The sequence below is a fragment of the Apium graveolens genome, chromosome 8 (assembly GCF_009905375.1).
Source record: "Apium graveolens cultivar Ventura chromosome 8, ASM990537v1, whole genome shotgun sequence".
Lineage (NCBI taxonomy): Eukaryota > Viridiplantae > Streptophyta > Magnoliopsida > Apiales > Apiaceae > Apium > Apium graveolens.
In genome coordinates this window covers 121,850,031-121,922,119 of record NC_133654.1, presented here as the reverse complement: position 1 = coordinate 121,922,119, position 72,089 = coordinate 121,850,031, and the positions used below count along the sequence as shown (strand labels likewise).

General features: G+C 35.2%; 1 protein-coding gene across 5 annotated transcripts; it reads right to left on the bottom strand.

The window, feature by feature from the left end:
- Positions 1-26,716: 26,716 nt before the first annotated feature.
- Positions 26,717-41,004, bottom strand: LOC141677142 (uncharacterized protein At4g17910-like). Of its 5 annotated transcripts, none has more exons than XR_012557344.1 (17): positions 40,841-41,003; positions 40,639-40,702; positions 40,520-40,547; positions 39,733-39,866; positions 39,291-39,364; positions 39,109-39,178; positions 38,906-38,995; positions 37,708-37,781; positions 37,252-37,339; positions 31,303-31,429; positions 31,085-31,189; positions 30,095-30,221; positions 29,950-30,001; positions 29,709-29,753; positions 28,345-28,479; positions 27,497-27,595; positions 26,818-26,853 (listed from the first exon to the last, which is right to left on the bottom strand). XR_012557344.1 is itself a non-coding variant. In XM_074482907.1 (16 exons), exons 1-16 carry the CDS (start codon positions 40,933-40,935, stop codon positions 26,848-26,850), a joined length of 1,278 nt encoding a protein of 425 aa, XP_074339008.1. In that variant the 5' UTR covers positions 40,936-41,004; the 3' UTR covers positions 26,717-26,847. The 5 variants fall into 5 exon arrangements, 3 of the variants coding, with proteins under 3 accessions (XP_074339008.1, XP_074339007.1, XP_074339009.1); XR_012557345.1 differs by lacking the exon at positions 26,818-26,853 and adding an exon at positions 27,363-27,399; XM_074482907.1 differs by lacking the exon at positions 28,345-28,479 and having other exon boundaries at positions 26,717-26,853; positions 40,841-41,004.
- Positions 41,005-72,089: the final 31,085 nt, after the last annotated feature.

Below are 72,089 nucleotides of genomic sequence, written 5' to 3'. Positions count from 1 at the left end.
TCCCCTCAACATATGCTTCAATTTTTGAAGAATTATCACTATTATGTGAATCATCAGAGCTTTGAGGGATATCAGGATTTATTGTATCAGGATCAGGATTTAAAAGTTCAGCATATGGTACTCCATTTTCAAATCTCAACTTGTCATGGTCATCTGCATCTTCTAGACCTATAATCTTCTTGTCATCAAAGGATACATGTATAGTTTACATGATTGTCTAGGTTATCCCATTGTAGATTCTGAAGGCTTTTATAGACAATGGATATCCCACAAAAATGCCTTCATCATCTTTTAGATCAAACTTGGTAAGCTGCTCTGAATGAGTTTTGAGAACATAACACTTACAACCAAAAATGTGAAAGTACTTCAAATTTGGCTTCTTTACCTTCACCATCTCAAATGTTGTTTTTCCATGCTTGTTGATCAATGTTGCATTTTGTGTAAAACAAGAAGTTTGCACAGCCTCGGCCCAGAATTAGTTAGGCAACCTTGCTTCCCCTAGCATGGTTCTTGCAGTTTCTATGAGACTTCTATACTTTCTTTCAACAACTCCATTTTGTTGTGGAGTTCCAGGAGCAGAAAACTCTTGTTTTATCCCCTTAAGTTTATAGAACTCTTCCATAGAACTACTCTTTAATTCAGTTCCATTATCATTTCTGATGATCTTCACTTTGTATGTTGATCCTTTTTCCAGCTCTCTTATATTTTCAAGAAGAATGGATGGAGATTCATCCTTGGTGTGTATAAAATACACCCATGTGTATCTTTTATATTCGTCAACAATTACGATTGCATACCTCTTCTTGGCAATTGACATAATATTTACTGGACCAAAGAGATCAATATAAAGTAGATGATATGGTTCAAAAATGGAGGATTCAGTTTTACTCTTGAAAGATGTTTTCCTTTGCTTGGCTTTCTGGCATGAATCACATAAGCCATCAGGAGTAAACAATGCATTGGGCAATCCTCTCATGAGATCTTTCCTCACAAGTTCATTGATATTGTTAAAATTGAGGTGAGAAAGTCTTTTATGCCAGTTCCAGCAGTCTTCCACATATGCTCTACTAAGTAGACAAATTTCTGATTCACCAGTGCTTGTGGAGACCCTGGCTTCATATAAACTACTATGTATTAAACAAGTCATTGCAATCTTGCCATCAGACTTACTGACAATTTCACAATGCTCCTCACAGAAGTTCACATAGTAACCTTTGTCACAGATTTGACTCACATTGATCAGATTATGCTTGAGTCCTGCAACCATTGCTACATTCTCAATGATGATATTTCTAATTTTAATTTTTCCATATCCCAAGATTTTTCCTATGTTTTCATCTCCATAAGAAACACTTGGGCCGACAAAATTCTGATAGCAGGGAGTTATAACCAGTCATGTGTCATGAGCATCCACTGTCCAAGACAAGAGTATTTTTCCTGTTACCCTTTAATTCAGCATTATCAGCCTCAGTATTAGCATTTTCCATTAGAGCATAATTGATCCCATCATCTGGATCTGATGAATCATCACAGTTTTTTATCTTTAAGATCAAGGCTTGTTTCTTCTCAGCTTTGGATTTTCTATAGTCAGCTGCAAAGTATCCAATTCTATCAAAGTTGTAGCATCTTTCCTTTGACTTGTCAAGTTTTCCAGATTTTGATTCCTTCCAATCAGTACTTTTTCTGTTGTTGCTCTTATCAGAGTTTGAGGAACTGGAACTTTTTCTGAAAAATCTTTTTCCCTTCTTGAAGTTCTTGTAGACCATCTTCTTGAAGCCTTTAACCAATAGAGCAGCCATTGGTTCCATATCTTCATTGTTGTCATGATCACTATTAGTATCTGATTTATTACCAGTATTTGAGTCATCATCGGAATTTGATGATTCAGTATCTGACTTTGCAATCATAGCTTTTCCTTTGGAGTGGCATTTTCTCCTAGCTTTCTCCTTTGGCTTCTCTTCAACTTTGGGTGCAACTGGTATAGACTTGGATCTTTCCTCTTACTCCTTTGCTCCATCTCTAGTTCATGAGTTTTCATTATTCCATAGATCTCATCTAGAGGTGTGTCATCAAGTTGATAGTTATCCCTTATTGATGTGACCTTAAAGTCCCACTTTTCACGGAGAGCAAGTAGAAATATCAAGTTTGAGTCCTCTGAATCATACTCCTTGTCTACAAAAGACAGGTCATTCAACAGCTTCTGAAATCTGTCATAGATCTTAGTTAAGGACTCATTATCTCTTGAGTCAAAGTGCTCATATTCTTGAGTAAGTATTGTCCCCCTATTCTTCTTGATATCAGTTGTGCCTTGACACTTTACTTCTAAAACATCTCATATCCCTTTTGTCGTTTTACATCCAATAACTCTAATTGACATAATACTATCAAGACTGATATGCAAGATGTGTTTGACTTTTGCATCCTTCATAATAGATGAAAGATCTTCACGTGTGTATTCCTTTCTTTCTTTGTCAACCATCTTTTCTGGTTCTCCTGTAACAGAAACATCTACCTTCATTGGTTTATGAGGACTATCATAAATCCTGATTAGATATTCATGATCTGTGGCTTCCAAGCACATGGTCATCCTGACTTTCCAGATTGGATATTCATGTATCTTCAGGATTGGCACTTGATGGCTTCATACCTACTCATGTTGCTGTTAATCTGTGATGTAGCTGGGGGTGGTGGTTGTGGATTTTGTGGTGCTTCTTTATCTGCCATTAAAGATTGATTTTGAGATCTTACAATGTTTGTATGTCAACAACAAGCTCTGATACCAATTGTTAGGTCGGTAATCAACTGTAGAGGGGGGGGGTGAATACAGTTTATGCAAATAATTTGATAAAACTTCAACAGAATCAACAGTATTTATATTAACAGATAAAAACTTATTACAAACGTACTCTCTAAAAAGAAAGAACAAATATCCTTGAGAGCTGCTAGGTTATGTGAAAGATATAACAATGTTCGCAATGCTTATAGCATGAACCTAATATGTGCTTTATATAGAGCACAATTACACAATCAATAAGGAATCCAATTCTATTACAATAAGGAAAAATATTACATATCAATGTATGATTGCTTCTGAGATAAAGTCCTTCACCGCCTTGAATTCCTGCTTTCTTTTTCCAACTCTAATATCTACTGAGGTGACAAATCCTAATGACATCATTTTCAGATCATTAAGTACTTATATAAGTACTGATGACGTCACTCTTCAGTAAATACTGATATAAGTCCTGATAAGAACTTCTGATTGTTTATGTCCAGATATCATCAATTATATCTAATAGGATTATTCCATATACACATGGGTGTTATTCATACATTCAAAGGATAAAGCAACTGATATGATTATTGATCACATCAAGAAAATTAAGTTAGAAGTTGGAGTGTATGTTCGTTCCATCAAATCAGATACTGGAACATAATTCAGAAATACAAAGTTGAATGATTTATGTACCAAGAAATTCATCTCAAGATTATTTTCAGCACCAAGAACACCACAACAAAATGGAGTGGTTTAGAGGAAGAATCGAATATTGATTGAAACTGCAAGGACTATGCTTGATGAAGCCAATCTTCCTACCTATTTCTGGGCTGAAGCAGTTAACACTGCATGTTATACTCAAAACCGAACCCTGATTAACAAGATGTACGAGAAGAGGCCTTATGATTTAATGGCCAACAAGAAACTATCAATGAAATACTTTCATGTGTTTGGAGGAAAGTGCTCCGTGCTTAAGGATGATGAGCATCTTGGCAAGTTTGATGCTAAACCTGAAGAAGGTATCTTTATTGGCTATTCTATGGAGTTAAAAGATTATGATATGTGATTAGTGATCAAAAGGTTGTGGAGATCCTTAATGTAAATTTTGATGATGCTAAGCTCCCAAGTATTCAGAAAGATGATAGTTCAGATAATCTTGATGTAGAAGATCTTTCTGATGACGAAGATGAACCTAAGGTTGTTCCAGATGGTAATGATAATGGCAATGATTCTGATTATGATCACAATTCTGATTCAGACTCTGATGGTCCAGATGATTGTGGAGACAGTGGAAATGCAAAAGAGCAGAGTCACGCTATTTCTGAGACAAGTCCTCAAGTGTTAGATTATGGAGATCAAGTTGGCAACAACTCAGAGGGGCATAATAAGAAGCTTAAAAAGGATCTCCTAGTCAGAATGATCAAAATGAAGAACATGATAAATCATCAAGAGCTAATTTTCCTAAAGCAATCTGGTGGAATAAACCTCATACTCCTAATTTAATCATTGGTAATGCAGAGGCAACTGTTCATACTAGAAGAGCTACAACAAATTAACGTCTTTATTCTGAGTTTCAATCTCAAATAGAACCAAGGAAAGTAGATGAAGCTCTTGGAGATCCATATTGGGTGATTGATATGCAAGAGGAACTCAATCAGTTCGAAAGACATAAATTGTGGAAGCTTGTACCCAGGCCTAAAGATATATCTATGATTGGCACTAAGTAGGTTTTCAAAACAAAATTAATGAAGATAAAATTGTTATAAGGAACAAGGCGAGACTTGTTGCTAAGGCACATTCTCAAGAAGAAGGGATTGACTACGATGAAACCTTCACACCGGTTGCTAGACTTGAAGCCATCAGGAAGTTTTAAGCATTTGCAGCACATTCAAACTTTAAGGTATATCAAATGAATATGAAAAGTGCTTTTCCAAATGGTGAGCTTGACTAAGATGTCTACATTGAGCAACCACATGGCTTCGTAAATTCTAAGTTTGAAGATTTTGTCTATTTACTCTTCAAGGCTCTTTATGGTCTTAAGTAAGCGCCAAAAACATGGTATGACACTCTCTCAGAATTTCTTATTGAAAATGGTTCAGAGGTGTCATAGATACGACTCTATTTTATAAATTGCATGAAATTGATATCATACTTGTGAAAGTATATGTTGATGACATTATATTTGGGTCTAAGAATGATGCACTTTGTGCAAGATTTGACAAGCTTATGCAAAGTAGGTATGAGATGAGTATGATGGGTGAGTTGAATTTCTTCCTTGGTCTACAAGTGAGTCAGAAGCCAGATGGTATCTTCAATTGTCAAATGAAGTACATCAGAGATCTTATGAAGAAATATAAGTTGGAAGATTCAATACCTGTAAAGACACCGATGGAAACTGCCACAAACTTGATCAAGACAAGCCTGTTAAGAAGGTGGATATCACTAACTATCGAGACATGATTGGTTCACGTCTATACATGATTGCAAGTCATCCATATATCATGTTTGCAACATTCTTGTGTGCACGGTTCCAAGCTAATCCAAAGGAATCACATCTGATAGTCGTCAAAGTAATTTTCACATATCTAAAGGGTACACCTAATTTAGGTATCTAGTATCCTAAAGATACGGGCTTTGATCGCATCGGCTACACAGATTCTGATTATGCTTATTGTAAGATTGATCGGAAGAGTACTTTAAGAAGCTGTCAGTTTCTTGGAAGAAGCAACATTCATTTTCTATATCTACTACTGAAGCTGAATAAATATTGTGGGAAGCGGATGTTCTCAACTTCTCTGGATGAGAAACCAACTCCGATACTATAAACTTGACTTGAAGAATATTCATATCTACTATGACAACACAAACTCCATACCAATATTAAATAATCATTTTTATCATTCTAGGAACAAACACATCGATATAAGATATCATTTTATAAGAGGGCATATAATGAATGGCATTGTGGAACTTCATTATGTTCCCACAATGGATTAAATTGCAGACATTTTCACAAAACTACTTGATGAAGTTACCTTCAACATGTTGTCAGACATTTGAAAAAAAAGGGCAAGGACGTTAAATAAAGAAAAGGGAAGTGTTTTAGGTGGCAAAAATATCGGGGTAAAAAGGTCAAGTCCTCTCACTTGAGGAAAAGAAAAGGCCACTCCAAAAGACGTATACATTAATTCCTAACTAAGTCTTTCCAAAAAGCTAGTACATGGAAAACGTATGTAGAATTAAAACTGCAAGTAAGGAAAAAGGATGGAAGAATATGTACCTTTTTCAGTTACGTGATAAATTATCTGGAAAGGAAGAAGTGTCGCTTGTTGCAAAGGTCTCGTCTGTGTTCTGGTAAGAGGATTTTTACAGCGGTTAAGTATAACTAAAAAGAAATAGAAATGAATGAATATGGGGTTTATATAGAGGTGAAGAGAGAGAATGCATGATGATACAGTGCATCATCCAATACATCCTCGATACGCTCATCGAGACATGACAACAGTTTTATAACTACGACAAACCCTTTAGAACATGAGAACAGCTATAACCCATTCCAAAGAATAGATCTCGCCTTATTTAAGGACGAGAAAATACATTCGGGCGTCGCCTTCACAAATGAGGACATAAACTTTTTTAGCACCAGTTTCTTTTATAATTTTTGTTGCAAGAAACTGGGGGTAGTTTGTTAGGTCCCAATGTGTTTGTAGAAGGGGGGTTGAATACAAACTATACCGTATAATCGAATTTAGTGCGGAATAAAAATTGAAACAAAATTCAAGTTAAATAAAAATATTATTAAACTTGAAAGGTGTTACAACAACGATATCGATTACAAGGAATTAATCTCAAATTAATTATCACAAATCTAGAAAAAATTAGACATGAACTTTTTCTATTTTTGCAAAAGAATCAAATGCTAAACGCAATTTGAGATTAAGTTCTAGGGATTTTGATCCGCTAGATAGTTACACAAGAATAAGAGAATGATTTCTAGTTGTTTGGATTTAACTTTAAAAACTAGAAATTGTGATCTTGAAATCTGCAGATGAAGGATGAAATATTGTCTACTTCTTTTCTTTTAGTTCTTGGTTGTTTGACTTGTGTTTTGTTGGATGTGTTCAATATGTTGTCTTCTGCTGCTTCTTTCTTTTAAAATTCAATCAACAAAATCACTTGAACTGGAATGACAATCGGTTGAACTAGCAAGACAATCTGCTGAACCAGTAGAACTTTCGGTATGATAATCAGTTTAAGCTAATATGACTTTCGGCAAGACTATCTGTTGTACTAGCAAGACTATCAAACTGAACTAGCAATACTATCTCCTTCCAGTATAACTTTCGGTGAGACAATTGAAATGACTTGGCATGACAATCGGTATGACAATCCAGATTGTCATGCTAGTTCAATTTCAATTGTCTTGCTGAATTAAAACTGTTTTTAATCCAATTAAAATTCTGAAAATTCTTAATATTAATTCAGAATTAATTAATCAATTAATCAATAAATTAATCTTTGCAGATATAATTTATTTTCTTAATTAAATTATATGACTTAATTAATTAATAGAGAATTAATACTAATCTTGAGCAGCAACCACTCTTCTGAAAATCTTCTGAAAATCACTGAGAATTATGAATCAATTCCACCACTTCAATGTTGACACTCGATGTACTGTCTGGTTCATGAGTGACTAACTTCCGTGACGTTTCTTCATGTCTTGACTTTGACACTTTGATTTTCTTCAGATTAAATCCTTGTAATTCTATGATACCCTGACGAGATCTCTGTCACTTGATTAAATCCACAATCTTGATTTGTATCACTGAGGCTTGATCAATTTCTTGAACTTCTTCCAGTGAAGTAATTCCTCAAGTCTGTAGATGAACCTTGTTTCTGAATCCTTTGACAGATGTTACTTTGTGAGATCTCTTTGACGGTAGATCCACTATTTACTTATTACATTCTTATTTGAGTTGAGTTAAATCCTCGAATATATAAATAGGCTATGACATATGCCTTACATATTTGTTACACCCGAAATTAGCCTCGCCTAATTTAAGGCGTCGCCCTGTTACCGATTGAAGATAAGCAAGCTTTATTCAGAAGGATAGGTGGAAGTAGGATAACAAATTAACTCATTGGGTTATCTTGAAGGACGACGTCGCATGTTGGATATGGGCCTCGCCTATTGTCCACATGGGCCTCGCCTGTTGTTTACATGGAACTCTCACCTCTGGAAGAGGTTTGGGTTGTTCGCTACAATTGGGCTCGTCCTCGGGTTAGGACGGATGAAGACTTTTTCTCTTAATGGACTACTTGAAGACATGGAGCATATAGGCCTCGTCCCAGAAAATATAATATTATCACTTCTCGCATCTAGAAGAGGGTTTTGACTCAAATAATCTTCAGTCAATAAGTTCACGGTCAGATTCAAGAAAGTAGCTGAGTTTTGAGCCTAAGCCAGTGGCCTCCTATGGGTCATCAAAGAAGTTATAATAATTCTCTGACTTTCTTGCGTCCCCACTACATTTGGTTTGATCCCTTATAAATAGGGGTACATAGGCACATTGTATAGTACGAAACAACCCTTGAGAAAAAGAGAGAATTCACCATTCGATCTTAATTACAAATTAGATCATCTGTACGATCTCAGCAATCCCCAAACACAAAATCCAAATACTAATTTTCTTAATCTGCGCTTTCAATCATCATCTATTACCATAATAATTCTAACAATTCTCCAAATTTATTATCAACCAAATTCCTTCATTAATACATACCATTTATAACTCAATCTCCCTTATACAAATTCAAGTCCCTACTAGATGCGTGCTTTTTCAAAGATTGATCATGATCGAGATAAGTCAAATGTTTAATCACCAAAATAACAATATGATAAAAACAAAATAAAAGAGGGTGAAAAATAAAAAAAATCATTATTTGAATGCCTAAAATAATGATTGGCGGGATGTTCCGTCCAAAATATTCATCTGGTAGATGCGTGTTGAAAATTTTCAAAATTAATAAATGATGCGCATTTTGGGAATGTGTTTTCAAATTTGGTTTATAGTGAATACGCATGCTCAGAATGCTTATTCCTTTTAAAAATACTAAAGGAATACGCATGCGCAGACCGCGTGTTCTTTGTTTTTTTAAAAAACTTTAATACGCGCGTGTAGAATGCGTATTTAATGAGTATTTTGGACCGGACGTATCGCCAATCAGCATTTTGAGCAGTTGGAGCTGGAAAATGGTGTATTTTCGACATTTTTTCAACAAAAAGGGTCCATTGTTACTCATTTTAAAATAATTATTTCATACAAACTTAGTCAATTTCTGAAAAATTTATGTAGCACATTTAAATTTTAATAATACCTAAACATCTGTCTATGTACTGTGTTTTCTTAGTCTTGCATTTGTTCATAGGTTTTTCTTTTTCTTTTTTTTTTCCAAGGTTCGTAAGTTTTTCTAGTGTGTTGGCAAGCAATAAAAGATGACACAATAAAAGATGAGTTGGTCACATTTTAATTGGTCGGTACTGATCAATGATAATGAACACCCACCAATAACCAATATAAGTAGTAGGCTCCGTTGCTTTTTTGACACGTTTGAATGAAAAATTCATTTTTATGAGATAATTGTTCAGAATTTTACAAAAATGGTACAGAACGCAACTATTTCTGGGGTTCCGCCATTGTTACCCAGAAGTAGTGGCATTTTGGGGTATAATCCCTTTTTTATTTTTTCTTTTCCTCCCCTTTGTTGCCTTGTATTTGTGCAGATTTGTGCGGTCCTAAAATCATGTGAGGGCTTGTTTTGGAACGCTTATATTGAATTGTCAAAAAAATATTTTTGTTTAATTCTTTTTTGTTGGTTAGTGAGGTAAACCTATTTTTAGTATGTATTTTTTTTGTAATTTTAAAAATTGTATATATATGATTTTTGGAGGTCGAGAAAATGTGTCATGAGAAAGGGTTGCTCAACTTTTGACGAAAACACATTTTCATAATTTTTTAAAATACGGTTTTAAATTTTATTTTGGTTGAATTCTTTTTTTGTTGAGTAGTGATGTAAACCTATTTGTAGTATGTATTTTTTTTAATTTTAAATTTTTTTGTATGGTTTTAGTTGCTTGGAAAAGGGTATCGTGGGGGAAAAAATCAGGGAAAAAATTAAAGCAGAAGTCCCATGCATCCATCTTCAATTAATTTGAACTTTTTCAATATTATTTACCAAGGGCTCTGAAAAGTAATACCATAAACGGAAGTTTTCAGAACATTGCATAATAAAGACAACAAGTTTGGAAATGACCAAAACTAATAAAAATAAGTCGGAATTGAATGTGTAATCAACGAATACGTATTACAACAAGTCTGAAAGTCATATATGAATGCAAGAAGTCAGAAGAAAATGTTGGAAACATGAAAACAGTACTAATCAACCACAGAACCTCCCACTGGTGTGGCATAGCCTCCTCTTTCCTTTCACTGCTCTACGGGGCTGCTGCCTCAGCTATACAAGAGGTTCAAGTTCCTCATCGTCGTCATCCTGCTCATCGTCGTCATCCTCCATATCCTCATCATGCATGACTGGGGGTGTATGCATATGGCGCCCCTTCTCAAACCTCTGTGAGGAGGTATCATATCCTAACCAGGGGTCGAACCCCCTAGTCGGGGTCTGGAAAGAAAATCCCGAACCACATGTCTCATGTGGGAAATCGTATGTAGGCTGTGGAAAAGCCTGAACCACATGACCGTAATCGATCTGAATAGAATACCTCCAACTGGATCCAGCAGCCCAAGCACAAGGAACAACTTAAGGGGCCCGAGTAGTGTGGCCCATAGTAGATGTACCGATAATATGGCTCTGGGCCTAAGTAGTGTGGCCGAAAGTAGATGTACCAGCATCATGGCTCTGAGAACTCTGCCCCAGGAAGACCCACCAGCATCATGGACTAGTGAACTGTGACCCCAAGTAGACATAACAGAAGCTCCCTCTCCCTGAACAAAATGGTCCCAGGTATGCTCAGTATGTCCATGTTCCTGAGAACTATGCTCACAACCTGAGCTAGTGGAGGTGTATACTGAAGAACCCTCTCCACCTGATGGACGAGGCCAAGGCTCCCAACCATCCTGGGGAGCTGGTGCGACATGATGAAATGAAGTAGTTGGCCTACGGGCATGAGCACCGCTAGTACGTTGTGTAGGAGGAGGTGGATGCAGGGGCCTCTGTACAAGATATGTGAAACCTATGGCATCTAATGTTCCATGTAAACCCTGCAGTGCCTCATCAACGATACCATCATCTTCTGCCACGTCGGAATCCCGAATGCGGTGGTAGGCAGCGGACAAACCCCCAATCTGTATTGACAACATGTTTACATAAACTTATATTGTGATAAATAAAGATGTAGTATTCTAAGAAGAGAAAGCTTACAGCCACAGGTAGATGCCCCTGTGACCCCTGGAATCCTTGTTGGTCCCTTCAAATCCTGGGGTTGATCATAAAACACCTAGTGACTCTATCGTACCACTGAGAATACTCAACTGCGCACATAGGTCTGTGAGTATGTCTATAAGATGGTGGCCCAAGCATGGCAGTATGACGTGAATCCCACATCTCACGCACCGTACTGAACTTAAATGGCCATCCTCTCTGACCCCTAGGGAAAAAAATTGATATGTAAGCGGAGATGCAGTAGGGACCTGCTGCAAGTATCCAAACTGCCTCGTGACCCTAATAGTGTAGCACCACTCCACCCATGTCAAGTAAATGAGTGGACAAGGTGCACTCATAAGTGAAAGCTCAAGCTCAGGGATGTCTCGTGCCTCAATCTCGCAATCATCGTTGGGCATCCACCTGAAAGAATCCTCAGACATGGTATCTAAATCGAATGTCGTGTAAAGAATGTGTCTGCACACTCGTACCATCCAATGGGACCCTCCACCTGAAGCCAAATATATTGTGTTAATGACATGGTTGCAATATTTGTGAACATGAAAAGAAAGAATTATAGTTAATTTAGCATACCTAAGAGCACGGGGATGCTGCATCAAATACGCGTCTCGCTGTCTAGGAGCTAAGGAAGTACACTGCTCATATATCCAAACCTGGACCACATATGCATTACAAAAATAGATACTTGTTGTACGCATGAAGTATGAAGTATGGATAATGCACCCTGTAGTATGGATAATACACCGTACAATATGAAATGTGTTGGGTGGATATGTACCAGTAATAATGTCATGGACTCGCCGCACAACTCATTCTTATATCCAATGTTGGTTGAGCACAAGCGCCGGTAAAGATAAGCAAGACATGCACTGCCCCAGCTATAAGTACTGATCTGATCCATGTGGCGCACAAATGGGTGGAGGTTCAAAGGCATGCGGTAACCACTATAATTCGGTACAGTAGAACCAATGAGTAGAAACAAGTGTGCACATATGTGGTATAGTAGCTCATGCTCACGATCGAGACCAGTAGCTGAGTGTAGGCATGAACAATCACCAAAATGATGAACCAACTAATCTTAATTTCACCCTTCCTGATGACATCTGTATCTTGCTGTGGGTCGGGGGCAACACCAAGAAGCTCATATAATAACAAATCACCTGCATCCCCTGAAATAGGTAATACAGGACGTCCGACACTGCGCAGCCCTAATATGTAGTATACATCCTCAAGTGTCACAGTGGCCTCTCCAAAATGAAGATGGAAGGTATGAGTCTCCTGGCGCCATCGGTTAAGAAAAGCCGATATGAGATCAGCATCATGTCGCATACTCCCAGTTAGCAGAACACCCATATAACCAGCTTCTCTTATGACATCCAGGATAGGCTGTGGTAGTGGATTAGCTTCAATACAATCCCAGTATATCGTATAATTCGAGCGGAGCTGTAAATGATCTTCATTACCCTGCAAGTAAATGTGACATTATGCATTTAAGGAGCGCATAAATAACTATCAAAAGTTACCGTGCTAGCCCAGACAAGCTCTAAACGATGCCTATTTTGTTGATTAAGTAATTCCCCGTCAGTTGGACCAGGGTTTATCATTTGTCGTCCAGCCATTGAATCCTGCCAAAACACAACCAACATTTGTAAACAAATCAAATTACCATTCCCCTATGCAAAATTAAAAAACGAACAACATTTCTCTTATTTTATCACATTGTCATTCCGAAACAAATTGTGAACATTTAATATTCAATGAATACAAATTTCTCTCTTGGATAAATAACCTTTTGAATATTTTCAAGCTGTTAAGGAATTATGTAAAATAGAGTATGACTACGAGACAATCAACGAGAAGTGCAATAAATTCAATCCATTATTTGAATTTATCCAATGAATTAATTAATTAAATTAAAGCAATTAATTAAATATAAATAATTAATTAAAGACTAAATAAATAAATGAACAAAAATCATGGTTGCATACAAATACCTAAAATTAACATGAACATGAACAACAAATACCTAAAATTCAAGGCAGTGGAAATATAAAAAAATAAAAAATAATTGTATTCGAGTTCGATCGAGAGAGAGAGAGAGAGGAGAGACCTGCTAACGCCGGTTGGAGGGAGGAGATGTGGCATGTGGAGCCGCTACTCGCGCCGGTGAATGCTTCTTCTGCTGGGGCTCAAGGCTGTGAACGTCGGTTCTGCCGGGGCAACTTGTCTTCCTTATGTCTTCTTCCTTTTGCACTCTCTCTCTTTCTTATCCCTTCTTTCTTCGTTCTCTTTCTTTCTTATCTTTCTTTCTTATGTCTACTTTTATTTAATATATAATATTTTTTTGTACTAATAATTTAGTTAGTAAGATAATAGTAAATTTTTATAAATCCCATAAAAAAATGAAGCCAAATTTATTTTTATATTTTATAAAACTTTAAATATTAGTAAATTTATATAAATCCCATAAATAAAATTAATTATTTCATATTTATTTCATAAATTTGTATTTCTATTTGTATTTATATTTCGTAAATCCCAAAAATAATAATATTTCATAAATTTAGGTTTTTTATTTAAAATTACCAGAACTTAAAATAAATTTCAGATAATTGTCCATTTAAATTTTTTTTATTTATGTTTCTTTTTGTAGTAATTTTTTGTTGAGAATTTCGAGAATCTTATCTTCTGGAGGCTATCTTCAAAATCTGACCAAAAAGTAGATTTCTCCTACAAAGTAACCTTATCTGAAATCTCAAAAGAATAGTATCAGATTTTTCTTTGCAGAAATAATTGTTAGAATCAATAATTCACAATAATTTTCAACAGTGCATATGTTACTATTTATACATGTCCTCATGCACTACATATGTTCAACACTGGCGTCTTCAACACTTGCTTATGTTCTAATTTTCTAAAAAGATTTGTCATCTATGTGTGTGTATGTATATATACATATATATATATATATATATTATTTACTTCTGTTGCTTAATTGTTAATGTTTTCTATAAAATAGGGAAATGGAAGGGCACGTGAATGTCAATTTTTTTTGGGGTGGAGTGGTCATTCGAGAAGGTACTAATATCAACTACTCTATCGATCCCAAAAATATGATATTTATTAGGTTTGGTACCACTTTTGATGAGCTTAAACGTCTTGTTTACAATTTAATGAATATTAGTTCTTATCAATGGAATTTGAAATTGAGTTTGAAGTATCGTTACCATGGTCAATACAACCTAGTTGAAGATTTTTATCAAATGGATATATTATGTGATGATGATGTTACACGCATGTTAAATGTCCCTGCCATGTTGCTGAACGTTCAAGGAGATGTTTCTTTGTTCATCGAAACAGAGGAAATTGTTGTTGATGACCCGTACTCATTCCAGCTTAATTTAGGGTCTCAACCGACACAAATAACATACGGAAGTAATGTCAACACAGGATGGTCAGATCTACTTTTTCAAGATGGAGAGTACATAGGAGAAACTGGTGAAAAAGGTGTAAGGTATGGAGAGGGCAGTAGTGAACATAATGGAGTGTATGGAGGGGGGACTAGTCAATATGGTGGAGAGTATGGATGGAGGAGTAGTCAATATGGTGGAGGGTATGCAGGGGAGACTAGTCAACATGGTGGAGGGTATGGAGGGGGGACTAGTCAATATGGTGGAGAGTATGAAAGTGAGAATAGTCAATATGGTGGAGGGTATGGAGGGGGGAGTAGTCAATATGGTGGAGGGTATGGAGGGGGAATAGTCAACATGGTGGAGGATATGTAGGGGGACTAGTCAACATGGTGGAGGGTATAAAGGGGGAGTAGTCAACATGCTGGAGGATTTGGAGGGGAGAGTAGTCAATATGGTGGAGGGTATGAAGGGGGAGTAGTTATGAAAATGATGAAGGTGGTGGAGGTAATATAGATATGGCATTTTCACAACCAAAGAATATGGTGGGAAGAGGTTCAGGTAAGCGGTTAGCCCTCATCACAGATGAATCTGTAGCCAATTCATCTAGTGAGGAGAATTTTCACCTTCATGATGATGATGAAGAAGATTCTTCAGGAAGCGATGAAACTGAAGGGCATTTAGAGAGGCATGAAGAAATTTCCAGCATATTTCCAGTAGTTGGGGAACAACATCATGTTCCAAGGGCTTCATGGTTTCACATAGAGCAATATATTCCCCAAACAATAGATAACCTCAATGAAATATATGTTGATGAAGACCTCGATCAGGGGGATCTGGGTGATGGAAGGTGTTACCGTGACAAAGCCACCCTCTTGTTGGTAGTGAGGCATGCACATATTTATACTAATATACATATATAACGACAAAGAGTAACAAAGGACAGCTCATTGTACAGTGTCGAGCGGAGGGCTGTAACTGGAGGATGAGAGTTGCTTTCATGCATGATTCTGGGTACTAGAGGATAAATGTGAATAGAAAGGAACACAAATGCATGGTTGATCAACTGTTGCAAGATCACAAGAAGTTATCTGCAAGGATGATCTCGCGGATTGTGAAACCACTTGTAAGCAATTTCACATACATAACTATTCAACTTCGCTACATATTTGGTTCGGAAATATTTTGACATTTACTGTGATATGTGAAACAGGTAATAAATACACCAGAAATCCCCATTAAACCATTATCCCGCTTATCAACAACGAGCACAACCATATAGTGGGGTACAACAAAGCGTATAGAGGCAAGCAAATAGCCATTGAGGAAGTCTATGGCAGTTGGGCTACAACATACCAAGCTCTGCCCATGTTTTTCACAACCATCATCAAGATAAATCCTGGAACCATTGCTGAGATCGATGTCGTGCCTCATGCTAAGGAACGGGGCACGTCCGTATGCAAGCCAATCTTTTGGTGTTTGAAGGCAATGATGGATGGGTGGCAACATGCGCGTCCTGTGATTTCAATAGACGGAACTTTCTTGAAGGGTAGATATAGGGGCAAGCTGCTTATTGCTATGGGTGTAGATTCCAACAACCACCCTTTTCCTCTTTGCTATGGCTTGGTCGATGAAGACGTACGAGAACTGGTCTTGGTTTTTGCAACGTATTCGGAAACATATTTGTCGCCAATAGGCCGGTGTGTGCATCATCTCAGATCGTGCAGCCAGTATTATCTTTGCACTACGAGACCCTCAAAACGGATTTGCTGAGCCATTAGGAATCCATAAGTTCTGTCTACTCCATGCCAGAAGCAACTTTTTCCAGCATCACCCTGGTGGTGAATTAAAAAATTGATGTGGAAAGCTGGAACAACCACGCAAGTCTCTAAACATGACGCATACATGGAAAAGATAGGTGAAATCCCCCCCCCCCGCCCTGGACTATCTTGCCAGAATACCCGTGGAGAGGTGGACACTTTCCCACAAACATGCTTGAGGGTTTCAACGGAAACATAAGAAGGGCTCGTTTGCTTCTGGTAACAGCGATGATGGAGTAACTCTTCTACAAGGCGGTCACAATTATTGACACACATCGAAATATAGTGGATGATGGTCTGCAACAGCGTCAACAGTTATGTGCGCGTTTAGCCGCTATGTTAGCAAAAATTCAAAGGAAGGCAATAGGACATACGGTTATTACTTTTCACCGTGCACGCGGGATGTTGAAAATAGTTACACATCAGTACATAACTGCTAAGGGAATAGTAAAGGGATATAAAACCCAGGTTGTCAACCTGAATTACCGTACGTGCACGTGTGGACCCATCATATAATGTGCTATCACGCAATGGCTGGTTGTATAAGACATGGATTGAGTTGGGATCATTTCATTGAAAATTGCCATAAGAACTAGAAAATGGAGAACTTGTACCGAACAATGATTTATCCATTACAACCAATTGAATACTGGAACTACGAATTACCCATCCCTTGGCAGTGCTATGGAAAGTTAGTGCCGGATGAGTCATTGAAAAAACTTAAGAAAAAATGTGGAGATAAGGGTCAATCGGTGCGGATCCGAACGGAGATTGATGGTCCACGGTCAAGAAAGAAATGTAGTGTATGCAACCAATGTCACACCAAGCGTAGCAGGAAATGCCCAGGGCGCATTTCTTAACAAAGTGAACTTAACATTATCGCATTTTTTGTCTTACTTCTCACCAATTATCTTTCACATTACATGTTGTAGTACAATTGTCATTTGTATTATCTAAGTAGTCTATCATGCAATTATAACATGATTACTTAAAAATGCGGAATTACTATCAGTTGTATCCCAATCCACAAACATCACATGATTACTTAAAAATCATGATTACGAGGCCTCGTCATAAAAAAATATATTCATCCATGATACCCTTTTCCGAGCAACTAAAACCATATAAAAACAAATTTAAAATTAAAATAAAAAATATATACTACAAATAGGTTTACATTACTACTCAATAGAAAAAAAATTAAACCAGCATAATTTTTTGGGAATGAAATATGAGCGTACAAAAACACGCCCTCGCGTAATCTTTACAATCCAATCACAAGACACCCTTTTTGAAGTTACGAAAGTGTTAGGTCCCAATTTGTTTGTAGAAGGGGGGGTTGAATACAAACAATACCAAATAATCGAATAAATGCGGAATAAAAAATGTGAAACAAAATTCAAGTTAAATAAAAATATTATTAAACTTGAAAGGTGTTACAACAACTGTATCGATTACAAGGTATTAATCTCAAATCAATTATCACAAATCTAGAATAAATTCGACATGAACTTTTTCTATTTTTGCAATAATTAGAATCAAATGCTAAACGCGATTTGAGATTAAGTTCTAGGGATTTTGATCCGCTAGATTGTTACACAAGAACAAGATAAAGATTTCTAGTTGATTGGATTTAACTTTGCAATCTAGAAATTGATCTTTGAATTTCAGCAGAGAACAATGAAATATTTCTTAGGCGGCTGCTGTGTTCTTGTATTTTTTCAGTCAGTGAATGTCTTCTGCTTCTTTTTCTTTTTGTATGCAATCCAACAAAATTACTTGAACTGCAATGACAATCGGTAGGACAATCTCTTTGGCTCAGCAAGACTTTCAGTAGGACTTTCAATTGTACTAGCAAGACAATCTGATTGAACTACAATGACTATCGGTATGACAATCAGTTGAACTAGCAAGACAATCTCCTTCCTAGTGTAACTTTCGGTATGACAATTGAAATGACTTGGCATGACAATCGGTATGACAATCCAGATTGTCATGCTAGTTCATTTTCAATTGTCTTGCTGATTTAAGACTGTTTTTAAACCAATTAAACTTCTGAAAATTCCTAAAATTAATTCAGAATTAATTAATCAATTAATTCAATTAATAAATAAATTATTCTTCGCAGATATAATTTATTTTCTTAATTAAATTAGATGACTTAATTAATTAATAGAGAATTAATTCTAGTCTTGAGCAGCAACCATTCTTCTGCAAATCTTCTGAAAATCACTGAAAATTATGAATCAATTCCACCACTTCAACGTTGACACTCGATGTACTGTCTGGTTCATGAGTGACTAACTTCCATGACGTTTCTTCATGTGTTGACTTTGATACTCTGATTTTCTTCAGATTAAATCCTTGTAATTAATGATACCCTGACGAGATCTCTGTCACTTGATTAAATCCACGATCTTGATTTATATCACTGAGGCATGATCAAATTCTTGAACTTCTTCCAGTGAATTAACTCCTCAAGTCTGTAGATGAACCTTGTTTCTGAATCCTTTGACAGATATTACTTTGCGAGATCTCTCTGACGGTCGATCCACTATTTACTTATTACATTCTTATTTGAGTTGAGTTGAATCCTCGTATATACAAATAGGCTATGACATATGACTTACAATCTCCCCCTATTTGTTTGTTAGACAATAACACACAAATACGATAACTCAACTAACAAATAAGAAAAAGATATAAACATACATGCAAAGTAAATAGCAGAAAAGTTCTGGATGAGATTTAACATTTTCCAGATTCCAAGTAGATGTTCCTCTAGACTGAACATATCTTCAAGTAGTTCCATCTTCATTTGTACAACCACATTTCCTGTTGAGAAGCCCATATCTCTTGCTTCTCCCCCTATGAGAATCAACTGATTAAAGAAGATCACCTTCGTTTTACCACCTCTCCCGTACAATAGGATCCGCAGATAAAAACCAATGGTACTCCCCTAACTGCTTCTTCCCTTACTAGGAAATCACCTTGTGTTTACCACCTCTCCCGTACAATAGGATCCGTAGTTAGAAACAACAATGGTGTGGTGTAGTGTACATTTTTAGGATCTTTTTCTTCCTCCCTGCTATTTCTCCCCCTTAGTTGAGGAATCCTCCAAACTATTTCTTAAGCTTTTATCTCCCCCTTAATGAAGGAATGTATGCCGTCGTCTGAAGGAGTTCTCATATTTCACTTGGTTGGAAAAGAAATAACAAGTAGTTTCTCTTTCTACCTCACTGTGAGTGTGTGATTCTGTTTAGTGTACCTCACATGTGTTTCACTCTTCTCTCCACTCGTGTTTACACTCATTCTCACAAGTGTATCACTCTTCTCTCATAGCTCCATAATCCAGCTGTACCTGCAAGGAAAATTACCTTAGCCATCCTTAAAGGAGGTCACAGGTGGTGCAATGGGAGTTCACAAATCCCCATCCTTGTTAAACTCGTCAGATAAATCTGAGTCATAATCTACAAGTTGCTAGTTTCCCTTTTAGGGTTCCAGATTTGAATTCTGGGAAGGTAAACAATGATCCAACGATTTTAGCATATGGATCAAAGTTCCCTTCTAATGTCTGTGAGGACACTTCCTTGTGACTTATCAGGTAATATCTGAATCATTGTCAACAAGTTGCCGATCTGCACCTATGTCAGATCCACTATCCGCAGATGCATCCAGGGGATTTAAGCCTGGGGAGGTAGACACTGACCACTGACATATGGCTTTTGGATCAGTATCCTCTCCTAACACCTGTAAAGGCAATTGGTCCACTAACGAACCTTAAACAATCGAATCTGACCTTAAAATGGTCGAAACTCTTGTTTCCGTCAACTCATCCTTTATGTGTGTAACCTCTCCTTGTGCATCAAGAATTGTTTATGTTTGAAGTGGTGACACTACATCGGATACCTTGGCCGACAGGCAAAATTCAATAGACTCACCCTGTTGAGAGAATGAATCTAGTAACTGTTTTTGTGCCTTTTCAGCCATTACATCTTTTTGAGAAGATGTATGGGGGCTAGCGGTTGTCCGGTTTAAATACTACTCATCTATGTAGGAGACAGAGCTACTGGGTTGACTACAGAACCTTCCTTATGTGGTGCACTAGGCACTATCTCCCTCACGCTCATTCATACTACTTTTAGTGGTAAAAGAGTGTTGGTTGGTTCTGTTTTTGTGTTTGTCTTTACAGTCTGGGATAGACGTTGTGGGTTTTCAACCTCATGACTGTCAATGAAAGAAAGTCATTGGAGACTGAACCTGTATCATAGAACATATGGTAATAGAGAGAAAATGATTTACAATAGTGATTTCAAAAGATTTTACATGAAATAAGAAATCACTAATGTAGAAAGAAGTTTAATTTTTGTTTTTCAAAATGAATGAGTTTTTGATAAAACATTGATCACTTAGGGTAAAGTCTAAGTAATTCTCATTCATGTCAAAAGCTTACAAATATCTGCAACATAATGTTAACAACATATCATTGACCGATACTTGTCAAGTACTTTAGATACTAATTGTTATGTTGCATAATCAATATACCACTGCACATATAAAACAATATGATTGTGCTTAGTGATAAGATAGTTATTAATATGACGACTCTACTTATTCATATAAAATTATAACTTCTGTTAGAGTGCCATACCATGTCCTTGACGATTGCTTGAGCAGTATACTAGTTCATACCAACCTGAAGTGAGATTGTGAAGAAGAAATTGCATAGTCCAATAGATCTGCAGCTGCAAAGTCCATGAACTGTGGTGCATTGACTTCCTCTTTTGACTTACCAACCAGGAGTACACTTGTACACATCTTACTAGAGTACAATTCCAAGTGTAATGTGCAGCAGGTGTCTGATATGTCGTAATATTCTCAAGTCTCGTCACTGGTGCTATATGTTAGATACTGCTTCCTGATAATAACCTAGCACAATATACAAAATTACAATGATAACATTCCCAGCTTGCAAACAGCCATATCCCTCAGATAAACCTTTGTTGTTATCTCCAAAGATAACCAGGGGGCCAGCTTTCTCAATCCACATTTGATAGCAGGGCTCTATCTCCGGTCATATGTCTTGATGATCCACTGTCAAGAATCCACACTACCGGTTACACCTGTTTAATGCCCTGCACTACAAATGGATTAGACCTTCTTCGGAACCCAAACTTGGTTGGGCCCGACATATTTGTAGAACTGTCCTTTGTCAGGCAAAACAACATTTTTAATTTTAATTGCCTCAACTTTCTCAATGACTGAACATTTGACCTTGTAAACAGCGTTAACAAATTTCTGTTTAAGCTTAGGCACAAATGTCTCCTTTCTAGCCTTAGAAGGACTAGCAGTCTTAGACCTATCATGCTTCTTATTATTCACATGCTGACGAGGAGTAGTCTTATCATTAGACACATGCTTACCATTAAAATAAGCATACATCATATTAAAAGCACAAGACATACAATTAACAACACCACATGCTTTATGAGAGTGATTAACAGCAGGCAATTTATGCATGGTAGACATGGCATTATTGTTATCCAACTCATGTGTGTCTGAGTTAGTCTCAGTTGCTTTCACAACTTTGACTGGAACTTTCGACTCACTTGACTTGGAAACAATCTTCTCATTAGCATGATCCTCAGCACGTATTTCTTCTTGAATAACAGAAGAGGTCGCATCAAATGGTTCAGCAATTGATGCTTTATAGAGGGGTTCATCAACACCCTTAAGCACATATGGTACTTCCCTCCCTTTAGCACAGACATGAGGAGGGGAGTTTATTCCTAATTCTCCAATAGCAGCATTGTAATCATATCCTATTCCAGATGTTTGATTAACAGCTTGCTTACTGTAGAACTCTTTAGCCTTCGAACAAGAATTGAAGTAGGCTCTAACCTTAGTCTCAAGACCGGTGATCTTTTCTTTGAGAATAGTTTCGAGTTTTCTATAACAGTCAACTCTATTCTCTAGAAAAGATACCTGTTCTTTTAATTTGTCTTGATTAATATGCACAAGTCTTAATTCATTGACCTCTTTCTCAAGGTCTGTGATCTTTAAACTTAACAGTTCATTATCACGACGTGCACAATCTAAGTTACCTCTTAGATGATAAACCATTTCAGCATCAGAAAGTTTTACCTCTATTCTTGACGATGAAGCTTTTCCATCAATAGCCATAAGAGCAAGATTTCCTTCATCTTCATCTTCACTGTCAGTATCATCCCAGCTTCTTCCCTTTGCCAGATAAGCCCTTTCAGAGTTCTTTCTTACTTGCTTTGGCTTCCTACATTCTGTGGCAAAGTGTCCCAACTCATTGCAGTTATAGCATCTAATGGTGCTTCGATCAACCATCCCTGTTTTGTACCCACCACTGCTGGTGTTAGAGGATGAAGATCCACCTTTCTGGAATTTGTTGTAGTTGGACTTGTACTTAAGCTTGGGATTCCTCCTGAATCTGACATGGGAGAATCTCTTGACACTTTGGGCCATTGATTCATCTTCCAATTGCTCCAGCTCTTCCAAGAAATAAAAATCATCACTTGATTGATTTGTAGTAGGAGGATCATATTCTGCTACTAACTCATTTTCCTCACCCTTGGAAAACTGTACCATTCTTTCTAACTGTTGAGATTGTTGTTGTTGTTGACCTTCAGCTACAAGTGCAGTAGATGTGCTGACCATTCTATCCTTCCCGTAGACTTCCTTCTGTTGAATCTGCTCCAACTCATAGGTTTTTAACACTCCATAGAGCCTGTCCAAAGAAATCTCACTCAGATCTCTAGCTTCTCTAATGGCAGTGATTCTATGTTCAAGATGAGCTGGCAGTGTTAAAAGGAACTTTTTGTTGACCTCCCTGGTTGAATAATACTTTCCATTGATGTTCAGGTTGTTGATCAACGCATTGTACCTCTCAAACACTTCAGTAATTCCTTCTCCTGGATTTGATTTGAAATGTTCATATTCAGAGGTTAGGATTTCCAACTTGTTCTCCCTAACTTCCTCTGTGCCTTCATTAATCACCTCAATAGTTTCCCACATGTGTTTGGAATTTTTACAGTTCATCACATGTCTGTTCATCAAGGGATCAAGGGAATCAATTAATATTAATTGAAGGCTGGCATCCAAGGAGGCTTCTTCCTTCTCAGCAGGAGTAAAATCTTCAGGCTCTTTTGGATAGGTTCTAGCTTCAGTAGTCACCACACCATCTATTATTACCTCCGGTTCAATAACCATCGGAGTTTTTATACCCTTCTTTAACAAGTTTGAATATTTGGGATTTGCAACTTGTAAAAATAATAGCATCTTCTTCTTCCACATGATATAATTCTCTTTATCAAATTGTGGAATTTTAACGGTTCCAACTTTATGTGAAGTCATTATGAATTTTTGAATAAATAAAAATTCAAGGAGTTGAAAAATCACAAAAGTCTAGGATCTTGATTTGTTCGTTAATCAGAAGGCTCTGATACCAATTGTTAGGTCCCAATTTGTTTGTAGAAGGGGGGTTAAACACAAACAATACCAAATAATCGAATAAATGCGGAATAAAAAATGTGAAACAAAATTCAAGTTAAATAAAAATATTATTAAACTTGAAAGGTGTTACAACAACTGTATCGATTACAAGGTATTAATCTCAAATCAATTATCATAAATCTAGAATAAATTCGACATGAACTTTTTCTATTTTTGCAATAATTAGAATCAAATGCTAAACGCGATTTGAGATTAAGTTCTAGGGATTTTGATCCGCTAGATTGTTACACAAGAACAAGATAAAGATTTCTAGTTGATTGGATTTAACTTTGCAATCTAGAAATTGATCTTTGAATTTCAGCAGAGAACAATGAAATATTTCTTAGGCGGCTGCTGTGTTCTTGTATTTTTTCAGTCAGTGAATGTCTTCTGCTTCTTTTTCTTTTTGTATGCAATCCAACAAAATTACTTGAACTGCAATGACAATCGATAGGACAATCTCTTTGGCTCAGCAAGACTTTCAGTAGGACTTTCAATTGTACTAGCAAGACAATCTGATTGAACTACAATGACTATCGGTATGACAATCAGTTGAACTAGCAAGACAATCTCCTTCCTAGTGTAACTTTCGGTATGACAATTGAAATGACTTGGCATGACAATCGGTATGACAATCCAGATTGTCATGCTAGTTCATTTTCAATTGTCTTGCTGATTTAAGACTGTTTTTAAACCAATTAAACTTCTGAAAATTCCTAAAATTAATTCAGAATTAATTAATCAATTAATTCAATTAATAAATAAATTATTCTTCACAGATATAATTTATTTTCTTAATTAAATTAGATGACTTAATTAATTAATAGAGAATTAATTCTAGTCTTGAGCAACAACCATTCTTCTGCAAATCTTCTGAAAATCACTGAAAATTATGAATCAATTCCACCACTTCAACGTTGACACTCGATGTACTGTCTGGTTCATGAGTGACTAACTTCCGTGACGTTTCTTCATGTGTTGACTTTGATACTCTGATTTTCTTCAGATTAAATCCTTGTAATTAATGATACCCTGACGAGATCTCTGTCACTTGATTAAATCCACGATCTTGATTTATATCACTGAGGCATGATCAAATTCTTGAACTTCTTCCAATGAATTAACTCCTCAAGTCTGTAGATGAACCTTGTTTCTGAATCCTTTGACAGATATTACTTTGCGAGATCTCTCTGACGGTCGATCCACTATTTACTTATTACATTTTTATTTGAGTTGAGTTGAATCCTCGTATATACAAATAGGCTATGACATATGACTTACAGAAAGTCTTATATATACAACTTTTTTATTTAAATAAAAATGACATACTAAAAATAAGTTTATAAATCTATCCAACAAAAAAAATTAAACCAAATTAATTTTTATTTAATTCAATATAAGAGTTCAAAACATGCTCTTCACCCTTCACCATGATTTTTTAACTTCTACAAAAATGCACAAAAAACAAAATTACGCAGAATGCCACTACTTGTGGGTAACAATGGCAGAACCCGGTAAATAGTTCTGCACCTGCCATTTTTGCAAAATTCTGCACAATTATCCATAAAATGAATTTTTCATTCAAATGTCTCAAAAGATCAACGGAGCCCTTAAGGAGTATGTCTCTCAAAACTGACGCTTCACCTCATTTCAAAAGCGTGGGTATCCGACCCTTTTGTACTTCAAATCTAGTGGTTTTCTTTTAGCTTCTCCTATAAGCTCCGGTATACCTTGTTTTGTGAGTGCAGTACCATGGGAATTGGATAAATTATCCTTTTTTTAGAGCTAATTACACTTTACATTCTACTACTATATTTCAAAAATAAATTTATACCAGAATTTTGATAAATTAAATTTGCACCACCACACTTTAACTTTGGGATTCATTACGCACCCCTTTCCAGAATTTTGTTAAATTAGGTAGGGGCAAAATTGTAAATTCAGCAAAAATATTAAGTAAATTAATTTTATATCTTTTAAAATAATATTAAAAATTGAATTTTGATACAAAATTGTAAGTCTTTAATTTTTTAAATGATAATAGTAATTTCAGTTTTGATTTCCTTTTATATTATTAATGCTAATATTTTGTAATTCTACAAAAAAATATTTTAACAATTAATATTAATCATATAAATAAATTTAATTAAGTAGAGTAATAAAATTTTGAAATTGATATTAAAAAAATGAAAATCGAATGTAAATTATTTGTGCTATTTGAAAATTAAAAATTCATTATTTTATAGTTGATATAAAATAATATATAATTTTTAATAATATTTGAACAAGCTAAATTTTATTTTGATTAAGTATATTGTTGAATTTCCAGTTTTACCCCTACCCAATTCAACAAAATTCTGGAAAATGGTGCAAAATGAATCCCAAAATTGAAGTATATGGGTGCAAACTGAATATCCCAAAATTCTGGTACAAATTTGTTTTTGAAACATAGCAGTGGGGTGCAAAATGCAATTAACCCTTCTTTTTTAATACATATACCCGCATTACAATATCTGTAGCAATGTAAATTGCAATAGTCCACGCACATGATATTTGGGTCTGACAGAGAAATAGCAATAAAACACAAGTTAGTGATGCTTGTCTGGCGAAGAGGACATAGATGGAGAAAATTGTGGTTACAGACCTTGGGACCATTGCCCAGGCTTGTCAGAGACTCCCAGCAGACCAGTGAATCTATGTAACCACTAAGGAGCTAAGCTTACCTCATTTTATCTCAAACGAATGTAACTGAGCAACATCCTCATCCAAAGTCTCAACTCTTTTATTATCTTTGTACAATTTGTGCCCCCTCAATTTGCGTCAGCCGGATCTTCCTTTCCTCTTGCATCCCAGTCATCTACAACTGCAAGGGTAAGAGCAAATAGTGTATTATTATATATGCAATTTACAAGTACATAATCATGACATATATAATTTGTGGCGATGGGGCTTTTAATAAACAAATCAAAATGCATATGCAGATCTTACAAAAAATGCTCATCTAAATTTTGCAATAGTTTAATGATCCATATTGTACAAAATAGATAAAGAAACAAAATTAGAAATTAGTTCTAAGAGCCTTCCGAGGATACTCTGAAAGTAACATTACACATTACAAATACTGTCGACCAAGTCTTCCGTCTACATATTAGTCTGTGAGACCAAGTATTGTATCAATATAACTGGCGCGTGTTAATGACATCCCTAAACAAGATACACAGTTGAAGTTTCTAATACAATACACCTAAGATTTGGTCTACCAAAACTTTAACTTAAATCCATAAAAATCCGCAACTACAACAGTAGCCGATAGTAGAGATGCATAGACACTTAATACAATTAGTGCAGCGACTGTGGACGTGGACAGAGTATCAATAGTCAAGTTCACCACCCCCGTCATAAGATTTGCCTGCATACATTACATTTCCGAACAGTAATTTAATTAATCAAATGTAAGGAAGAAAAAAATAATCATTATGCTTATATTATTAAATAATATTTCTCACCAGAAGAAAAGATCCCAGTAAGTTGTTGTTGAAAGCTTTTTCCAGTGTTGATATCTTCGGTCCAGGTATATGTTCACCAAGCATTACAATTGCTAACATCTACAAAATAGTGAATTGTGTATTAGGAATGTGACTATCCAAATGCTCTGGACAATAACAGCACCACATTTATTTTTATAGCTGGAAAAAGAAAATGTTGATATATTAAAATTGTTCGATTCCGCCTTAAAATCATCGGACACCATTCTCCTTTAACTTTTCTATTGTGGTCATTGGAACTCTTTGCTTAATTCAGAGTGAGAAGAACATATACAGTATTCTCGCTAAACATTACCAAAATACAAGGCTCTGCAAACCATTACTGATTACATTACGATAAATATAAGCAAACTCTGTTTGTTCCTGATTACCCTTGCCTTGTAGCCGTGTCTAGTTAAATACTTAAATGTATATAGAAAGCAGTCTATTATATCGCTTTTATATGTTTCATTATTTCATATGCTTTCTTTTCTTCTATCATCATACCAAACCAAACTCATATATCCCGTAAAGCAGAGTCTGGGGAGGGTAGGATGTGCGCAAACCTTACCTCTAGTCCTCTACTTCCGAAGGGTAGAGTTTTTGTTTTGGCAAAGATACCCTCCCCACTTGAGTAGTAAAAATAACAGGGATAAGAGATTTTTAATAGAAAAAAACAATAAACATATTAAGAGCACTATAAAAGAAGACAAGAGAAGTTAGACATCAATAGGATAGAAAACAACAATTAAGCAAATATTATCAGGAAAGAATATTTAATGTCTTAAGGATCCTAAACAACCAATCCCCCTAAATTATTCCAATACTACCTATTGTATCATATCTGATCCCTGAGGACAAATCCACTGCTCAAACCCTGCCTCGACAAAATCCCATGGTTATCACGATGGTCGAGTTAGGTCCAGTTGAGTCAAGAGCATCCAGCTAGCCGACTATTTGTCAACCTAATCGAAAGTTAAAATAATAAATAATTTACATATATTGTGATTGTAGCATTATAGAAAGTATTAATGACCACTAATATACAATTATAGTTACAGTTACAATCCCTAAGACAATTAACTATAATAACATGTGCAATCTAATTGAAATTTCCAATTACAGGGTATAAAGTATAAACAAAACAGAGTTTATTTATTATTACTCAATGTATACACAAAATAAACGATTAAATAATTAAAAAAATTAACCATTATAAATGTACTTTCAGAAGACTCGGAAGAAGTCAAGAAGATAGAGGCACCCAAGTAGCAGCAACTTAAAAAAAGTCATAGTTTTGTGGACTGTCATACAAAACCAAATTTTGCAGCAATGTAGGGAGGGTTCTGTTTTTCTATTTTGCTATCGTAGTTTCCTCGAGCTTTTTTCTTGTGGTAGGAAATGCCTTAAACTTTTTAAGGATATTCTTGACTATTTAATCCCTAGAGGAAAAGACAGATGATTAGTTACTATTATATAACCCAGCACAGCAACCTGTGGCAATTAAAATCTTTTCTTTTACGCGATTGCAGTGCACCCAAATTGAACAAGTACATATAACTGCGAACAAGAATATACTAGTGCCTATAGTTAGTTGGTTTGTTAAATCCCACAACAGACAAATACACAAGACAGATTTTCTTTACTTTATTCCTCTCCGGTATCTAGCCTACTAACAACAGCAACAGGATAATGTTCAACGTGTTCATTTTGTTGCTTTGCTCCATTCAATCAATCTTGATACGCCCACTATTAGTTATATTTGATTCTTAGCTTGTTGTCTAAGATTTTAACACTTTCAAACAAATCTTATATCATTTGTAAAAATGTAACGGGTGGTTTTTTTTAAAGAAACTAAACCAGCACAGGCCAACTGGCCAAGTAGCTCTTTCTCTCTCTACATTTCAGGTAAAAAAAAAGAGAGAAAAAACTCTCACTCGATCACTGTCAGTTTCTGCTTTTATAGTGTCATCTAGGGTTAAACTTACAATAGGACTAGTAATTACACAACAAAAAATTTAGCAAAAAACAAAATTACACAACAAAAAGGGGGTGGGAGGGGAGGGGGGAAGAAAAAGTAAAAAAACTATAATGCAGGAAACCCTCAAGAATGGTTAATAATAAGCACAGAAGATAAATATAAGAATGTTTCCAAATTTTTCCATCACTATAAGACGATGAACACGAGAAGTACCTGTAGATTTACAGCCATCACATTTGTAACATAAGCCAGGTTGCACTGCGAAAACCCAAAACTAATTTAGTCTGATAAGAAGTACCATCGATATTACCGGCTTACCGTATTTCTAGGATCTATGAATAACAATGACCAATACGAAGTACAATCCAAATTACCATATTTCTAGCGTCTATGAAGAAAAATGATGCGAGAAACAGGAAAATTCTTATCAAAAAAGCATTGGGCTAGTTTTTACCATGCGCCGTGAAGGTCTTTCAACATGCTCTTCTAGAAAAAGAGTTAATATCCTGCAAAATTAGGATAGAATAGGAGCCATCAACTTAGTAAAGAGTGAACTAAAAATTAGAATGAAATCAGAAGAACCACCATTAGAGAACAACCAGAACACAAGAGCAAGAATCGAAGCTCTAATTTCCGCCGAATTGTTTAATCTCACTTCATGTATATGGTTCCCAAAGAAAAGATAGCTGCCCAACTGGACGCCAACAAGATACATTCCCCAGTATCCTGATGTAAAATATGTATCAAATATTTATAATTGAAAATTCTCTTGATACTATAATAATGCATAACATATAAAAATATGAAATTAAAATCCCGGCAACTCCAGCTAAGAGAAACCCTCTTAAGACAAACACCTAATTAGTTAAACCTAACTGACTACCGTGTGAAGTATGCTAAACTAATGTCCCTAAAATAATTCTCAGTCCACTGTTTTTAGATCTTAATTAGAGTTTCTTTATATAAACTTTATTTCAAAGAGAAACACAATAGAACAATGCCGCTAGACAGACCATAAAAAATTTGTTTTTCAAAAAGTGTTGAATGCTAGAAACTGTACAGACGTACATCCTGAGATAGATGCTGGCTGCCAACATGCACATAAAGATCACTTCTCAAGTCACTCCAAAGGAAACCAGAAATTCCACTAAACCGCACTTTTCCAAAAGAAGACCTACATCAAGCTCTATAACCTGACAAAACTTGAACAGAGTGTTCATACTAAGGGTCTGCTCCCTTCAAAGCTAAATAAACCATGAGTAATATGGAGACAAGTTGCCTGTTTTATTACAAGTTGCACATTCTTTAATATTTTATTGAGTAATCTTGTGTTCTAGCATGTCCTAGTTTCCACACTTTCATTAAGACACAACAAGAATTTGAAAACCATTCTTCGAATTATATAAGAAATAAACAAGGGCATAAATAAATTAAAGCGTTAAAATTCAAGAAACTAATCAGAAACAGTTCCTAGAAAAAGCACACCTTTCTTGTTCTAAACAAGTAAATAAGAAAAGTATCCGTAAAATAGTAAAATCGTAATCTTGCAAGAAAAAGCATATTAGACCCTTGTTGGTTTGTTGTCTCACCAAATATACTATAAATCCCCTCCTTGTTACGACTGATAATGTCTGTCCCCCTTTCTTCAGAAAGCAGATAAATATTTAAACCTTTCACTAAGCAAATTTGATATCCTGAATCAGTGAATTTAAAAGTAAAATATTATTAGTTGAATAAGTAATATGAGACATGTTGTTTCCTTAAAAGTATAAAATCAATAAAAATAAATATAATAATAAGAGCCTACCGATAAGTATCAAAGAACCTAGAATCCCACAATACATAGCGGGGACATTTACAATTGCTGTTAGGATAGATATAGCAGCAAGGGTAAAAAAGAAGTTCCAATGCTGTCCATACTCCCCTACATGAACCTACAAGCAGAAAAGGGACTTTCAGTACTACAAAATGTATAGAAATGAAAAAAATAAAAACCCTTCCCAAAGCACTTGGAACCAAAGTTACGTCAATGTGCAGAACATGTAATTAATGCATTAGGTAGATAGTTATTTGCACAGAAGTAAGAATAATCATTTCCATTACCTGACAACTTACCAAAAATATATCCACTTTGTTAACCATAAAACAATACAATTACAAAATTTAGAATGTAATGGTAGATTCTTGACCCATGTTAATACAAAAGTGTAACTATTGTTAAGAACACCATAATAAAGAACAAAATAAATATTTAAAGAAAAAAGAAAACAAATATATCCTAAAATACAATATACCTATGCCGAGAGACAAACGGAGAAAGCCAAGGAATGCATATGCTTTCCTTAAAACAGATTTGCCTCTCTACTTGATGCCTTTACTTGGTGCAAGAGGATGCATAAGCAACTAGTTCCCAGGACATAATGTGTTATCTACAAGTATGCAAAGGCAACGCCTAAGAATACTCCTGTGAACTCGAAACAAAGACTTCGCTCTATCACTAACTACACACTACTACAATACTAGAGAGAAAAAGGGAAAAAAACTGCCTGTTTTCAATATGTTCAAAAATCGAGAGTTCGGGCCTCCTTTTATAGGCTTCATCAAGGGGAAAACCATCATGTTTTACTGTAAAACCAATCTATATGCGTAACAATTTTTGTATGGCAACACTGACTGACAAACCTGATATTGTTCAAAACAAATCCCGTCCCAATCAAAACATCAATTTATCATTAACATGTTTACCTATTTGATCATCCTCAAAGCAACCAAATTTGTCCAATATACACTCGGCGTCCTCCTAATTGGAAAGATTTATCATATCTTATTATAAAATTTTACAACAATAATTGAAACTGATCAACGTTAAGGGACACGCTCGTCACAATCATAACTTGAATCTATCCAAGACGAAACACGTAAAAAAACAACAACAGGATGATAGTAATAAAATTTGTGTTTAATATATGGATAATATTTTAACCTTCCCCCTTCAGAGTATATATTGTCATATTGACAATCCTAGACGATCGGTGGAAGCAATGTCCTTGAACTACTTGTTGCTATGGGTAAACCATAGCAACAAATAGTTCAAGGACATTGTACATAAGTATGCATATTGAGCCCATTATCTCATGGTAGTAATTGAGCATTTGGGTTGCTATTCAATCACCCAAGTGCTGTTATTTCTCATTCTATTTATGTCCCACATTAACTTTTGTTTACACATGTTATCCAACATTACAAAATGTCTCTCAACATACTATTACATAAAAGGTTTTGTGCCCTTTCCATAGTTGCTTTGTCATTACAATATATGTATTCAGTATTCACTGATTAGACCATTTTTTAAAATTGTAGCCTTGCTTATTTACAACATGCAGACATGGTTTTTACATGCAACAGAGCTACAGACTTGTATTCCCATTGTTGAATTCTAGACCATACTCTGTTTTAACTTTCAAGTTCCCAGAAAACAAGTTTAACAACCTACAGTCATATCCACTTGTATCTTCTGAGGCTTTGATACACAAGATCCAACTTGCATCGGTGCATTCCTAAAAAATGACTGGATATTTTTTATAGTTCATGATGCAAGACACATACTGAAATCAAGAAATAATGAAGACTTTGGTGATTGGGTTCCACCAAAAAAAAAAATAAGCCGTGTGTGTATACGATGGTAAATATCAAGCTACCTGCACTATTAAAGGATACAATGTTTGTATAGAGTACCAGAAAACCTAATAAAATACCCTAGTCAACTTAGACTCATAAAGAATTGGGTTTATTATAAATAAAACTTATTAATTCTCTTGACAATTTAACCCCACAAACAACTATCATAGAGAATCAAACTCATTAATTTTTAATATGGAAATTCCTTTTCATTTTCATTCCACCCTTCTTGGAAAAAACTCGATCAAGAGTAATACTAGGATGCGTGACCCCATGTAAAAAGGATTTTATAGTGGTAAATTTTTTTGGACGTTAGCTAAGGTGCAAAGAACATTGAAAACTAAGTTGTATAAGAAGAATGCTCGAATAGGTTTCCTGAACTGACTAACATAATAAACATCAACCACTTGTATTCCTAAACAATTACAACTTGCTCCATATGAACCACATGACAGCTATAAAGATCTTTGGCTTTCTGGTCTCTAGAACTCATATAATCCAAAACCAGATTGTCTTTATGCAACTGATTTTCTATCTTTGTATTGTCCATAGACTCAGGGTCTAACACAATTTTATCTCTTGTTTATTCTTTGCATTCTCCAAATGTATTTTATCGTGCCCATTGATAACCGGGAGACAACATACTTTAACCTTCTCAGAGATGACATGTAAATCTTTTTGAATCCTTTCACGCGAAAACTGAAAGTGTTGCTACCTTGACAACGTTCAACTTTAAAGTCATACATCCAACACTACATAAGCAATTCATGAAAAAAAAAATCACAATGTTCTTGCTAAATTTCTTGGACTACCAACCCTGTCATCTAAACATCATGGTAGAATAGAAGATCCCTTCTCTGATTTCCATAATGCATCCGTGAAAGTTTGCTTTTTTTGGAAGTCAAATTTCCCGTTGCCATAAAGCATCTTACTATACAGCAACGCACATCCACCCTACCTTCCTCTTTTGTCTCCTCATCATAGAACAAACTCTATTCTCCTCTAGTCGAACCCTTTTTCTCATTTTGAATATCGTGTACTAAGCAACTACTAGAAGCCATAGATACCCAAACCAGATAGGAGGAATACTTGCAAAATAAACTTTGACGACAAAAGTCTAACTACAACCGCTACCGGAAAACTCTAAAATTATTAAAATATAAAAACCATCTTCTATTTTCTCTATAATGTATTAAAGAAATGAATAGAAGTTTAAACTTGTACATTTCCCAATTATTTTTCCATCTGGTGTTGGGACAAGTTTGATTATCCCCGTCTTTGTTTTTCTGTTCAACGAGAATAGATTACTATAATTCACCCCTGCGAACCGATTAGTCGATGTTTATCACAAAAGCTCTTATTGTTATATTTGAAAATTTTCATTTTAATTCTTAATATTTTTCTTAAGAAAGTAGGTTTCTTAAAATCTTTCATCCAGATACATTCTCTCACAAATAAAACATTGAAGTTGATAAAAGCACACGGTCTCTTGAATCACTGTCACAAATGTCAATCAATCAATCAATCTTACCCAATAATACCGCCTAGGGCAGTGTCTGGGGAGGGTATAGCGTACGCAGCCTTACCCTCATTCCAAAGAATGAAAAGACTGTTTCCTCAAAAGACCTCCGGCTTGTGTGTGTGCACAAATATGTGTGTTCTAGGTAAATAATGATATATAAAAGCAACAGTCAGCGAGACAACGATAAACAATGATATAATACCCCAGACCATGGTTTTCTTCACATGGGACTTACCTATACCGTAAAAAGTTTCGTTCAATGGTTCATTGTCATGAGTCCCTTCTGTTTCTCATTTTGCACTCCTTTTGATGCCCTAAACTCAATCTTATTTTACCGGCTTAATTTATTCTTTGGTCAATTTGAGCCAAAACTTTAATTTGTGCATGATCCAAAATTGTGGCATGTGGGCTTCGGGTGTCAATAATGTGGTCTGTGGACCCAAAAATTAACACCCCCAATTTTAACAAATTCTAGGGTTAGAGTTCCTCGTTAATTTCACTCCAATTTTAATCAAATTTCCCAAATTTTGACACGAATGGATCTAACAAAGAAGCGAAAGCTCGAAGAAAACAGTCTTCTCCAACCAATGTTCGATCTCTCCATCACCGACGTTCGCAAAATCATCTTTTCCTTCACTTCCGACCAGCTCCTCAACATCGTTCAAAACGCCGCCGTTCGCCACCTCGACGTTCTCAACGCCGTCCGATCAGTCGCCGATCAAGACTTATCGCAACGCAAACTCTTCATTCGAGGCCTCAGATTCTTCTGGTTAAATGTCTATATTGGCTATAAACTAAAATTGGATATTTTCGATGTGTATATATTTGACTAATTGGTTTAATTTAATTGAAACTGCTAGTTTTAATGGATTTTAACATATGTAATATAATTTAAACATTTTGATATATGTCGTATCCTATTGCACCTGAATCACGATATATTTCTATAGGTCAAATATCTCTATTTTCGTACTACACCCCTGCACCTGAATGATTTCTTCGTACACAGTGTGTACTGCTATTACCAATGATATTTGTAATAGGAAAATATATTAAATCTATTTTGCTCGTCTTGTTTGTTAACAATTGGTAGTTTAATATGTAAGTTATATATCATGCATCACTGAACACTTAACAGTCCATAATTTGAACTTCAAAAACATTCTCAATAACTTTTACGTAAAAAATAAGTTCTGCTTGCAACTATACTAAACAACTTTAATCAAGAAGTGACGTTTTAAAGGCAAGTCATATGGGTTCTTTAAGATAAAATATAAACTTCTTTAAGAAAGCCCCAAAAATTTACTAATAATAGTAATGGTGACAGTGCCTCCAAAATGACAACCTCAAGGAGGAAGACAAATCATTGAACAACTTGCAACCTATATAATTAGTTAGAAACTACACTCGATAACAACAAAAACTCATTTTCAATGATTATATCGTCTAGGAAATGTTCTTTAGTGATTCACAATCATTGTCAATACTTGGTCAAAGATGTCTCCGCCTCCATGCATATATCTAAAGCATCTGAGTATCAATTTCCAAATCTCCTTGGTCATTTCGTAAAGATTATTTATGAATGATTGTCATTTAGAAAAATCTTATGAAAATCTTAATTTTTTGTAAGATAAAGTTATATAAAAAAAAAAAGTTCATAGAATACCTAAAGCTCCAATGTTGAACAACATTATTTTAGCAGATTAATGAAAATATGAATATATAAAAAAACCTTTAATTTCAATATTAATAATAAAAAAATAGGCTTAGACTTGTATTAATTGCGGTGTATATATATACAGATCGTAAAGGACTTAATCGATTACAAAAATCTATCAATTATAACTAATTTCAAGTCTATGCGGAGTCAAACACATTTATTGATTGATTTTGCTGAATTTTTGGACTACCAAATACATAAATCAGTAAATGACGATTACACACACACACACATATATAACTAGCATATTATTTTAATATTAAAATTTAAATTAACTGAAAATGAATTTCCTAATAAAGGATATATGTAAGTATCTATATATTAAAGAAAAACTAAACAAACTAAAAGAACAAAATATCTTAGGTCATATATATGGTGTCAGATTGTTCTGAATGATTCATAGGTAAAAAATTTATTACGATATAACTATACATAAAAGTAAAGAAATTTAAGAAAAGCTTGTAACATTCTTTCTGATATACATCTGAAACACATCATGTGAATTGAACACCAGAAACAAAAAGTAAGCACATTACTTCCAAAATATATCTATTTCACTCCCAAAAGTGTTTCCTTCGATAACCAAAAGTGTCACTTATGTTCTTATTACCAATTGCCCAATCCCTAGTGTTCATTACTAGCCAAAGCTTTAAACTGCAAGCAATATTGAAGTTCAGCAATCCACCTCATGGCAAATAATGAGTGATCTGTTCTATTTTTGTATAATTAAGAAAAGACGTAAAAATAGAGGGGTTTCCAAATTTTTATGAAATTCCAGGATCAAGACTGCAAATCAAACACTATCTCCCCCATTGTACTCTTACACATATAGTTACCTGATAGTTTACACCAGTTGTGGATACGAGGCGAGCAAACCCTAAAAATATAAGTGGAGTGGTGGATGAAATTGCCTTTTTCAAACTCCTGAAATCGAAAAGACAAACAAATTTACTAAAATCATCTGCATACTATATTAGAGTTAATCGGAACATTGAAGTCTAGGTCATGTCCAAACAACAAACATAACGCTATATATATGTTTGATGACACTGAGAAATTTTATAATTTTAGTTTTCTCTAGTCTACTGATGCAACTAAGAAGATGATCAGAAACAACCTATATACACAATTAGAGAAGACTTGGAGCTGTCACAAAATTGTGAACTGTTAATCACACATCTTTTATATGTTAACCATACTGAAGAACCTTTGTCATATAGACAAATAACCCCCATTATTTTGATGCACACACTAACAACCTTTAGATAATGAAAGATGTTAAAATTACTCACGTTCTTAATGTGCCCCGGGCTTGTCGTGAGACCAAGGAATTTGCCAATACAAATGAGCCTACCCCAAGATCCATCTGATGATAAATATAAGGGAAAAAAATTAGGAATCCTGTGAAAGAAAGGGAGTAAACATTTGCAGGTGTAAAAAACAAAAATCATCACAAGTATTTTATAATATTACTCTAAATCTAACTCAACTTCCGTGAAGACATTCAAACGAGATCATCATGAGAATTTTAATTTTCTTTCTCCATAATATTGTTTCTTCACGTTTGCTCCTTTTGTATTTCAATCTACTGCTTTAGTGGTAACAATATGCAGAACTTGGACGCTATAACATCAACGCAAGTCCAGTTGTCCGTGTATGAAACACGAGCACGTAGATATTAGAAGCTCTTCTTTTTACCTTTTAAAAAATTTATCTACCAGTGACTGGTTAATTTTTTTGTCCCAATTAGTATCTAAGTGTTTGAAATAATAGGGTGTGTACTTTAAGGACGATCTTTGCAAGTCACCCTCTCATACTGAAATTTCTTATTGATGCTCCTAAACATTCAGGTTTATAATATTTTGTCTCAACACTTCATTGTATTTACTCAAGGTTGATGACACTCTAATTATACATGACTATTTTATAGTTGCAATAGTTCAGTGGTCATTTTCTTTGGTAAGTGGTCTGTTGTCTATGACATCAAAGAAATGCATTACTTCACCAGGACGTAAGCATTCCAGCCTAAATTAGCTGCAATCAGTTCTTTTATACAGATGACATAATAGATTAATCACTGAATTCCTTGCTATGTCGCCAGAAGAAAAATGAATCTGAGTTTTGCGACAATCGGAATTTCCTTTTTCTTGCTGTTTTCCTTCCTGGAGTGATGCTAGTTGTACCATTTTTGTTTATAAGCAACTTTCTCAAATTACATATTAAACGGATAAAGGAAATGCAATTACGTTATAAATTTTCAACATTCGCATGCCTAATTGCCTACTGAGTTTTTAGTTTTTCAACTTGCATGAGGATGTGACTGAAGAAAACTGCTAAAGCAAAATACCATTGATATTAAGATCACATTTATTTTAACATTTTCTGATAGGAAGAGAAAAGGTATACTATATGACTGAGGGAGTACATAGTGCTCCATTCTAGGATTGTTTACATTGTAAGTAGAAATGGAAATTGCCAAATAAAGGTTACCACACTGGTGCCGTAAGTCTCAGTTTTAGCATATCTCCTCGGGAAGATTTTAAAATCAACAGCTAGTATGCAGATACATGTTCCAAGCATCTGTTGCAATCATTCGTTTGTCAAAACATTACAAGTCCAACAAAGATGCCATGTAAGTGACATTTAAAAATAAACAGAAGACCAGAAAATGTTGAGTGATTGAGCTCGCATACCACTGCAACCCTGTAAGCAGAGATATATGGCTGCAGAGTCTGGATGCCTTCAAGAGACACAAAGGCATATCTGCACTGGATAGTATATCAGTTTGATTTGATATATCGGTTTGACAGAGTAATGTCATATACTCCAAGTTGGAATTATAAAACCAAAAACAAAAATAAGGAATGCACTGTACCTTTTATATGTAACACACAAGATCAGCACCACAAGCAAAAATATTGCAACTTTGTAAATCCAATCTGCTAAAACCTGTCAATAGCCATTTAGTTTCAACAGCTTAACCAATTGTTCTTAAGTAGTTCACTATTGTTGAAGTATCTGGAAAATTTTAATGTACATAGATATAACATGGAAAAATTACAAGATTTCTAACATATATATATATAACATGCTTTAATATATGAAATTGTAAATGATGCCACTAATATGAACTTCTCTCATATGTCTAATACATCCATATTTTGGGTGTATATAATAAAACATTTGTAGAACCACATACAGAATAAAACACTTGGTAGGGAAAATGTAGGTTGTAGTTGTACTAATTGAAGACTCAAGACACCATTAAGGTACTGAAATCAACTTGTACAGGAATAGTATGCTAGGAAGACACTTACAGTAAGGAATAGTATGGTAGGAAGGGCAATAAAGAGAAAATCTAGAGCGGTTGTCATCAAGACTTCACTCCAATTCTTTCTAGTAGCAAATACATCATCGTCTTTCTTAAATGCGGCACAGTTGAAATCTTGATCTAAAGAAAGTACTCATAATGTCCTAAACAAACTCATCAGTAACTATAAAGACAAAAGACAAAATGTCTGGCAATGCATATTTACAGAAGTACATTATTGCAAGTAAACAATTAAGGTAAATATCAGGTTAATTCGTCACAGAAAAGAGGTAGCCATGTGTTCTAAACAATGAGATAAGAGAACAAGTACAAGGGTGTGCCAAAATGAATGACACTAAATTCACAATAAATACAGAGAAGTGATTCGTAGACACTTTAACTTATAGCTAATATGATAAATATAGAAGACTGAAGTGAATCAAAAGATACATATTACTTAACCAATTTAAGTAATTCCTGTCACTTTTCATAACATTTTTGCTATTTGTAGAACATAGGTAATTTTGTACTAACAAGTGGAGAGTACTAAATATAACAGTCAGATAAGGAAACAGACAAAATTTAAATTTCACAAACAATTAAGAATGTCAAGACAAATAGTGCAACTACCATATAAAGTAGCAAGAAATGTGATCCAGAGTCTTATATTTTCGGGAAGAAAAAAAAAGGAATCAGTAATTAACAGTTCAATTGTAGAAGTTTTGTATTTCTAGGTGATGAATAAATGTAACAGCAATTGTTTGTAAGAGTATGTAAGTAACAAAGTATCTAACCGAATAATCGACGAATGAGAAGCGTGACCTGAAGAAAACAATAAAAGCAAACAACATTAAACAATAATTTACAATAAAGAAGCAGAAGAATGTAAAGTAAAGGGGGGTTAAGACTCTACAGAGAAGAGTGAAGTTAGTAGAAAAACTTCAAGCATAGAACATCCATTCAAGTTACTCACGAATCTGTCCACAAATTAACAAAATAGTTGGGGTTACAACAGATTCTACTACTACTACTACTACTCTCATACATACTATATAATAGTAGTATATATAGATATAATAAATGTCAAGATTGAGGAAAGGATGAATATAACTAACTGTTCTTTCAATTGTCTGTCTGTGTTGATAAATGATGAATCCATTCCTACATTCATCTGTATTGTCTTAATCCAATCTGTCAAGATCGGGATCATATATACTTCAACAATTTGATCTTTTAAATCCTACTTTTTTATCACGTACTTGGGTGGTCGCCTAAAGAAATGTCCAAAATATCGCTTGGGTATAAAGGGCTGAGTTCTATGGATTCCACCTTTTTATCGGAGTCCTCGGAGTCCATCTACGTTCTGCAAATAAAATATATTGTAAAACGTGTTATTTTGCAAAACATGTTACACAAATAGCATAACTTCAACAAAATCATGCAAATCTCATATATTTACGGTACAATATGTATGTTCTGCAATATGTTCTGCAACATGAACATTTATGTTCTGCAAACTAAACATGTTTTGTAGAATATATATTTTTGTAATGTTCTACTTGTAAAATGTATGCAATCTACAAGATTTTTGATAGAATAGTGATATTTGTCGAAAAATAATATGTTTTGCAATATTTTAAGCTATATTTTACTTGCAGAACATATATGGACTCCGAGGACTCCAATTAAAGGTGGACTCCATAGAACTTTACTCTGGGTATAAAATTATACATTGTGTATCGTGTAGCATGTAACCTGCTCTTTTTTTTCTTTTTCTTTTTTTATTTTTAATGTATATAATGTTATATAATACTCCTATAGGGTTTTGACACCCAAACAGTATCATGCAGGGTTTTCACCCCAAATACTAATTTATATAACTTTTTGCACATAAATTTTATTTTTTTAGAAAATATTTTTAAACCCAAATAAAATATTGTTAAATTCTAAAATATTAAAAAATTATTTAAATTATTTCTAAAACCTAAAAGATAATTGTTAAATCCTAAAATGTTAAAAATTATTAAATTAAATTACACTTTTAAATTTTAAAATTATTTAATTTAAAATTTATATTTTTGGTTCCTAAAGTTTAGGGCTTGAACCCTAACTTAAATTAGGGTTTAGACTATAACCCTAAACCCTAAATCGATGTAATATTTATTAATTTATTTTTTTAATATTTCTAAAATTCAAAAAAGAATTGGTGAACCCTAAATGTTAAAAATTATAAAATTATGGTATAATCTTAAATTTTAAAAATATTAAATAAAAAAATATTAAAAACGTAATATTAAGTTGTGTTTTCGGGCCCTAAACAATATATCAAAAGAAGCTCAAAATAAGGAAAAAAAACAAGAAGCAAAAATACACAAAACATTATTTCAAGAAACGTTTCCCCATTTAAAAAGTAAAAAAATAACAAAACACTACATCGTGTTTTGGGTAGTTTTCCAAACACTACATGATGTAACGCGGTGGATTGACAATTTGGCCATAATTTTCAGAAGTGATATTTTGGACCATTTTACACCCAAAATGACATTTTTATCCATTTATTGGCACACGTGTGAAAAGATAAACCCTAAATGTCATTCCATAACTCAATTTCGGGTTCCTTTTTTAAAGAAGAGAAAAACCTAAATTCGTTTTGTGTTTTGTGCCCGTTCCTTTTAGTTTATTACATCACTTTTAAGTTACGATCCTAAATAACACTTGATGTTACATTTTTAACAATAAAACATAACTTAAAATATATTTTTATTCATTTTTAATTAATATTTTATATTTTCATACCTTTTTGTTTTCTTTCAAAAATATTAAAAATTTAAATTGATTTTTTGAAATTCAAGTGTAGGCTCTATTTCAATAATATCTATTTTTTTGTTCAATAATCCCTTTTAAGGTTTAAAAATAATTTAAAAATTGAATAAAAACACATTAATTTAACAATTTTTAACATTTTAGGGTTTATCAATCCCCTTTCGGATTATATAAATATTAAAAAAAGAATTAATAAAAGATACACCGATTTAGGATTTAACATTTAGAATTTAGGGCCTAAAGGGTTTAGGATTTAGAGTTCAGGTTCCCTAAATTGTAGAGTTTAAACCTTTACCCCATGAACTAGCACAATATATGAAACATCAATCATGACATTTGTATAGATTCCAAGTCAAAATAAAAGCTATCTGATTTTCATGTTTCATATAACCTATAAAAACATCGATCATTTCAAGCCTATAGATTGCAAGTCAAAATGTATTAGATAGATGGTTAACAGTGATCGAATGGTGGCAGGTGTGTTAATCCCAAACAATGCAACAAGAATTACATAAGGGGTTGAATGTAATTCTGACTAATTTTTTTTTTATTTTAAGAATGTTCTTCCTTAATATATATTAGCCTATAACTCGTGCGATGCACGGATTGCTTTTAACATTCGATAGTTTTTAATAATATATTTTATAATATAATTTTCAATAGTTGAAAAATAAATTGAAGAATAGAATAAGTTATAACAATATATATTTTATAATAATTTGAGACTTGACTGAAAATAAATAATATGATATAATTTGTTGTTCACAGGACCCAAGCCCTGAACATGTAGAAATTGTTAAAATAAAGAATATAAAAGTTTAAATATAATAAGCTGTTGACGGGGTTCGAACCCAGAATCCATGAGAGCAGTTTAACTATTAATATAATAATATTTTATTATTACATCCAACGGTTCTCATCTTCCTGACTTTAAATCTGACGGTTGTTATTTGTCGTACCAAACAACTGTACCGAGCAACCGACTACCAAATAAAGGGTGTTCTGCTTATAATAATATAGTATAGATATAGCTATGTTTGATTTTGCAAGAAGTGTGGAATGAGAATAAAATAGAAATCAAAATATAAAGTAATAAAACACAAAGGTTTAAAACTTTCTGGTGGATTTGAACTTATCCACCAGAGATATATATAAAGTTGAGAACTCTGTGATACTTGAATAGCACACAGCTGCTTACAAGAGAACTTACAGAATTACAAAGAGATTCTTAACTAATACAGTTTTTTCTATCTCTCTGAAAAATAATGCTTGCTTAGTTAGTTTGTTCTACTTGCTAAACTTGGTTTATATATCACCAAGTTACATGATAGAAAGACAAGACAATAAGACAAAGTTAATCTAGTCTAACTTTATGCTATTACATTACTCTATCCAGCATCTTTGTATATCTTCATAACAACATGGAAATGGTAATGCTTCTTTGTTCTCTAAATCCTGCAATTAGGCTGCCACATTCCATTTGCAAACACCCGACGTATGTGGCTGTGTTGTCATTGTCAACTGCTATTTTGAATATTATCATTCGTCGAGACTATTTTGATCATCCGTCGGGAGCCTTGTTGATAATCCGTCGGGAGTCTTTGTAGATCATCTGTTGGGAGTCTCTTTGTCACTTGATTCTATTTCATTTATGCAGAATTACAAGACATCTTATATTTACAATTAGTCAACCTATTCTGCATATCAATCTAGTAGTCAACATGACTCAAAGAATCCTACAATATCTACTCAACTAAAACATTGTTGTTTGCAGAAATGTGCTACAAAACTTATTGATACATAAGCTACACTCTCGATGGATGTTTAGTTGTCATCCGTCGGGACTGTAAAGTTCATCCGTCGGGACTATTGTAAAACATCCGTCGAGAGCTACAAAAACCCTAAGTTAAATCTACTAAGGTGTTTTGTTCAACTTATCATCAAGTTCACAACATATTCCTAACAATCTCCCCCAATTTATGTCTACTGGAATTGTAGCCATAAATTAAGAGAAACTTGATGATAACAAAACACCCTTAAATGTACAGATTAATAATGGTAGATGAAACTAGTAAGTGCTACAGATTATTTGAAAATTGAACAAAGTAAAGTGTACAAAGAGTTCTCACAATTATTATCAAGGTGCTCCTCTAGTTTGAGCAGATGTTTTCTATTTCCTTGATTGTCTTGATATCTTCCCAAGCTTCCAGTTGTTTTCTTCTACTTGATTTTGGAGTTGTCTGTGAAATTCAAATTCTTCCGCATTTGATAGATCCAACTTTCCTTGTATTTTCAATAGAGTCTGATTGTTTGAGATGCTCAGTTGGTCATCCAATCTAAAGAATCTTCTAACACCTTTGTCATCCATGAATTCCATCAGCCAGTAAGGCCTCAAGTGCACTGTATTTCCTGTGAAGGGAATGGATAGAGTTTTTGGAAGTGCATTTGAGGCATTTCTGCTCTTGAGTTCTTCTATCTTCTTTAGAACCAATTTCTTGGCTGTCATATTGAATCCAAAATGTTTCTTGAAGGATGAGAAGATCTTTATCAAAACAGAACAACTTTCTTCAAGAATTCTGTTAAGGGGCCATGTAAACTCTTTCCCACCTTTGTACTTGAACACCAGTCTTTCAAGCAGATCCTGTGAGCATCAATTACTCTCACTTCTTCTAGCTCATCCATGTAGAGATTGATGTCTGAAAATTCTTTGATATCACAGATGTATAGAGGATCTCCCTTGTTGACAGTTGGTTTAGATTTGGCTAGGGTTTTGATTCTGAGACTCACAGGTTTGACCTTCTTGATTGCTCTTGTCTTTGTCTTCTTTGGCTTGTTGAAGATTGGTATATTAAGCTCAGGAATAGGCAAACTTTCCCAGTCTATTGTCTCATCCTTGGGAACTATGGGCTCACCATGAAAATTCTTTGTAGGATCTGCCTTAAATTCATCCTGCACTACTGAGGGCTTCAATGTTTGAGTTGAAGTTGTAGACTATTTGAGAATGTAGTCTTCCATCTCATCATCATTGAAATCCAATCTTCTTTTGAAATGGAGCTTGTATCTGAACTTCCTTTTCTCTTGAGGTTCCTTGTGTATTTTCTGATCCTGATCATCAGCTACTACTGGTTGTTTCTCAGAAATCTAAGTTGCAGTTTTCACAGCTTGAAGCTTGGCTACTATGGCAGCTTGCTCCTTCTTCTGTTTAAGCTTCTTAGCCTCTAAAGCAGCTTGCTTCTTTTCTTGCTTGATTCTTTATTTTTCTTCCTTTTTAACTTTTGCAAACTGAGGGTGTCCAGCCACCACACAGATTTCTTTCCCATTCCTGTAGATTTTGGCAATTCTATTCTTTTGTACTGAGTCAGTTGGATCTTTGAAGAACGCAATGGACCTTGCCAACATAAGATCCAAGGGATTTTTGTCAGATGACCTTGGATAATTTATTTTGGGCTTCAAAACCATGTTGGCTTTTGGAGACTTTATGCATGAAGGTTGGCCCTTTTCCAAGTTATCTAGTCTCAATTCATTCACAAAAATTTGCTTGACTTGAGAGAAGTGATGAAAGATCTTGTTAGGTTTCAGAATGGGACCAGATTTCTTCTGAATTACTTCATCAATTTTCTTGCATTTATCATCTAATTCCTTTTCAGCTGCTGCAACATCAAGCTTTGTGAAATTTGACTTTGAATTCAACTTAGCAGCTGTTATCTGGATCAGATCAATGATGTCCAAGACTGGTGGCTTAGGAAAAGTAAATTCTGGAACAATTAATTGACTGACTTGTATGTTTAGCACATTCTCCCCCTTACTAATTGGCTCTCCTTGACTAACTGGGACAAGTGAATCTTTCTCCCTCTTTTTGTTAGCATCAAGTTGAGTGGAGGTAGAAGTTTGTGCAGCCACTAACTTTTGAAGCAATTGAGTTTGTTGTGCTTGATGTAAATGAATTGCAGTGATGGAAGCTTCCAATGTCTTGAGTCTTGTGTCCAAAGAGTCCACTTTGCTAGCCAGATCAAAATTTTTCCTAAGTTGTCTATTAATGTCAAGCATGGTGGTGTTGGGAAACTTAGCATCTAGCCTATCTGTAACATCCTTCTTGACTTGAGCAATTTCTGTCTTTAGCTTAGTGACATCCATAGACTATTTGAGAGACTGTATTTGATACAGTTGGAGAGAATTGAGGTGTGCTTGTATAAGTTTCTTGGTGTTTGCATTGATGGTGGCTTGAAGATCTGTCTATGTTTGTTGAATGATATGGAAGAGGGTAGACTTGAAGTGTTGCTTATCACATTCCTTGGAAAACACCCAAGATGGAGTGTTTGAACTGGAGCTAGGGCCTGCTTCTCCCCCTATGTCCATAAACTCTTCTTCATCACTGTTAGGAATATGTTATGTACTTGATGATAAGCTAAACAAAGCACCTTAGTAGATTTAACTTAGTGAATTTTGTAGCACCTGACGGATGATTAATTATAGTCCCGACGGATGATCAAATATAGTCCCGATGGATGACTAATTGATATCCACCGGGTGAGTAGCTTATGTAACAATAAGTAATGTAGCACATTTCTGTAAACAACTTTGTGTAGATTCTGTAGTAGCATATGAGTCATGTTGACTACTAGTAGATATGTAGATTAGGTTGATTAATTGTAAATATTAGATGTCTTGTAATTCTGCATAAATAAAATGGAGTCAAGTGTCAAATAGTTACCCAAAGGATGATCAACAAAGTTACTCGAAGGATGATCAACAAGGCTACCCGATGGATAACAAGCATGTACCCAGCGGATGATCAATTCAAATATCTGTTGACAGTGAAAACACAGTCATATGCGTTGGGTGTTTGCAAAAGGAATATGGCAGCCTATTTAGCAGGGTTTTGAGAACAAAGAATTATTACCATTTCCATGCTATTATGAAGATATTCAAATATGCTGGAATAGAGTAGTGAAGCAGCATGGAGTTAGACTTGATAGGTTTTGTTTTATTATCCTGGCTTATTGCCATGTAAACTTGGTGATATATAAACCAAGTGTAGCTAGTAGAACAAACAACAAAAAACAAACACATTTTAGAAGAGAAATAGAAAAAGTTGTAACTGTTAAGAATTTCTCTGTAGTTTGTTTGTTCACTTGTACAATCAGCTGTGAGCTATTCAAGCTTCACAGGGTTCTCTTGATATATATATATATATATATGTATACCTCTGGTGGATACATTCAAATCCACCAGAAAGTTTTAAAGACCTGTGTGTTTATTACTTGTGTTTTGATTTATATAATTCTTTCATTCTGCAATTTGCAAATCAAACACTTATATATTATTGAGTTAGAACAGTTTTAAAAATCTCAAAAGAGCCAGAATTACATTCCACCCCCCTTCTGTAATTCTTGTTGTATTGTTAGGGAATAACAATTGGTATCAGAGCAAGCTCTTGAAGTACAAAGAGTTTAAAGATTATAACAAAACAACAAGATGAACAAGAAGGATGTTGGAGTGAAGATTCCATTTCTGGACAATGACAATTATCACCATTGGAAGGTGAAGATGCACCTACATCTTTTTTCTCAAGATGAGGCCTCTGTGGATTGCATAGAGAGAGGTCCTCATGTGCCAATGAGAGCTGCAATAGGAAATGAACCATCAGTTCCCAAGCCTAGGCATGAATGGTCAGATCCTGATATTGAGCAAGTCAGGATAGACAAGAAGGCCATGAATATATTTTTCAATGGAGTTGATGGTGATATGTTTGATAAAATCATTAACTGCAAAACAACCAAGGAGGTTTGGGACACAATTCAGATTATCTATGATGGTACTGAGCAAGTAAAGGAGAATAAGATGCAGCTGCTAATTCAGCAATATGAGCACTTTCATTATGAAGATAGTGAGTCTCTCACTGACATTTTTAGTAGATTTCAAAAACTACTAAATGCTTTGAAGTTGCATGGAAGGGTCTATCAGACAAAAGACTCCAATCTCAAGTTCCTTAAATCTCTTCCAAAGGAGTGGAAACCAATGACAGTCTTACTGAGAAATTCTCAGGATTACAAGGAGTTTACCTTGGAAAGACTGTATGGCATCCTGAAAACTTATGAGCTTGAAATAGAGCAAAATGAGAGGATGGAGAAAGGAAGGAAGAAAGGAGGGTCCATAGCACTGGTTGCTGAGTTGGAAAAGAAGAAGGAGGTAAAGGTAGAAGTTGTTGAGTCTACTTCAAGGGTCTGTGAGAACAAGGGAAAGGGGTTGGTAGCTGAAACTGAAGATCATCTGAGCCAAGATGATATGGATGATATTGATGAACATCTTGCATTTCTTTCCAGAAGATTTGACAAGCTCAAGTTCAAGAAGAACTTTGGAGCAGCTAAGCTAAGTAGAAACATGGTGGATAAATTAAAATTCAAATGTTTCAAATGTGGCTTGGCAGGGCATTTTGCAAGTGAGTGTAGAAAGTCAGATTCAGCAAAAAGAAGTTTGAGCCTGTGGATTATAAACAGAAGTATTTTGAGTTGCTCAAAAAAAAGGAAAGGGCTTTCATTAAACAAGAAAATGACTGGGCAGAAGATGGATTGGATGAGGATGAAGATGTCAGCTATGTCAATCTAGCCCTAATGGCCAAGTCTGATGAAACAGAAACAAGTTCTTCAAGTAATCAGGTAATCCCCACTAACCTAGCATATTTATCTAAAGCTGAGTGTAATAATGCTATTAATGACATGTCTACAGAATTATATCATTTGTGTGTTACACTTAAGTCCCTCACTAAGGAAAATGCTAAAATCAAAGAAAATAATCTATTTTTAAGTGAGAGGAATAATGAGTTAGAGTCTCAGTTTATTGAATTTGAAAATTTGAGAATTGAATGTAAGATTGCTAAGGATGAATCAACTGAGTCCTTGAAGAAAGATGAGATTTTGAAGAAGCAGCTTGAACGAGAACAGGAAGTGATTAAAGCATGGAAATCATCCAGGGATGTCCATGCTCAAATCACCAAAGTTCAAGGTATTGAGTCATTTTGTGATGTAGCCTGGAAAAAGAGTAAGGAGAAGCTAGAATCCAATTTGGTTGAAGGATTGCTAACAGATGTAGACTCGACGGATGATGAGAGTCATCCGTCGGATAATCAAAAGGATTAGCTGTTGAGTGACATAAATCCTCATCCGTCGGCTGTGAGCAAATCTGTGAGCAAAGCCAAACTTGCCAAGTTCAATGAAAAATATGGATCAGTTTCCAAAAACTTTGTTCCAGGAGAATCAAGTCAAGTGAAGAAGGAGAAGAAACTAAATGTTGGTCATCTGTCCATCAAGCAATTGAATGACAGATTAGAAAAGATTGAGGTTAAAACAGAAACTAAAAAGAAAAATAATAGAAATGGGAAAGTAGGGATTAACAAACATAACAACTACACACCTGATAAGTATGCTCCAAGAAAAATATGTGTTAAGTGTGGCAGTGTTAATCATTTGTCTGTTAATTACAAACTTGCCATGCCTACTCCTATATCTGTACCATCTTCTTTTCCCAACATGAATGTTATGACTTCTATGCCAATGAATGTTATGTCTGCTTAAAATATGAATGTTCAATTTGTTAATATGCCATTTGCACCTAATCCTTATTATGCTGCATTTAGTATGCCTCAAATGCCATTTAGCATGCCTTACTGGAATAACATGTTTGCAAATAGCATGCATTTTTCTGTTAATCAAAATGTGCATGATAATTCTGTTTTAATGATTGGTTTCAAAGGTCCAACTCAGATGACTAAGGATGAATCAGATATTCCCAAGTCAAATGAGATCAAACCTAAGAAACAAAAGAATAAAGCTAACAAGGCAGGACCCAAAGAAACTTGGGTACCAAAATCAACTTGATTTGGTTTTGATGTGTGCAGGGAAACAGAAAGAATCTTTGGTACCTGGATAGTGGTTGTTCAAGGCACATGACTAGAGATTCTACCCTGCTCACAGAGTTCAAGGAGAGAGTTGGCCCAAGTATTACTTTTGGAGATGACAGCAAGGGTTATACTGTGGGATATGGCTTGATCTCAAAAGACTATGTCATCATTGAGGAGGTTGCCCTAGTGGATGGTTTCAAGCATAATTTGCTGAGTATCAGCCAGCTTTGTGATAATGGCAATTCAGTAACCTTCAATTCAGAAGCCTGTGTTGTGACTAACAAAAGAAGCAACAAAGTGGTTCTCACTGGTGTGAGAAGAGGATATGTGTATCTAGCTGACTTCAACTCATTAAATGCAGAATCTGTTACTTATCTTCTCAGTAAAGCAAGTCAAGATAAAAGTTGCATGTTGCACAAGAAGCTATCCCATCTAAACTTCAAGACCATGAATGAGCTTGTCAAGAAAGAACTGGTTAGGGGCATTCCTCAAGTGGAGTTTTCTAAGAATGGACTGTGTGTTGCCTGCCAAAAGGGAAAGCAGATTAAAGCATCATTCAGAAAGAAGCTTGATTCAACAATTGAAGAACCTTTGCAATTGCTACACATGGATTTGTTTGGAACAGTCAATGTGTTGTCCATCTCAAGGAAAAGATTTTGCCTAGTAATTGTAGATGATTTCTCAAAGTTCTCTTCGACATATTTCCTTAAGTCTAAAGATGAGGCTAGTGAAATCATTATCAATCACATAAGGCAAGTCAACAATCATCCTGACTTTAAAGTAAGGAGAATCAGGAGTGACAATGGAACTGAGTTCAAGAATCCTGTGATGAGATCATTTTATGAAGAGTATGGAATAATGCATGTGTATTCTGCAGCAAGAACTCCACAACAAAATGGAGTGGTAGAAAGGAAAAACAGATCTCTTATTGAAGCTGCAAGGACAATGCTTGAAGAATCAAAGTTACCAACATATTTCTGGGCTGAAGCTGTGAACACTGCCTGCTATATAATGCATGAGATGAGTTTTCTGCAGCAAGAACCCCACAGCAAAATGGAGTGGTAAAAAGGAAAAATAGATCTCTTATTGAAGCTGCAAAGATAATGCTTGAAGAATCAAAGTTACCAATATATTTCTGGGCTGAAGCTGTGAACACTTTGTAACACCCCCAGATCCGGGGTCGGGGATCCGGGTCGTCACGAGTTCCATTTCCCTTAATAACACCCAATCTTAATAATTACTCAACTACTCTGTATTGTGACCCCACAATAAACACACACACCACACGTTATAGTCTCAGAGATGAACATCCAAAAATAACCACAAGTCTTTAAATCCACAATTTAAAATTATTACAACCCAAAATGATTACTTGATAAATTTACAGTTAATTGCCATTATCTGTCACAAGTTATAATTATACATAATTGATTCTCAAAAATAGAATGCCTGACCTACCAATAGATCTACCTCTGCAGCTATAGCAGCCACAACATCATCGGGAAGACGCAGGACGCTTCCCACGCGCTTGCGCTGGGTCTGCTGGAGTCTGGCCATCTTTCCTAACTGTTGTTGTGTGATGAAGAAATAAAGCAAGAGTGAGCCTTACAGCTCGCAAGATAATATATAGTGATAACAATAATATAAGTATCTAAATGGATACTTACTAGAATCTTTTATCGTGTGTAAGATAATTACTAGTATATACTTACTAGTATAAGAGCCTTCTCATAGTACTCATGAAAGTCTTGGTCAAAAGAAATGAACCAAGTTTGATATCTTAATGCGATGAAGTCGCAAAATATTCAGTATATATACATATATACTTTTCAAAATATTGGAAGTCCTCTTCCATGCATAATATACACAAAATCCCAGTGTATAACTGTATAAAAATATCGTTGCAATGTGATCTCATATATCTAACCTTGTCTCAACGTTTTTCTGAAAATCTTTGTCATTCATAAGACAATTATTAATTAGATATAAGTTTAAAAGATGAGGTTACCAAATACCCCAATATACTTATATCTTTCCCAATACTACTTGAACTACCACCATTCAAGTTATAATCAGTTTCAAAAGTTCATCCCACTGATGAGACCACAAGATAAGACTTGAATAGATTCAATCTTTGAAATATTATTGAATGAAAAAGTTATGAGATACTTTATTTAGCCCCGATATATATATATATCCACATATATATATCCCTTTAAACATTTCCTGGAACCTCTGTTATACAAAGTATGAACAGAGTTTGAAACATCCAATGAATTTTGGAAAGGAAAAGAATTTTGGCATAAACCCGATATCTCGCTGATCAGGCAAAGATACCAATAAGTAACCTTTTCTACTGTAGATGGATGAATTCCTCACCGGTCATCACCCTGGCCGCATTAGGACCTCGCGCTAGACCGTACCCCGGCCCCTCACGCGTTGATGGACTGCCACCCAGCCACTTACACAATAATAGACCGTACCCCGGCCTGTCGCTTATGCCGACTCAATGAGATGGGCTTACTTCCCGAACGTTGGGCAAGTAATCAATTCATTTACCAAATCTGCAACCTCGTTGCGAATATTAAATACACCACAGAGCCGGATTCCCCAGGTTTTGAGCGAGTATTTAAATCCCCTTTAAAAAGGAAGATCTTAAATATAAAAATGAGTTTTGGGATCCGCTCTGACTTTTTAAAAATCATTTTGAAGACTCGAAAACACTTTAAAGAGTGTTTGGAGTAAGGCTGATTTAATGAAGTAAATCAGTCCCCAGAATATTAGAAAATATCTGAATATTATTAATTAAATAATATTCCCATAAAGAATAGTCTTTATAAAAATAATTGAAGTAGAAGTATTAGAATTTATACTTGAAACGAGTTTTAATTAACCAAAGCTATACTTATATGAAAGTATTATCTTTATTTGAATAATCGAAAATAAGTTTGATTATTGACATCTTATTCTTTAATAAAATAAAGAATATATTTCAGCAAATAATCGGAGTCATAGATCCTCAAATGAATATTCAAATAATATTCATTAAATAATATAAACTGAGTCATAAGCCTTCGAATGAATATTCAAATAATATTCAATAAATAATATAAAATAGTCATAAGCCCTCGAATGAATATTCAAATAATATTCAATAAATAATATAAAAGAGTCATAAGCCCTCGAATGAATATTCAAAATAATATTCAATAAATAAATAAGCTGAGTCATAAGCCCTCGAATGAATATTCGAAATAGTATTCATTAAATAATAAGCTGGGTCATAATACCTCGAATGAATATTATAAATAATATTCATTAAATAAAATAAAGGAGTCATGCATCCTCAAATGAATATTCGAAATAATATTCAATAATAAAATAAAGTTAAAGTTATCGAATAAACCTTATTCGATTAATAGTTTGGAAAAACTATAACCATATATATATATAAATATATATATATATATCCATATCCATATATACAAAATGTACTCGGGATCCTCGACTCCCGGTTTTAGAAAATATTTTCACCTTTTGGGTCCCTATACTAAGGGTATATGCAAGTTACCGCTATCCTCTAGCATAGGTATTATCAACTGAACCAACAGATATATATTTCAAGAATATGAAACAGGCATGCATATATACCATATCACATGCTACAATATATCGCAAGAATTTGCTAAATAACCAACATGCATCTATCGCAAGATAATGCATATACAAGTGTATTCATCACAACAACAGTATAACGGATAGAATACTTGCCTGAGCGACTGGGGGTTACGAATGGCTCGGGACGAGTCTGGTAACCTATAAGCAACAAGTAAGTTGGAATTAAACCAAAGTCACTTGTAAATCTATACTTTAACTAACTTAGACTCTAACGCTTGTTTTGCGCTCACTGATTCGCTTAAGTCACCCGGGTACCCTCGGCTCCACCATTTTTAATAATTTAACCTTTACGAGTTTTAAGGCGATTCCTTCGCGAGTGTCTTATCAATTGCCTAACACATTCTACATAAATGTTTCATGCTCCGATTAGTCATTTAAGGGCCTTAACCAAGGTTTCAAAGTAAGGCGAGGGGTAAAGGTTCGTTCGCGAAACACCGTTACTTAAAACGGTCGTTTCTCCTAAACCGTGCATCGGAATCGAACGAACTACATATCAAAACGAAGCTTGAAACATGAACTATCTAATCATGGCAATGGTCAGTTCATGGTAGTTAGTGTTCGGGTGCAAAAGTCATGCACAAAACAGTTTAAGGAAAATTGGACATTACGACGGCTATACCTTAGCGATTCCCAAATTTTACCAAATCAATTCAATATCAAATCACCACCAATCAACACCAAACCAACCACAACAATCCAAACATCAACCACAAACAAACCAACCTACCACTCCACCATTTTCTAAGTCAAAACATCCATGGATCATAATTCTAATACCAAGTATGATAACGGCTCAATAATTAACTATAATAACTTACATACATAACTAAACATGCTTAATCTCTCATTCACTAATTCAACCATTAAAACCTCCATTTACAATCCAAGCTCATACAAACTTATAACTTAAATCAAAGGGGAAAGCTTGGTTATACCTTCTTGGAGCTTCTTAATATCATCAAAGAGCCTTGAAATTCCTAAGAGAGCCCTGATCTAAGCTTAAACAACCTTGAACTTCCAAAAGAAATCAAGAAATCAAAGTTAGTTCTTGAAAGTTACTATTCATTACTATTCATCATCATCTTTGATGAATTAATTAGCTAAGAAAGACATGATTTTTGAAGCTCAAACTTCTAGGATAACTAAGTTATAATATCAAGAAGCCATGGGAATTACCTTGAGAATTATGAATGAGCCAAGCTTGGACTTTGAATTTCTAAACCTCCATTTTTCATGAAAAAGTCGAAGCTACAAGGTGGGGAGAGAAGAAATGAGTTGCTTGGTTGATTACTTGGTTAAAAAATGTGATTAGAATACTTGGTGGAGGTTTAATCTTGGATAAATATCTTGACTAATGCTTGCATCACCATGCTTACCTCACCATCTAGCCACTTGTCTAATTCTTATGGATTGATGATGTCATCTATTTTCTACTCCACTTGATTAATCTCCCTTGCTTCTCTTACAAGCTTGTTTCTTGACCGTTTATTTATTTTACGGTTCGCTTAACTTTTGTTCTCGTTTATCGTTTGAGGGATCATACCCGGGATCTTATTACTTGGGTTCCCTTAACCTTTCTCAATACATTATATTCCTTTTATGATCCTCTCTTATAATCCTTGAATTTAAATCCTTTTAATCATGTTACCTTATACTCAATTCTTTCGGTATCTGGTGGATTTTCGGGAAAAATTAAAGTGTTCGGATTTGGATTCTGACAATCTTTACATACACTTATATACCACATAGAGTACTAATAATATCTCAGAAGATCAATAAAAGAACCCCTACATAGTGTGGTATGAAAAGTTTTCTCATTCAGCAAAAACACTATTCATAAGGGTTTCAAAAATTTCCAAAAATTGGGGTTATTACAGTCTCCCCTCCTTAAAAGGATTCCGTCCCGGAATCAGATAGAAAATGAATAGGGATACTCTCTTAGCATTGCACTTTCTAACTCTCGAGTCAATTTTCCCACATTGTGGTTCTACCACCAAACTCTGCCTAGTTTGATAATCCTTCTCCTAAGCACTTGTTCCTTTTCACTCTATAACCCTTCCTGGTTGCTCCATATAGGTTACGTCGGGTTGCATATCTATGCGCTCATATGCCTCTATTTATCTGGCATCTGAATTACACTTCCTTAACATTGATACGTGAAACACGTTACGACCTGCTACATGTTCGGGGTTAGGGCTAGCTCATATGCTAACTTCCCAAACGTCTTAATATATCCAAGGGTCCAACAAATTGTAGACTTAGCTTTCCTTTCTTTCCGAACCTCATCAATCCTTTCCAAGGGATACCTATAACATTACTAGGTCCCCTATTTCATACTCTTTATCCTTTCGTGTCAAATCAACATACTTATCATGACCATCTTGGGCTACTACCAGCCGTCCTCTGATTAGATCTATCATATCCTTGGTCCTTTGGACTACTGCGGGTCCGAGCATCTTGCGCTCTACAACTTCATCCTACATAAGGGAGATCGACATTGTCTTCCCTCAAGGATCTCATAAGGCGATACCTCAATACTGACATATGATCTATTGTCGTAAGATAACTCAATCCGTATTAAGTGATCATTCCAATTCCTTTCAAGTCTATTGCATAGACTCTCATTATAGCTTCTAGCATTATAGCTTTTGCTTCTTAATACCCATTCTTTTCCAGTTCGTAATCGCTACTACCTTCCGTTCCTAATATTATACTGGTTATACTTTTGCTCGTTAGCGTTCTATAACCTTTTAATAACCACGTCAACCTTAGTATCACGAATGTGTTCCCATTCCGCATACTACCACCACTTTATTACTCTTTTTTCAGTTGTTTCTATTTTCCAAAATTTGATCAATCAAATAGAAGTAAAGCAATTTGTTGAGAGATCACTATGATCATGAACACTTGTTATATCGCATAGTTAGTACAGAAGGTGGCCAGCCTTTAGTACTTGACAAACAATTAAACAATAGCTGGTATCCTACTCGACTTCTATCACACAGATAGATAGTCATTCGGCAATACCTCCCCTTCTGGAAGGGTTGTTCTTCTCAGCTTACATGAAATGAAAAGAAGAGAAAAGAACGAATTGAAGAGAATTGTATATTCATAAAAAAAAAATTATTGCCATAAAATATCTGGCTTGGAATCTACCTCTGAACTATAGAGGTTTGTCATAGGAGAACAAAACATATATGTATTTATATCAACATCGAGTATTATCGCATCGCATTTCACATGCTTAAATATTTCTATTATGTCCATCATTCTACGGACCCAATGCTCTTCCTCGAGCTTATACACAATTACCTTTGAAACTCCCTCGACATCGAAAATCGAATCTGGGATCTCATTCTAGACATCATCGTTACTTGAATTCTATGCTTGCACCGCAACCTTCCTCGTATAGTAATACGACTCTCTTTTCATAAGAAGGAATAAATATTCAATAGGTAGATACTCTTACTTAATTAGTCTATCAATGGTAACTTATACATTACCACGACCCGATTAGTGGTACTCAATCTCAACATCCATTCCAATACAACTCTCACGGTTGTAATCAGCTCATTACTCGCAGAATCATTGCTGCATTACTATGGTCCACTATTGACCTACTGTCGTCATTCATTTTCCATGAAGTCTTAATAGCTAACTATACGGAGTCCATACATGTCGTATCAAATCCTTCTAAGGAGGTAACATAATCACCATTTCTGATTCATGAAGAACACTCCTGATCCTGACATACATACATGACATGAAGCGGATAAAATTGCAGAAGAGTTTCAATCAAAGCAACGATAGCAGGTTAATACCATTCTAAATCGTATGCCTTAAATAGAAGACTTAACTCAAAGGTTCGTTTAGTCCTTTTTGAATTATGGTCCTGGATTATTCTCAAGATAGGACCTTCTGAGATAGATAGCCCGCTTGGCGATTACATGAGTTAAACCTTTACCAACTACTATTACGGTTGGGTGTTGCACAGTCATCAGAAGGAATGTCAATCTTCCAAACCATAATACAACCTTTACGGCTTCAACCATCATCACGGTATTCCTCTGGCATAAGCGCCTATAATTATCCTCTTACCTTTAAAGTGTCGGCCACCTCTTTGGCCTTTCCTGATATTAAAATTTCCTTATAGTCAATGTCATTTTAACCACCTCCAAATAAATTTTCTACCTTATTTCAATCACTGCTTTTGTGAAGATGTATTCCTTAAAATCTGATGAGTAAAAAAAAAATATCACCATTTTCCATAAGTTATTGCCTCAGTCTTTATAGGTTAATCACTGTCACGACTGACTCTCAATCATACTTAGAACATCTTTTATCTTAAGTCCTAATTGCCCTGAACAATTTCGACCATTACTGGTTCGATCCATACTTTCTCGTGGTTTAACACGTGCCCCACTTGGCATCATTATAATTACGTCATATTTCCTTTATCAACATTTTTATTCTTGAGAATTTTAAATATTACCTTTCTCCTTCTAAAACCTCTAAGGTTATCCTTCAATCGTTCCTCCTGTATTCCCTAGATACAGGGCATATCAAAATACCATTTACTAATACCAGAATCATAGTCTATATACTTCTGAAAAAATTTCTCCATTGATCCTTAAAGGTTGTTAATACCTTAATCCTTCCCAATTCATACCGTCAAACTCATACTATCCCTACTAAGGGTGAAATGCCAACCTTTATGCATTCCCCTTAAGATTCATTTTAAGTTACCGATGTTCTATCCTTAATTCCACCTTTAAAAGGTACATGCATCATTCCATGGATAAATCAAGTCATATATCCCTGATAAGGGTGTCTTATTCAATCATTCCCACCTCGATAATATATGCCTAGTTTCACAATAACATCTGTATTCAAAATGAGGTCAATCAATATGGCCTCCAAAAGATAACAACGGTTATCCGCTTTTCTTGCCTAATTTGGTAATGATAACATGGATGTTCTGGAAGATATTGGTCATGTTCAACGTGAACTTCTTCTTAATAATTCCTTATTTACTTTTGTTGTTTACCTCAACAGTCACCTCAATGTTGGGATACCTCCCATACCTGGCGTCTCCCTTTTTGGGTAACAAGCCACCGGTCTTACACTTCACATTCTTGAAGGTCACTTCCTTCATCCAAATTTTCCTAATTTCTTACTTCCTTGTCTCCTCAGTCTATCCGCGTCTCATTATTTATCCTTCGAACTATCTCAAGGTTTCCTCGAATCCTCCCAACTTAAAGGGAATAAAATATATGTATCTCTTATGCGTTCCACCATCAATTGAACTCATGGTGAATCACCCTCATCCTGACGATTACATACTTTTCTATTTCTATTGCTACGAGTCTTTAGGGTTTCCTCATACCCAACTCCCTTATCATTCCTCAAACTCTATTGCCGTTATATTCCCTTCCACTTCAGTTTCTTTTTATTTTCCTTTCTCTTATCATTATTTCATGAACCAACACAACATAAGCATTGATTTCAAACATCCCATCATTCTGGATTCGTGTCCTCAGAACGAATCTTGACAACTTTTACAACTTAGATTCATAATTTATCATACTTGTCTGCCTTTGTTCTGGCTCTAAAGCTTTTACACTATCTCCATAACCTTGGGAAGTACTTTCCTGAAAACAATTGACTGAACTTAAATCAGTTTATTATAATCTCTTGCTCCGTGCCTTCCTTGGTCTTTCACCAGCGGATGGTCTCTTTCTTAGGAGGGTAAGTGATAAAAACAGTCTTTTGTGGTTCGTCAATCATTTAGAATCTCAAATGATTCCTCTATTTCCTTTAGCCAGGCTCTTGCCTCGACTGGGTCAACCTGTTCCTTGGAACTCTGAGAGCTTAGCGACTTAAAGGTCATGAAAGAATTTCCTACCGCATTGTTTCCTCAAGGTGGTGGTTGGGGATAATAGTCTAAGTTCTTTTTAGACAGGTCCATGAATTGTCATATAGGAGTACCATCTCGGGTCTCCTTTCCTTACTCGACTTTCCGTTTCCTTAGTATGAAATGTTTCATCCTTCTCCCATACTTGGGGTTATCTTATACGTTAAAATCCTCATTTTCCACTTCATTATGTTATGGGTTCCTTCTATCTTGATGGCGACCTCCCTGACTATCACGTTCAGGGTTTGCTCTAAATCTTATTCCTCAAACTATGGCTCTCATCTAAGTTCTCATCCTTACGCTCTTGAACTTTTGGAACCCAAATTCTATAGGAATACCTCATTATTCCCTTATCATCTTTCTCGATATTAATCTTTTATCTAATTGTTGGCTCCCTGCCTTCATTCATAACTTTTTCTGGCACAATATGATCTTTTCCAATAATTCGGGCTGTATTGCAATCTTAAACAGCTTTTCGGTACCGGCTCCGGTTACCTTCACTTCTATTTCCATTTTCTCAAAATCTCTTATAAACTCTCCAAAAGACATTATCATCTTGAGTCTCTCCTTTTTACTAAGGGCATCAGCCACCATATTGGCTTTCCCCGAATGATAAAGAATCTCCCAATCATTATTCTTGATTAGCTCTAACTGCCTCCTCTGGCATATGTTGAGCTCTTTCTACGTGAAAATGTACTAGAGCACTTATGGCTTAGGTAATTCTTGCACTTCTCTCCATACAAGTAGTGCCTCCAATCCTTAGGGTAAAACTATTGCCACGAGCCTAAGCTCATGAGCGGGGATATCGAATTTCATATTACCTTAATTGTCTTGACATGTACGCGATTACCTTACCGTGCTGCATAAGCACACACCCTAAGCCCTTGTGCGAAGCGTCACTATACTTCACAAAATCTCCTTTTCCATCCGGCAACGCCAGCATAGGGGCCATCACCGACCTCTGCTTCAGTTCTTGAAAGCTGTTCTCGCATTTCTCTGTCCATTCGAACTTCTCAGTCTTACGAGTAAGCCACGTTAAAGGGGCTACTATCTTTACAACTTGAACGAACCTCCGGTAGTGACCGGCCAATCCTACCTCTGGTAGTCGACCAAACCATGGTCATCAATTCATCAGTGGTCCTTTATCCAATCCTGTCAGGATCCTCCATGGGATCCTCCTCAATAACTATCCCTTCTAGGACAACATCCTCAACCGCTAAATCCTCAATATCAACATCATCCGGTCCTGCATTAGGACACTCTATCGGATCCACAATCCGATCTCCAATTAGTAATAAAATATCATCGCGATGTTGCTCCTCAACCTCAGGGTTCGGAGTCCCGCTACCATATACGATAACGAACTACACTCCTATCACGATATTTATAAGGGTTCCCATAAGGGTTTTAACTGTCAGTACTACGTTAGGTAGCCCGACTATGAACTTGGCAAGAGTTCTTATTATCTTAGTGAACTTATTATCTTAACGTCCCATCATCTCTGAGGTTTATAACGCTTAGCTCTGATACCATTTCTGTAACACCCCCAGATCCGGGGTCGGGGATCCGGGTCGTCACGAGTTCCATTTCCCTTAATAACACCCAATCTTAATAATTACTCAACTACTCTGTATTGTGACCCCACAATAAACACACACACCACACGTTATAGTCTCAGAGATGAACATCCAAAAATAACCACAAGTCTTTAAATCCACAATTTAAAATTATTACAACCCAAAATGATTACTTGATAAATTTACAGTTAATTGCCATTATCTGTCACAAGTTATAATTATACATAATTGATTCTCAAAAATAGAATGCCTGATCTACCAATAGATCTACCTCTGCAGCTATAGCAGCCACAACATCATCGGGAAGACGCAGGACGCTTCCCACGCGCTTGCGCTGGGTCTGCTGGAGTCTGGCCATCTTTCCTAACTGTTGTTGTGTGATGAAAAAATAAAGCAAGAGTGAGCCTTACAGCTCGCAAGATAATATATAGTGATAACAATAATATAAGTATATAAATGGATACTTACTAGAATCTTTTATCGTGTGTAAGATAATTACTAGTATATACTTACTAGTATAAGAGCCTTCTCATAGTACTCATGAAAGTCTTGGTCAAAAGAAATGAACCAAGTTTGATATCTTAATGCGATGAAGTCGCAAAATATTCAGTATATATACATATATACTTTTCAAAATATTGGAAGTCCTCTTCCATGCATAATATACACAAAATCCCAGTGTATAACTGTATAAAAATATCGTTGCAAGGTGATCTCATATATCTAACCTTGTCTCAACGTTTTTCTGAAAATCTTTGTCATTCATAAGACAATTATTAATTAGATATAAGTTTAAAAGATGAGGTTACCAAATACCCCAATATACTTATATCTTTCCCAATACTACTTGAACTACCACCATTCAAGTTATAATCAGTTTCAAAAGTTCATCCCACTGATGAGACCACAAGATAAGACTTGAATAGATTCAATCTTTGAAATATTATTGAATGAAAAAGTTATGAGATACTTTATTTAGCCCCGATATATATATATATCCACATATATATCCCTTTAAACATTTCCTGGAACCTCTGTTATGCAAAGTATGAACAGAGTTTGAAACATCCAATGAATTTTGGAAAGGAAAAGAATTTTGGCATAAACCCGATATCTCGCTGATCAGGCAAAGATACCAATAAGTAACCTTTTCTACTGTAGATGGATGAATTCCTCACCGGTCATCACCCTGGCCGCATTAGGACCTCGCGCTAGACCGTACCCCGGCCCCTCACGCGTTGATGGACTGCCACCCAGCCACTTACACAATAATAGACCGTACCCCGGCCTGTCGCTTATGCCGACTCAATGAGATGGGCTTACTTCCCGAACGTTGGGCAAGTAATCAATTCATTTACCAAATCTGCAACCTCGTTGCGAATATTAAATACACCACAGAGCCGGATTCCCCAGGTTTTGAGCGAGTATTTAAATCCCCTTTAAAAAGGAAGATCTTAAATATAAAAATGAGTTTTGGGATCCGCTCTGACTTTTTAAAAATCATTTTGAAGACTCGAAAACACTTTAAAGAGTGTTTGGAGTAAGGCTGATTTAATGAAGTAAATCAGTCCCCAGAATATTAGAAAATATCTGAATATTATTAATTAAATAATATTCCCATAAAGAATAGTCTTTATAAAAATAATTGAAGTAGAAGTATTAGAATTTATACTTGAAACGAGTTTTAATTAACCAAAGCTATACTTATATGAAAGTATTATCTTTATTTGAATAATCGAAAATAAGTTTGATTATTGACATCTTATTCTTTAATAAAATAAAGAATATATTTCAGCAAATAATCGGAGTCATAGATCCTCAAATGAATATTCAAATAATATTCATTAAATAATATAAACTGAGTCATAAGCCTTCGAATGAATATTCAAATAATATTCAATAAATAATATAAAAGAGTCATAAGCCCTCGAATGAATATTCAAATAATATTCAATAAATAATATAAAAGAGTCATAAGCCCTCGAATGAATATTCAAAATAATATTCAATAAATAAATAAGCTGAGTCATAAGCCCTCGAATGAATATTCAAAATAATATTCAATAAATAAATAAGCTGAGTCATAAGCCCTCGAATGAATATTCGAAATAGTATTCATTAAATAATAAGCTGGGTCATAATACCTCGAATGAATATTATAAATAATATTCATTAAATAAAATAAAGGAGTCATACATCCTCAAATGAATATTCGAAATAATATTCAATAATAAAATAAAGTTAAAGTTATCGAATAAACCTTATTCGATTAATAGTTTGGAAAAACTATAACCATATATATATATAAATATATATATATATATATATATCCATATCCATATATACAAAATGTACTCGGGATCCTCGACTCCCGGTTTTAGAAAATATTTTCACCTTTTGGGTCCCTATACTAAGGGTATATGCAAGTTACCGCTATCCTCTAGCATAGGTATTATCAACTGAACCAACAGATATATATTTCAAGCATATGAAACAGGCATGCATATATACCATATCACATGCTACAATATATCGCAAGAATTTGCTAAATAACCAACATGCATCTATCGCAAGATAATGCATATACAAGTGTATTCATCACAACAACAGTATAACGGATAGAATACTTGCCTGAGCGACTGGGGGTTACGAATGGCTCGGGACGAGTCTGGTAACCTATAAGCAACAAGTAAGTTGGAATTAAACCAAAGTCACTTGTAAATCTATACTTTAACTAACTTAGACTCTAACGCTTGTTTTGCGCTCACTGATTCGCTTAAGTCACCCGGGTACCCTCGGCTCCACCATTTTTAATAATTTAACCTTTACGAGTTTTAAGGCGATTCCTTCGCGAGTGTCTTATCAACTGCCTAACACATTCTACATAAATGTTTCATGCTCCGATTAGTCATTTAAGGGCCTTAACCAAGGTTTCAAAGTAAGGCGAGGGGTAAAGGTTCGTTCGCGAAACACCGTTACTTAAAACGGTCGTTTCTCCTAAACCGTGCATCGGAATCGAACGAACTACATATCAAAACGAAGCTTGAAACATGAACTATCTAATCATGGCAATGGTCAGTTCATGGTAGTTAGTGTTCGGGTGCAAAAGTCATGCACAAAACAGTTTAAGGAAAATTGGGCATTACGACGGCTATACCTTAGTGATTCCCAAATTTTACCAAATCAATTCAATATCAAATCACCACCAATCAACACCAAACCAACCACAACAATCCAAACATCAACCACAAACAAACCAACCTACCACTCCACCATTTTCTAAGTCAAAACATCCATGGATCATAATTCTAATACCAAGTATGATAACGGCTCAATAATTAACTACAATAACTTACATACATAACTAAACATGCTTAATCTCTCATTCACTAATTCAACCATTAAAACCTCCATTTACAATCCAAGCTCATACAAACTTATAACTTAAATCAAAGGGGAAAGCTTGGTTATACCTTCTTGGAGCTTCTTAATATCATCAAAGAGCCTTGAAATTCCTAAGAGAGCCCTGATCTAAGCTTAAACAACCTTGAACTTCCAAAAGAAATCAAGAAATCAAAGTTAGTTCTTGAAAGTTACTATTCATTACTATTCATCATCATCTTTGATGAATTAATTAGCTAAGAAAGACATGATCTTTGAAGCTCAAACTTCTAGGATAACTAAGTTATAATATCAAGAAGCCATGGGAATTACCTTGAGAATTATGAATGAGCCAAGCTTGGACTTTGAATTTCTAAACCTCCATTTTTCATGAAAAAGTCGAAGCTACAAGGTGGGGAGAGAAGAAATGAGTTGCTTGGTTGATTACTTGGTTAAAAAATGTGATTAGAATACTTGGTGGAGGTTTAATCTTGGATAAATATCTTGACTAATGCTTGCATCACCATGCTTACCTCACCATCTAGCCACTTGTCTAATTCTTATGGATTGATGATGTCATCTATTTTCTACTCCACTTGATTAATCTCCCTTGCTTCTCTTACAAGCTTGTTTCTTGACCGTTTATTTATTTTACGGTTCGCTTAACTTTTGTTCTCGTTTATCGTTTGAGGGATCATACCCGAGATCTTATTACTTGGGTTCCCTTAACCTTTCTCAATATATTATATTCCTTTTATGATCCTCTCTTATAATCCTTGAATTTAAATCCTTTTAATCATGTTACCTTATACTCAATTCTTTCGGTATCTGGTGGATTTTCGGGAAAAATTAAAGTGTTCGGATTTGGATTCTGACAATCTTTACATACACTTATATACCACATAGAGTACTAATAATATCTCAGAAGATCAATAAAAGAACCCCTACATAGTGTGGTATGAAAAGTTTTCTCATTCAGCAAAAACACTATTCATAAGGGTTTCAAAAATTTCCAAAAATTGGGGTTATTACACACTTCCTGCTACACTCAGAATATTTCTTTGGTGAATCAAGCAAAATGCATGACACCATATCAATTGTTCAAGAACAAGAAGCCAACTCTAAATTTTCTTCATGTCTTTGGCTGCAAATGTTATATCTTGAGAAATCAAACTGATCATCATGGGAAGTTTGATGCTAAAGCAGATGAAGGAATTTTTGTTGGATATGCTGTGGGAAAAGCATATAGAGTCTACAATCTGAGAATCAACATTGTTATGGAATCAATACATGTTGTGTTTGACGATAAAAAGATTGAAGGACTGCAAGATGAAGATTCTCATGAAAGCCTCAAATTTGATAATGTGGAGATGGTTAGTGATGACATTGATGATGAGAGTGATCAGGAAACAATGGCAAAGGATAATGCAAAAAAAATTACTACTAATAAAGCACAAAATTCAACATCTGTCGAGTTGCAAAATGCTTCATCCGTCGGGAGATAATCTGCGATATCCGTCGGGAGATAATCAGCCTCATCCGTCGGAACACAAACTGCACCATCCGTCGGGTCATTTAGAGAAGCTGAAAGTCAAAATAGATCACTAACAGAAAATTCCCTTATCTCAAGTCAAAGATTCACAAACTCAGAGGGAGTTTCTAATAATCAAAACTCAGTCACACATCAAGACAACAATGAGGCCTCTTCATCTAGAGCTAATCTACCTCAACAAAGGAAATGGACAAAAGATCATCTCTTTGAGCTCATCATTGGTGATGTATCTTCTAGAGTTGAAACAAGGAGAGCAACTCAAGAAGAGTGTCTATATAGCAGCTTCCTATCTAAGGAAGAACCAAAGAAGGTAGAAGAAGCTTTGTTGGATCCTGATTGGATTTTAGCTATGCAGGAGGAGCTAAACCAATTTGAAAGGAATAAAGTATGGAAGCTGGTACCCAAGCCTAAAGGAAAGAATCCAATTGACACCAAATGGATATTCAGAAACAAGATGGATGAAAATGGCATAGTAGTAAGGAACAAAGCTAGATTGGTTGTTAAGGGATATTGTCAACAAGAAGGAATAGATTTTGATGGAACCTTTGCTCCTGTTACAAGACTTAAAGCCATCAGAATTTTCTTAGCCAATGCAGCTCATGCCAATTTCAAGGTCTATCAAATGGATGTCAAAAGTGCTTTTCTGAATGGAGATTTGGAGGAGGAAATCTATGTTAGTCAGCCTCCTGGTTTTGAAGATCCAAATTTCCAAAATCAAGTCGAATATCTTTTGAAAGAACTTTATGGACTGAAGCAAGCACCTAGAGCCTGGTATGACACTTTATCAAAGTTTCTTTTAGAAAATCACTTCACAAGAGGTACTGTTGATAAAACTTTATTCTTTAGAAATGTTAATGGCTCTAGTATACTTGTTCAAATTTATGTAGATGATATTATATTTGGCTCTACAGATGAAAAACTTTGCAAAAAGTTTGCCAAATTGATGCAAAGTAAGTATGAAATGAGCATGATGGGAGAACTAACTTACTTTCTTGGTTTGCAAGTTAAGCAAGTTAGTGATGGAATATTCATTAGTCAACCTAAATACATTCATGATCTTTTAAAGAAGTTTGATCTAATGGATTGCACATCTGCAAAAACTCCCATGTCCACTGCAACTAAGCTTGAATTAAACACTACTGAAAAGTCTGTGGATATTTCAAGTTATAGGGGCATGGTTGGTTCACTTCTGTACTGAACAGCTAGTAGGCCAAATATAATGTTTGCTACTTGTCTTTGTGCTAGATTTCGGGCTGATCCTAGAGAATCTTATTTAGTAGGTATTAAGAGAATTTTAGAATATCTCAAGGGAACACCAAAACTTGGCATTTGGTACCCTAGAGATTTTGGTATTGATCTAATTGGTTATTCAAATGCAGATTATGCAGGTTATAAAATAGACAGAAAAAGTACAACAAGAACCTGTCAATTTCTAGGGAACAAGCTTGTGTCCTGGTTCAGTAAAAAGCAAAATTCAGTTTCTACCTCTACAGTTGAAGCTGAATATATTGCTGCTGGTAGTTGCTGTGCACAGATTTTGTGGATGAAAAACCAATTGTTGGACTATGGTCTACAAGTGGATATGATTACTGTTTTATGTGATAACACATATGCAATTGCCATCACTGAAAATCCAGTACAACATTCAAGAACAAAGCACATAGACATCAAATACCACTTCATAAGGGAACATGTGATGAATGCTACTGTGGAACTGCATTTTGTTCCAAGTGAAAAACAACTTGCAGATATATTTACCAAGCCACTTGATGAATCTACCTTTTCAAGGTTGGTAAGTGAGTTAGGTATGCTTAATTATTCTTCAATCATTTCAGATATTTTGCAAGTTGTTATGCAGCCAGAAATTTAATTGATTTTTCTGTTTTGGATGAAATTTTGGCCAAGTTAAAATTTACATCCCGACGGATGATCATTATCCATCGAGTTTGATCATCCGTCGGAATACAATTTGTCAATAAAAATTAATCATTTTTCTGGAATATTTTATAACTCGACGGATAACTGTCTTATCTTCATCTGTCGAATTGTCTCAATCCTAGCCGTTAATTCTCTGAACATTATCCATCGAGTATACTTACAGTTTGTAAGCATGACACGACGGATAAGTGACCGAATTTTTACAGTTTATTTATTTTTTAAACGGCTATTTTGGGCAATTTTTATTGGTCCTTTATTTCACTTTATTATTTTTGTTAGTTTATCTCTGAGATAGTATAAGATCTAAATTCTTTTTCATTCTTTTCTTTTATCATTCTCAAGATTCAATTGCTCTAACTTCTTTCTTTTCAAAAGCAAACTCTCTCTCTACAAATTTCCAATCTCTGACAATGGCACCTGTAGTGAAAATCATGTCTCAAACCGGTTACATCTATGAGAAGAACAACTTCTCAGCTTTGGTAAACAAGGAGATTCAGCAATCTGGTGACTATCACAAAATGATGGATTTTGTGAAAAACTGCAAACTCAACTATGCCATGCTGGAATCACCCACCATTTACTGTGAGGTTGTAGAGGAAATATGGACAACTCCAGTGTACAACTCAACAGACAAGATCATCACTTTCACTCTAAAAGGTAAGCAATTTTGCATGCTTTAAAATCCCTGATAACACTGTTACTACTCCACACACAGACACTGATATTGTTAACATGCTTAACTTTATGGGTTATGCACTCACTACCTCTAAGTTAAGTGAAATTAGGAGGTTGGGTCTTAGGAAAGAATGGAGTTATCTATGTGATAAAGTGTTTTCTAGTAAGATTAGCGATTTTGATTCTATCAATATATTTATGCTTAACATGCTTTACATGCTAGTTACTAATAAGTATTTCAATTTTAGTGACTTGGTTTTGTTTGAGTTAGGCTTTAAGTTAGGAGAACTTAATAAGAGAGGTAGAAGTGTCTATTATGCTAGATTCTTTATGATGCTTGCTAACCATCTCATTGAGAATATTGTGATTGAAAACCCAACAAATAAGCTGAATTGTTGGGTTCAAGAAAGAAGGATTATTACAGATTTAAATAGAGAAAATCATCACAAAGAGGTGCCATTGTACTATTTTCCAGTAATGGAGGGACCTCAGGTAAGTCAGGTAAAATCATCACACATTTCTTTGCCTTCTAGTGTAGCTATGGTATATGTACCAATGACCAAACAAATGCCTACCCAAGCTACCAAACCAACAAAAGTTTCTAAATCCAAAGCTAAGAAAGCCCCCTCTGATTTCTTTCAAAAGAAATCAGTTGTAAAATCTACTAAACCAAAAGAGGGGAGTGTGAAAGAGGGTGAGAAAGCTGAGGGACAGGGTAAAAATCAAAGAAGCCCTAAGAATAAGGTTGGAGAGGTGAGTGTTTCCCAGCCTAGCCACTCTACAGTTTCTCAACAAACTGCAGTGCTTAAAAAGGATTTAAGCTCATTACTAGTTACATCCTCCCAAAAGGATGTGACTATTGAACAAAGCTCTCAGCCAAGAGCACAGGCCAAGAGGGTAATGGACACAAGCTCACCCCAAACCTATATCAGAAAGAAGAAACCAAAAAACCCTTGGGGATGCACAGGGCACACATTTAGCGCAAATTGGTGCTAAAGACATAATCACAGCCAAAATCTCTCATAATTGAAGCACCTGACACACCAAATTCTCCCACACACTCACTGGATGTTTACATGATCAATAGATCACTTCCAAATTCTCCATCTTTAACTCTCTTGGAGAAGCCAAAAATCCAAGTAAGTGAGCATCATCTTTTAGATGATATGTTGGCTCATTTAGCATTTCTTTCTGAGACTGTTGAGACATCTGTGCCAAAATTTTCATCAATCTGCACAGAGTCTACAATAGTCTCCACTCCAAACTCTTTCATTTCTAATATCCCAATGGATATTCATCATCCGTCGAGTAGTGATTTTATCCCGACGGATAAGCCTGATAGCAGTCATCCGTCGGATAGCCATACTACTAACCCGATGGATATTCATCATCCGTCGGGTGTCTCTGCACAACTTTAGATCTCTTCCATTCTTACAAGTGCAGAAGACTTAGTAGTAGTGCAATCACTCCTAGGACTGAGGGAAGGAAGTGATTTGAGTGAGAGTCTGGGTTGCTCCCAGGAAAAAGGAGAGGAAAAGAGTAAACCAATGCAGTCCAATTCTTCAGGACTGGCAAAAGTGAGTGAGAGGAGTCCCACCTTAGATGGTGAAGGTGAGGGTGTGAGGGTGGGAAGCCAAGGGGAGCCCTTGATGCAAAAATAGAGAGATTATGAGAGAAAAATAGGTTCAGGAGTAATAAGGATGGAAATCATTGCAAGTGAGTCAATGAGTGTCAATGAAGCAGAAAGGAAAAGACTATTTCAGCAAGACTATCAAGCTGCTATAGACTCTATTTCCCTAGATGCTGAGACATTTACTCACCCTGCTATAGCTTACCAAACTCTACCTGTACAGGGCAATGAGGAGGCTGAAAGGATGCTACAATTGGTGCATACTACACAATCTCTACAAAGAGCAAAAGATGCAATCACTGTTATACCTTCCAACACTGAAAGTGATTTTGAATTGGCTGAAGATTCATTTGGAGATGCTGGTGAGGATGATGAGGAAGACAGCATGAGCATAGGGGGAGAAGCAAATACTCCAGCCTGGATGCTAATAAAAGATTGTTCATACTCACATCTCCAATCAACACTATTCAAGCTGATCCATGACACCCAAGTAGCAATTCAATCATCTAATAATGCTAGCACAAAGAAGCTACTTACAACCCACCTTGAAGCACTTCAACTACACAAAATCCAAGCTCTTAATCACAGTCAGAGTGTAGATGAGATCAAACAAGAAATTTCTGAAGTAAAACAGGATTTCATAGCAAGGTTGGATGCTAGAATGCCTGGAACTACCATGAATGAGATAGCTCATAAGCTTAGAAAGGAATCTGATCTCTCTATAAAAGTTAAGGCCATGGACTCAAGATTATCTGATGTAGAGAAGTCAATGGCCAAGATACTTACCAATCAAGAAACTCAAACTGCTCTACTTCAACAGTTGGTGGCTGCTCAACTCTCTTTCACTCAATAATTTGATGCTAACAAAAAGGGGGAGAAAAGCTCGAGTGAAGGGGAGCTACAACTAAACATACAAGTCAGCAAAGTGATTGTGCCAACAATTGCTTTCACAAAGCCACCAGCCCTGGACAACATTGATATCATAAATTTGGCAGCAGCAAAACTGAACATAGATGACAAACTGCTAAAGATTGATATAGTAGCAGCTGAGAAGGAAGTAAAGGAAAAATGGAGAAAGATAGATGCAGAGATTCAAAAAAAGTTTGGGCCAATTCAGAAACCAGATAAAGTCTTTAGTCATCACTCTCAAGTCATGAAAATCTCTGTGAATGACATAAGTATGAACTATCTGGAAAAGGGTCAAACTTTCTGCATTAAATCTCCAAAAGCAAATTTAATCATGAAGCCTAAAAAAACTATCCAAAGTTTTCAGACAAGAATCCCATGGACACTGTGTAT

Coding starts and splice junctions, on each gene's coding strand:
- LOC141677142 (XM_074482906.1), bottom strand. CDS start 40,935: ATGATCCCGATCTTGACAGATTGGATTAAGACAATACAGATGAATGTA. Junction 37,782..38,905: donor AGACTTACGGCACCAGTGTG/GTAACCTTTATT, acceptor ATTTATCATCAG/ATGGATCTTGGGGTAGGCTC. Junction 27,596..29,708: donor TGATGGCTGTAAATCTACAG/GTACTTCTCGTG, acceptor ACTATTTTGTAG/ATGTTAGCAATTGTAATGCT.